The 60948-nt window shown below is 47.9% G+C and overlaps 1 protein-coding gene across 1 annotated transcript; it reads left to right on the top strand.

The window, feature by feature from the left end:
* The first annotated feature begins 8168 nt into the window (after positions 1-8168).
* LOC115083732 (gastrula zinc finger protein XlCGF26.1-like) lies at positions 8169-43524 on the top strand. Its single transcript, XM_029587721.1, has 3 exons — positions 8169-8426; positions 17549-17675; positions 39472-43524. Exons 1-3 carry the CDS (start codon positions 8403-8405, stop codon positions 40680-40682), a joined length of 1362 nt encoding a protein of 453 aa, XP_029443581.1. The 5' UTR covers positions 8169-8402; the 3' UTR covers positions 40683-43524.
* The last annotated feature ends 17424 nt before the right edge of the window (positions 43525-60948 follow it).

Raw genomic sequence — 60948 nt, 5'->3', positions numbered from 1 at the left:
GTGTGAGGCAGGGTGGAAGAAAGTTCCTTAGAAAATATCAAAATGGGAGAAAAATACTTTCAAAATCCACAAAAATCCTCTAAGGTGAAGAACTACAGTAGCTCCTCACTGACAGAGAGAAGAGCACACATATTTTCTCTCTCCTGGCCTCCCTTGTCTCCAAAATGGGCCAGGGTCTCACCATAGGAAAATCCAAAGTTCCTTAAAATTCTAATCCAAATCTCTTTACCAAAAGGGGAGGCGTATCCTAATGAACCAGGGATGAACTTCAAAGTGATCCTCCTTCCAAACACGGCAAGTTAGGCTGGGAGGCCCTAACTCAAATCAGAGAAAACCGCAACTGCGCCTCATTCTGCAAAATCCAAACCAAACTGACCACAATCTCTACACTCCTAGCCCCCCTTCTGAACTGGGACAAAACCACCTCATCAGTCCTCTGAGGGAGGCGCTGGTGGGAATGGTCTCTCCCTGAGGGCTAGATCTACCCAAAGGGCAGGGATCCAGGGCCACTTAGTGGAGACCAGGGAGTCTCTACATCAACCTAATAAACGAAGCTTGACCGACATGCCGCATGTGTGGGCAAGCACGTCGGTCTCAGCGAGCGTATACCAACATGGCAGCGGCGGCGACGAGGAGTGTCGTCGTTGAGCGGCAGCAGCGACGAGGAGTGGCAGCAGCGGCGACGAGGAGCGGCAGCAGCGGCGGCCAGTAGCGAGGGAGGGACTGAGTGAGAGGGAGGGAGGGACTGAGAGAGAGGGAGGGACTGAGGGGGAGGGAGGGGACATGAGTGAGAGGGAGGGGAGAGAGTGCGTGGGAGGGAGGGAGAAGTGGGTGAGTGTGTGGGAGGGAGGAGTGGGTGAGTGTGTGGGAGGGAGGAGTGGGTGAGTGTGTGGGAGGGAGGGAGGTAGGGGGTGGGGAAGAGTGAGGGGAGAGAGAGAATGAGGGGGAGGTAGAGACAGAGGGATGTGAGTAAGTGGAAGGGTAAGAAGTTGTGGAGCAGAGAAAAAGGGAGTGGAGGAGGGCTGAGGGAGAAGGGGATGGGATTTGAGAGAGGGTGGGGAGTGACTGGAAGGAAGGGGAGAGCAGGTGAGAGTGAGGTGGAGGAGGCGGTGGGAGACAGAGGGTGAGTAGACTGAGTGGAGGGAAGGGGGGGAGTGAACGAGGGGGAGTGAGGGAGAAAAAGTGTAGAAGGGTGCTGTGTTTGAAAATGGACTGAAAAAAAAATTTAATGTAGCCCGTTTTAATGGGCTTAACGGCTTGTTAATAATAAAGAAAACAAATATTATTCTATGACTGTGGTTCAAAATCTGCGACCAGTGAGGACCATCATAGGGGGTCTGCCGGAAGTGCTGCTGCCTAGAAAAAAGAGCGGGGCTCTGCACCAAGGCTGCTCCCTGTGCCTGACTGCAGCATTGAGGATTGTGCAGTGCAGAAGGGCCCAGTCCCACGACCAGTGGTGTGCTCCACCCCGGGTGACAGGCGGAGTCAGCGGCCACGAGCAGAGCCCATCCCTCTCGCGCTAGAAGAGGGAGGCCTCCGGACTGCGAGCGGTGGGAGCACTGGGCGACCGCCTAGAGTGCCACGGGTCTGGAGTTGGCAACTGCATAGCCTTTTCTTCTTCCCACCCCCCCGCGGCCCGGAAGAGGAAGTGGTGGGTCCGCCCGGGCGAGAAGAAGAAAGGTCATGCAGTTGCGGCCTGAAGTAGGAGGAAGAGCAATAGCGCTGCCCCCCACCCTCCCCACTGCAGATGCAGGAAGTAGAGCCACACCAGCCCCCGTGCCGCCTCAAGAAAAATGAAGAATCCCCGTCTGTCGCGGGGGCTGAAGGAGGAAGCTGCTGCAGTGCTTCTGATGGGGAGCGGGGTAGGAAGTGAGAGAGAGTGTGTTTGTGTCTATGTGTGTTAGAGAGTGGGGTAGATTTTCAAAGGGTTACGCGCGTAAGATACGCGCGTAACCCTTGAAAAGCTGCCCCTGCGCATATGTCCCGGGGCTTTGAAAAAAGGGCGGGAAGGGGGCGGGTCAGGGGGCATGGCGGAGGTTCGGGGGCAGCACACGCCCCCAGACCGCCCCCTGACCCCCCCCCCCGGCACAAGGGCTGGTGCGGCTCTCCTGCATCTGCGGTGGGGAAGGTTGGGGTGCAGCGCTGTTGCTCTTCCTCCTACTTCAGGCCAGAACTGCATGACCTTTCCTTCTTCTTGCCTCGGGCAGGCGTAACTTCTGAAACAAAGGTGCGGGGGGGGGGATCTAGTTAGGGCTGGGGGCTGGGTTAGATAGGAGAAGGGAGGGGAAGGTGGGGGGGGGGGCGGTAGAAAAGCTCCCTCCGAGGCCGCTCCGATTTCGGAGCGGCCTCGGAGGGAACGGAGGCAGCCTGTGTGGCTCGGCACACGCAAGTTGTACAATTGTGCACCCCCTTGCGCGCGCCGACCCTGGAGTTTATAACGTGCGCGCACGTTATAAAATCGGGCGAAGATTTGTTTGTGCCGAGTTGCGCGAACAAATCTGCGCCCGCCCGCAGGTTTTAAAAATCTGCCCCTATGTGTGTGTGTATGGGAGTGAGGGTGCATGTTGTGTGTGAGAGAGGGAGCTGTGTGCAGGATTGTTTGAAAGTGTGTGCAAGAGAGAGAGAGAGCCAGTATGAGAGAGAGGGGAACCTGAGATCACTGGATGGGGGGGGGGGGGGTAGGACGGAGAAGGGAATCAGGAGGGGGGGTGCCAAAGGAAGTGTCCATCCCGAGTGCCAATTACTTTAGGTAAGCCACTGCCCACGTCGCTGAAGAGGGAAGGAGCGGGACGAGTTGCTGGCAAGAGCCCGCTCGGTGCAGTGAGAAGAGGAGTGCCACTGCTAAAATCCCTGCACTGAGGTGAGAAGAGCGAGGAACAGAGCTGCTGCCGATAGCTGGATCCAGCCTGCAAGATTGGGCCCCCGCTGAAAACCTGGTTCTGCACAGAGAAGCCCAAGATGCAGAATGTTGAAGAAAGAAGGAAGCCTCCAAAGAGAACCGGTTCCTGCCACTAGGAGAGGCCTGTAAGAGTGTGCGTCTGCTGAAAGTCTAGTCCCACACTAGGAAGAGTGAGGAGCACGTTGCAGAGGAGAGAAAAGGAGAAGGGCCCGCTGCCCGCCTGTGCAATCCCACAATGAATAAAATCTGGAGTAGCTGAGGGCCTGCCTGACTAGGAATGAAAGTGAGCAGCAGAACGTTTCTATAGGAATACAGGAGGAGGGGGTTAGCACTGCAAGGAGCCATAGAGGGAGGTCCCCATGGGGCAGAAGGGAAGAGACCAAGGGAGAGGGCAGGAGAGAAGACAGTGAGGGAAAGGGGGCTAAGAGCAGGAGGTAAGGGACTGTGGGAAGGGGCCATGGGTAAGGGGAAGTAGACAGGAGGGAAGGACCATTTTGGAAGAGGTTAGTTGGGAGGGGACAGGGGATGGGGGACATACAGCAGGAGAGAGAAACTTGGGAAGGAATCAAGTGGGCAGTGTGTTCAGGAAGGAGTGAACGTGTGAGAGGAAGTAGTGAAAAGGAGAGGGGAAGCAGTGCAATAGGGAAGTTGCCATAAGGAAGCAGCAGGAGGGAGAAGAGGGGGGACATAGGGGATAGAGAGCAGGAGAGAAGGCTCTTGGGAAGGGGAGCAGGAGGGCAAGAAGGAGAGGAAATGATACAGAAGGTAGGAAGGAAGGGAGCTATGGACAGAACAGAGGATGGGATTCAGAGGTCAGGAAAGAGGGCACTCGGGAAGAGGCCATGGGTGAGGGGAAGCGGAGCAAGAGAGAAGTGGAGCAAGGGAGAATTGACCATGGGTGGAAGTCAGGAAGGACAGTTGGAAGGGGAGAAAGCATTTGGGAAGGGGACATGGACAAAAAAGGAAGCAGAGAAGGAGGAAATGGGCTATGGGGACAGGAGAGGATGAGGTCAGAGGGCAAGAGAGGGCACAGGAGGAGTCAAGAAGGCAAAAGCCCTAGGTGGAAGTTAGGAGGGAGAGAATATGGGATAGAGGGGCTGAGGAGGAAGGGAAGGAGTAATGGACTATGGGGAAGGGCAGAAGAGGGAAGAACAGGGACAGGGAAGACATAGGGCATGGAAGGTGACATGGGCAGAAGGGAAGACACTCAGGAAGGGGCCAAGTTGAAGTAACTGTATTCTGAAAGGGTTAATGCATGAGGGTAAGCAGGGCTTTCTTTTAAAAATAAAAAAATGTTCCGAATGATTCTGGTGTTCATTTCATTATTTCTTTGTTATTACATTCAGGCCGATACAGTACAGTGCACTCCGGTGTTAACCGGCATTTGGATGTGCGTTTTCGACGTGCTAGCTTTTACCCCTTATTCAGTAAGGGGTAATAGCGCGTCGAAAACGCGCGTCCAACCCCCCTGAAACTAATAATCGCTCCTATGGCGATATTAAGTCGGAGGCCCCCCCCAAAAAAGTAAAAATTAAAAAAAAAATTAAATATCGGCCCGCGGCCCGGAAGACGGACGTTCAATTATGCCGGTATCCGTTTTCCGAACCCGTGGCTGTCAGCGGGTTTGAGAACCGATGCCGGTAAAATTAAGTGGCATCGGTCAAAAAGGAGGTGCTAGGGACGCGCTAATGTCCTTAGCGCCTCCTTTTACCGCGGGCCCTAATTTGCATAGGCCACCCTCCTGAATCGCGCGCCCAGGAGAGTGGCCTGTGCGCGTGCCGGGAGAGCGGGCGCTCGCCAGCTCTCCCTCGCGTTTTTCTGAATCGGCCTGATTAATAGTTCTTCTGTCTATGGAACATAACTGCATGTACAAATTAAAGAGAAACATGGGAGCTGGGAAAAATGTGGAGGTTGAAAAGGTGTCCACGGCTCCAAAAAAGGGTTGGGAATCCCTGTTCTACGAAGACCATTTCCGTGCGATCTCTGCCTGCAACTTCAACCAGCGTTGCCAAAGCCTCTGTAAGGCATCACCAATTACTAGGAAAAGTCTCCAGATTGGGTGAAAAGTAGCTAGAACGGCAGTGCTTTGTGGTGGCACCGATTCAATTGTCAGGCAAGTGGAGGGAGGGCGGAGGTGTCACACACTAACAGCCGATTCACAGGTCGATACAGTAACGCCGCGGTAGAAACAGTGCGGCAGTGTCAGGCGCACCCTTCCTCCCCGCACCTACAGTTCTCTTCACTTAGTCCCAGATACTCTCTTCTAATTGCATGCAAATGCATGCCGCGGCTGTGAAGCGATAGGGAAGGGTTATGCCCGCGCAACCCATTTTACTGTATAGGCGCTGAGTACAGCGCCTATACAGTAACCTGGGTGCGCTGGTACCTGTCATTTCAAATGTCATTTGAAATGACAGGTACCAGGAAGTGTAAAAAACAAAAAAACAAAAATATGTAAAAACCTGAATGTTATAAAAAAAAAATAAAAATTTTTAAATACCTGTCACTTTCCGAATCGTGCGGTCATTCAGGCAGCGGCGGGAGCCGGAGGGCCGCGTGGGTCCAGGCGGCCGGCGGCAGGAGCCGGGTGTTCGATCGAGGCCGCGGGCGGATGGGCGCGTGTTTAATCGAGGCCACGGGGGCGGGTGGGCGCGCGTTGGTTTCAGGCGGGTGGCGGCAGCGGCGGCGGGATCCGGGTGGGCGCGTGTTTAATCGAGGCCGCGGGCGGATGGGCGTGTGTTTAATCGAGGCCACGGGGGCGGGTGGGCGCGCGTTGGTTTCAGGCAGGCGGCGGCGGGATCCGGGTGGGCGCGTGTTTAATCGAGGCCGCGGGCGGATGGGCGCGTGTTTAATCGAGGCCACGGGGGCGGGTGGGCGCGTGTTGGTTTTAGGCGGGCGGCGGCAGCGGCGGCGGGATCCGGGTGGGCGCGTGTTTAATCGAGGCCGCGGGCGGATGGGCGTGTGTTTAATCGGGGGCGGGTGGGCGCGCGTTGGTTTCAGGCGGGCAGCGGCAGCGGGATCCGGGTGGGCGCGTGTTCAATCTAGGCCGCGGGCCGGGTCGCACAGGCGCGCATTCATTCAGGCGGAGGAGCCAGAGGCGAAAGCGGCCTCCGGCAGCCCCCACCGGCAGTGCATGAATGCGCGCCTGTGCGACCCGTGCGATTCGGCGCTCACGGCGTGACGTCACGGCATGTGACTGCCTTGAGCACCGAATCGCACGGGTCGCACAGGCGCGCATTCATGCACTGCCGGTGGGGGCTGCCGGAGGCCGCTTTCGCCTCCGGCTCCTCCGCCTGAATGAATGCGCGCTTGTGCGACCCGGCCCGCGGCCTAGATTGAACACGCGCCCACCCGGATCCCGCTGCCGCTGCCCGCCTGAAACCAACGCGCGCCCACCCGCCCCCGCGGCCTCGATTAAACATGCGCCCATCCGCCCGCGGCCTCGATTAAACACGCGCCCACCCGGATCCCGCCGCCGCTGCCGCCGCCCACCTGAAACCAACGCGCGCCCACCCGCCCCCGATTAAACACACGCCCATCCGCCCGCGGCCTCGATTAAACACGCGCCACCCGGATCCCGCCGCCGCTGCCGCCGCCCCACCTGAAACCAACGCGCGCCCACCCGCCCCCGATTAAACACACGCCCACCCGCCCCCGCGGCCTCGATTAAACATGCGCCCCATCCGCCCGCGGCCTCGATTAAAACACGCGCCCATCCGCCCGCGGCCTCGATTAAACGCGCCCATCCGCCCGCAGCCTCGATTAAACGCGCCCATCCGCCCGCGGCCTCGATCGAACACCCGGCTCCCGCCGCCGGCCACCTGGACCCACGCAGCCCTCCGGCTCCCGCCGCTGCCTGGATGACCGCACGATTCGGAAAGTGACAGGTATTTAAAATTTTTTTTTTTTTCTGACAGGTTTTATGTGTCCCACATCATTACATTTTCTCAATCATCTCTTTATCGCTTTTTTTTTTATTGTTTTTTATTGTGTTTGAGTATCTTAAGCGGTGTCGATGGATTTGTTACAAGACTCTCAGTCCTAACTCCTACTAGGGGGAGGCGGTAAACTAACAGGTTAAGGCCGCGGCAAAACAGCGGGTTAGTAAGGAGATAATATGAGCGCGGGTTACGGTATCGGAGGGGAATAGCTAATTCCTTCATTATACAGCTAATTCGTTCATTTACATATCATTTACATGCCGCGTGCGGAAAGGGTTATGCGTCTATTTTAAGAAGCGCTACGGACGCGTGAAACTGGAGACTGTATCGCAGGATCGCCTTACGCGCCCGAATTGTGCGCTCCCAGCACGTTACAGACGGGGAATCTTCAACCGCACGTTACTGTATCGACCCGTCAGTACGGTGCGCTCAGCGATATTAAATCAGAGGCCCCAAAAATTAAAAAAAAAATCTGCCCGCGGGTTGGAAAACTGACACTCAATTTTGTCGGCGTCCATGTTCCGAACCCGTGGCTGTCAGCGGGTTTGACAAGCGACCCCGGTAAAATTAAGCGTGGGCTGTCAGACCCGCTGACAGCCGCCTCCTTATTAGCGCGGGCCCTCATTTGCATACTGAATCGCGCGCCCAGGAGAGTGGCCTGGGCGCACGGCGCTGGCCTCGGAGCCCCGGCTCTCCCGCGCATTTTACTGAATCGGCCGGTAAGTGACTCTTGTTCTCTCTGGCACAGCCACTTCCGCTGCTGCTGTGCTCCTTCCCTTTTCAGGTCCCTCCACCCCCCCTGTCAGAATGAAAACTCCGCCTCCCTTCCTGTAACCGAAACTGCCTTCCACGTGTCCTGCTCCAGCATGGGATTGGCCGATGTAAATTGAACGTCATCAGAAAGCCCCCAAGGGGCGGGGCTTAGCTGCCGGAATCTGTTCCGTGTCTGGGGAGCCGGATGGAGATTTTAGAAATGTGAAAAAGGAGCCAGACTTGTCCCTAAAGTTTTCAGAAATAACTACATGATCTCACTGCCACGTTCACATTTCTAAAATTCTGCAACCGGTCGAAAAAGCCGCTAAATCTACCGACAAAATCTAAATTGACAACACTGAATCATCACCCCAGCCCGCAGCGTAACACTCCCTTCCATCATGGTGATGTCATCAGTCTCTGCCCTCAGTGGAAAGCCGCGCCTCCTTTGGTGTGATGTCATCAGTCTCTGCCCTCAGTGGAAAGCCGCCCCTCCCATCAGGATGATGTAATCATTCTGTGCCCTCCGTGGAAAGGCGTCCCTCCTTCAGTGTGATGTCATCAGCCTGTGCCCTCAGTGGAAAGCTGCCCCGCCTTCAGTGTGATGCCTTCAGTCTGAGTCGGGCAGGATGTGGAGGTGGAGCTGTTCTGCAAGTTTGATGTTTTTGAGAGTTAGATTCAGGAAACAAGAGTCTCCCTCTTTCCCCTGCTCTACAGCTCTGATTCTCAGCTTTACTTAGCTCTTTCCTGGCCTGAGACAGAGCCCCCAGTTCATTTGTAAACCTGAAGCAGCAAAAGCAGAGAGGAAAATGCCCGCAAGAGCTTCTGCTCAGGTAGGAGATTGCCCCAACTTTCTGCTCTCTCTCTGTATAAACACTAAGAACTTAAAAGATGCCAGGCAGGGTCAGAGCAGTGCTCCATCGAGCCCAGCATCCTGTCTCCAACAGGAGCATTCCAGGTTACCTGGATGTATCTGGCAAATCCTAATAGAAAAGTTTGTTTTATGCAAAACCTAAATCAAAAAGAAATAGCCGCATGTCCACCTCTTATCTGTCTCCCAAAAGCTGCCTTTTACCCCCTCTTTCAGATTAATCTACTCTCTGCCCTATAATCTCTGTTTCAAACAACCAGTCGCTCCTCTTTCTTTAATTTCCTTCCTCTCTTCTTTTTCATGCCTGTTCAGTCCTTAACCCTTTGAACTCTAGGCTCCTATGGCGATAAACCCGTCATGTGCTATTTTTGATATTAGTATTGGTTATTCACTATGTGATTATAGCGGTTTACTGGTTATTCAGTACGTGATTATACCGGTTTACCAGGATAACGGGTGTTGATATTGATATTAGGCTGTCCCTGAGAGCCGGTGGTGAGTTGGGACAGTGTACTCCTTGTCTGTCGCACGCCATGATTGGGCCATCTTCTCACCGCACCAGGCAGACTCAGCCAAGTGGCTTCTTAATGGCACCAGCGTCTGGTTCCCAGCGTGGGAAATCTTGTTGGGCCTGCGGCTCTGCTCGCGCACACTTGAATTCTGATGCACTGTGCCAGGAGTGTGCTTCTGCAGGGGAAGGGCCCTCCAAGGGAAATGGTAGTGACAAACAAGCCACTTGTTCCCAGGGTCCTGTGAAGGACAATCCAGAGGCATTTGACAGCCTGTCAAAGAGAAGGAAGGCACAAGGCAAGAATTTGGCTGACTGCCGATAGCCAGGGATTCCCCTCCCCCGATTTGCTTGCCATCCAGTCAGGGATGAAGGAGCAGAGGGATGAAAGACTGGCAGAGAGGTCTGAGCCAGGTGGAGGAAATGAGGATGTGGAAGGTTTTTCCACAAATTTTGTGTTGCTCATGCACAAAGCCTTTCTGGCCAGGAGAAGGGCAGGAGGAAAACGCCTCCTGAATCAGCAGCCTCCGTGCCCTGCTAAGGAACTGAGGGTTTCCTCAACTAGAGGGTCAGGGGACCTGCTTCGCTGGGGGGGGGGGGGGTCAGGTTCATCCTGATGGGCAAGTTGATTCTGAGGTATCTGACCAGGATGGGTTGGGGATGACCTGGGAGATGTTCCTGGAGGTGACCCTGTGGGTGATATGGCAAATGAGAACTCTGATGGGGAAAAGGATCTTGTTGACCCAGAGGAAATTAAACGGAAATGCCATTTAATTTGCTACCCCCATTAACTCCCTTCTCCACGTCCCTACTACCCCTTATCTTTCCCCAAAATTATTCCTCTCCCTTACGCCCGCTCTATCCCTGATTATGATACTTCGATTGGTTTTAAATAATAGAATTATCCTTTGTTCAATATAGAACTTGTTTTCCCTCTCAGCTCCGTTATTGTATTATATGCTCTATGGTTTTGGTGTTGGTTCGTAAATGATTTTTAGTTACTTCAAATTCATTCTTGTATGTTAAACATTCTACTAATTGTTGGTTTACAGTCTGTACAGCCTGTTTTCCGTCAATCCTGTTATTTGTAATTCTAATTAATACTGTTATTTGTAAAGCCTGTTGCTAATTTATTGTTAATTGTAAACCGCGGTGATGTATATTCTTACGTACTGCGGTATATAAAAATCTCTAAATAAATAAATAAATAAAATAAATTTCCAGTTGTGGAGGGAGTTGACCCACATGTGGTTTGTTTGTTCTGCAACGAGGCGTTGAGGCCTCTTATTCCCCAGGTTTTGAGCAAGCTGGGTATTGAGGTTGGCCAGGAGGAGTTGGATAATGAAGGAATGGACCTGGTGTTGGATAGGCTGCAAGGTCCACCAAAGGCCTTTCCACTCCCTAAGATGATTAAGCAGCTGGTGAACCAGGAATGGGATTTCCTGGAGGCGGGTCTCAAGGTGGCCAAAGTGATGGCGAAGTTATACCCTTTAACAGAGGATACTTTGCAGCTGCTAGTCTTGCCAAAGGTGGATGCTTTGGTCTAGGCAGTCACCAGGAAGATGACCATTCCAGTAGCGGGGTCAGCGGCATTAAAGGATGCACAGGATCGCAAGCTAGAAATTCTTCTGAAGAGGATATTTGAGCTTTCAAATTTGAGTCTACGAGTGTGATCTGTGGTAGACTGATGCAGAGGGCCTGTTTATGGTGGGTGCAGAAGTCTCAGAAGAAGACTTCAGCTTACTGTAGTGATGATAGGCAGGTGGCTTAGGTTGAGGCCAGGATTGTGTATGTGGCTGACTTGATCCAGACTTCAGCCAGGAGTATGGTTGCAGTGGTTTCAGCACACTGCCTTCTGTGGTTATGGAATTGGTCAGTGGACATGTGGTCCAAGTCTCAGCTCTGTAATCTCCCTTTTAAAGGAATATTGTTATTTGGAGAGGATCTGGAGAAATTGATGAAGGTTTTAGGGGAGTCTAAGGGGAATAAGCTGCCGGAGGGTAAGAAAGCCGGCAGGAATTCTTTCCCACCCACGCCTGTTTCTGGGATGTGCGTTGCTTTCATTCAAACACGGGTTCTTCATTAGCGTCCTCGCAGAAGCAGGGATCTGAGAAGCAGCAGTCCTTTTGAGGTACCCGTAGAAATCCCTAGAGATGGCTCCGGCCAGGGTGCTGACAGTGGTAAGGCATCGCAATGAAGCCAGGCTGGTCCAGTCTCTCGAGGAGGCTGTCTGAGGATGCTAACACAATTTTATGAGGAGAGGACCAGGATTACCTTGGACCAATGGATTCTAGAGGTGATAAGGTGATAATTCTATGGTTTAGAATTTTCTCGCCCCATCAGGGAAGCCTTTGCAATGTCACATTGCGGATCCCACAGCAGACTAGGCCATTCGAGATACGTTGCGTTGCCTTCAGGTGTTAGACGTGATTGTTCTGGTGCCAAAAGGGAATGTGATCGAGGGAGGTACTCCATTTGTGGTTCCCAAAAAAGAGGGCAACTTTCATCCCAACCTCGACCTGCAGAAGGTAAATGTGGCACTGTGAGTCCCCGATTTTGTATGGAGACTTTGCAGACAGTGAAGCAGTGGATCGTCAGGGGGAATTTTTTGGCTACACTGGACTTGACAGAAGACTATCTGCACATACCCATACACGCAGTTCATCAGTGATTCCTTCGTTTCTTGGCTCTGTTTGAGCATTTACAGTTTTGGGCCCTTCCCTTCGGTCTGGTGACAGCGACACTTACCTTCATGAAGGGGATGGTTGTGGTGGCGGCAGTGCTCCAGAGGGAAGGGATTCTAGTTCATTTTATCTGGATGATTGATTTATCCGAGGAAAATCGGAGGAAGAATGTCGTCAGTCGGTTTGGAGGGTGCTGGACATGTTGCGATCCTTGGGAGGGGTGGTGAATTTAGCAAAGAGTCACCTGAGCCCTACCCAGACATTGGAGTACTTGGGGGCAAGGTTCGATACGCAACTGGGCAACATTTTTCTCATCGAAGAAAGGATTCAGAAGATGAATTTGCAGATGGTCTGGATTCTGCGAATGTCGATCCCCAAGTCCTGGGATTATCTTCAGGTGCTGGGTTCTATGGTGTCCACGCTGAAATTGGTGCTATGGGCCTTTGCCCATTTGTGTCCTCTGCAGGGGGGTGCTTCTGTCTCGTTGGAATCTGTTATTGGAGGAATTTCATCGGGGGTCTCCAGGTCCATTCTTTCGTGGTGGCTGTCTTGGCACAATTAAACTCTGGAATTTGTTGCCAGAGGATGTGGTTAGTGCAGTTAGTGTAGCTGGGTTCAAAAAAGGTTTGGATAAGTTCTTGGAGAAGTCCATTACCTGCTCTTATTTATTTATTTATTTATTTATTTATTTTTAGCTTTTATATACCAATCTTCTTGCATTGGATACAAATCAAACCGGTTTACAATGAACAGTAAGAACTTGCCAGTGGGCTTTACAAAGAACAAGGTACAACTAAGCAAAACTTTAAGTAACATAGTGTGCAACTTAGGTAATAATTTAAAACTTAAATAATAATTTAAACAGATTGAAATCACATAGCAAAACATTTATACAAGCGTTCAATTCAAGTACTTGGGCTAGGTTGAATAAAAGGGAGAGAGGAAGAGGATGTGGTACCAAGGGCTTGCAAAGGACGGAGGGAGTCTGTGGATCTCAAATGGGAAACGTGGGATTAGGGTGAGGAAGAGTGAGTTTGAGAGCGCATAGTGTCAAGTCAAACTGTTAGGGAGAATGGGCTGGGTGAGAAATAAGGTGAGAATATGATTGGTTAATATGCGGGATCTGGAAACGCTAGTTTGAATAACCAAGTTTTGAGTTTTTTCTTGAAAGAGATTTGGCAGGGGTCCTGTCGGAGGTCAGGTGGGAGAGTGTTCCATTGCTTAGGACCTGCTGTGGATAGGGCTCTGTTCCTTAGAGATGTGTTAGCTTGAGGAATGGAAAGGGTGCCTTGGTATGCACTTCTAATCGGTCTGGAGGAGTTGTTAGGGTGAAGCTGGAAGGTGAGCTCAATAGGTGCTAAGTTGTGTAGGGTTTTGTACATGGTGGTCAGAACTTTGTAGAGGATTCTATATTTAATAGGGAGTCAGTGGAGGTTGTAGAGGATTGGCGTGATGTGATCCCTCTTTTTTGAGTTCATTAGGATCCTGGCGGCTGAGTTCAGTAACATCTGGAGAGGCTTGATGGTGACCACAGGGAGACCAAGCAGCAACGAATTGCAGTAATCGACTTTTGTGAGGATAGTTGCTTGCAGAACTAGGCGAAAATCATATGCATGCTGAAGAGGTTTAAGCTTTTTCAGCACTTGTAATTTGAAAAAGCACTCCTTAGCCGTATTGTTGACAAATCTTTTGAGGTTCAGCTTGTTGTCCAAAAGCACGCACAGGTCTCTTACATGCGACGTGTTTTTGAGGTTGTCCGGAGTGGTTGCGGGGGAGTTAGGGAGAGAGTGTTTTTCGTCCTGTGATTGGTCCTCTGGGTGATTGGTTGTTTTACTAGTGAGGAGGTTTTCATCTTGGGAGATGAGGAATTCAGTCTTGTCTTTATTGATGACTAGGTTAAACTTAGCGAGGAGGGAGCTTATTTCCTGAAAGCAGTTGTTCCAGAAGTTAAGGGATATTTGTAAGGACTCCTTAATAGGGATGACGATTTTCAACTTGGTAAGGAGGAGGCAGAGAGGAAGAAGGTATTTGTTGAAGAGTGTTGGTGAAAGGGAAGAACCTTGCGGGACTCCCAGATTAGATCTGATGGGATGAGATTGTTTGTTATTGATTTTTACCTTGAATGTTTTGTTGCTGAGAAATGAACGGAACCAAGCGAGAGCAGTGCCTGAGATACCAATGTCCCCGAGCCTGTCTAGGAGGATTGAATGGTTGACTGTATCAAAGGCTGCAGAGAGATCCAGAAGAATGAGTAGGTGGGATTGACTTTTGTCCATGTTCAGGATGATGGAGTCGGTAAGAGAGATCAGGAGGGATTCCGTGTTTCGGGATTTACGAAAACCATATTGTGATGGTGCTAGGATCTTGTGTTCCTCTAGGAATTCTGTGAGTTGTTTATTAACTATTTTCTCCATTATCTTGGTGATGAGGGGTAGATTAGCTATCGGGCGGAAGTTAGCTGGATCTGATGTTGATAAATTGGGTTTTTTTAGGAGAGGTTTCAAGATGGCCTGTTTTAATGAATCGGAAACTAGACCTTGGGTAAACGAGCAGTTGATGATTTTTGCAATGGGTTTTTGCCGCTGATTGGTTGGCGTGGGGAGTCGCCGCGATTGGCTGGATCTTGGAGGCCGGCTTAAGGGCCTGCAGGCGTCTCGGAGGTAAGCGGGAGACTTTCAGACGGGAGATTTTGTGCTCTGGGCTCGTGGTCGGCGGCAGCCCTGCTGGGGAAGGCGTGAGGTTAAAGAGGCCTTACCCCGGCGGGTCTGAGGCGCCGACTGCGCAGGCCTACCTTGCCGCGATCGTCTGTGCAGGAAAGGAGATGGCGCCGGAGAAGAGAAGAAATTTAAAGCCCCTCTGCGCTGCCGCTGATTGGTTGGCGTGGGGAGTTGCCGCGATTGGCTGGATCTTGGAGGCCGGCTTAAGGGCCTGCAGGCGTCTCAGAGGTAAGCGGGAGACTTTCAGATGGGAGATTTTGTGCTCTGGGCTCGTGGTTGGCGGTTGAATTAGAAAATAGCCACTGCTATTACTAGCAACGGTAACATGGAATAAACTTAGTTTTGGGTACTTGCCAGGTTCTTATGGCCTGGATTGGCCACTGTTGGAAACAGGATGCTGGGCTTGATGGACCCTTGGTCTGACCCAGTATGGCATGTTCTTATGTTGTGGATCTGGAGGTCCCAGACTGGGTAGTGGTGATCATGGATGCCAGCCTCAAGGGTTGGGAGAAGGTCTGCCAAGGGCAGATGGCGCAAGGACTGTGATTGCCAGTAGAAGCATCCTGGTCTATCAATCATTTAGAGACAAGGGCGGTGCGCAGAGTGTTGTTGGAGTTCCTTCTGCAAATTTTAGTTCAAATGGTCAGAGTGTTCTCGGACAATGCTACATCGGTGGCATATATCAATCAGCAGCGGAGAACGAAGAGTCACTCTGTGGCTCGGGAGTCCCAGGAGCTTTTTATCTGGGCAGAGCGACATTTGCAGGAGATAGCAGCTTTGCATGTGGCCAGAGTGGACAATGTGCAAGCAGACTATCTCAGCAAGTAACAGTTGGATCCGGGGGAATGGGAGCTGTCGATGTAGGCTTTTGACTTAATTCAGGTTCGTTGGGGCAGTCTCCAGCTGGATCTGATGGCGTCAAGGTGCAATGCCAAGATGGTGCAGTTTTTCGGCCGCAGACAAGAGGTCGGAACCGAGAGTATAGATGCTCTAGTTCTTCCGTGGCCGGCAGAATCCTGCTGTATGTGTTTCCTCCATAGCCGTTGATAGGTTGTGTGTTGAGGCGTGTCGAGAGACATTCGGATCGAGTAGTACTTGTGACGCCGGAGTGGCTGTGACACCCGTGGTTCACAGATCTGGTTCATCTCGCAGTAGATGGGCCTTTCAGGTTTGCTCATCTGCCAGGTATGTTAAGGCAAGGCTCCATCTTCTTGGATCGGGCAGATTGCTTTTGAGAGGAGACATTTAAGATTAAAAGGCTATTCAGAGCCGGTTATTGCCACTTGGCTTCAGGTCAGGAGACCATCCATATCTATGGCATATGTCCGGGTGTGGAGAGTCTTTAACAATTGGTGTTTAGAAGGAGGTCTGGATCCGTTGCAGGTGGAGATTCTGCATGTTTTGGCCTTTTTAAAGCAGAGCTTGTCCAAAGGCTTAGTGTACAATTCCCTTCCAGATCAGGTGGTGGCCTTAGGGTGTCTTAGAGGTAAGCTGCATGGGAGGCCTTTGGCATCGCATCCGGATGTAGTATAGGTTTTTCGAAGTGGGTCAAGCATTTAAGGCCACCAGTACGCAGATTGTGTCTGGTGTGGAGTTTGAACTTAGTTCTTCAAGTGCTTTACGGACCTCCGTTTGAGCCATTGAGAAAGGCATCCCTGAAGGAGCTCACCCTGAAGGTGGTTTTTCTGGTGGCAGTTTGCTCAGCCCAAAGGATTTCAGAGCTACAGGCTTTGTTCTGTAGAGAGCCGCTTCTGAGAATTATGGATGAGGGGGTAACTTTGCGCACAGTTCCCTCGTTACTGCCCAAGGTGGTTTCCTCGTTCCACCTTAACTAGTCGGTGGAGCTTCCTGCATTTCCGAATTGGTCGTCCGAGACACCAGAGGCAAGGGAGCTGCATTTCTTGGATGTTCGTTGGGTACTCTGGCAGTATCTGAAGGTCACCAACGGTTTTCGGCAGTCAGATCATCCTTTTGTATTGTCTGGAGGACCAAAGAAAGGATGTAGAGCCTCCAAGAGCACTATTGCATGTTGGTTGAAGGAAGCTATTTTATCTTTGCAAGGCACGAAAGGATCCAGAGGAGTTGCAAGCGCACTCTTCCAGGGGTACAGGTGGTCTCTTTGGCCAAGTGTCAGTTGGGTATCGCTGCAAGAGATTTGTCGGGTGGCGATGTGGTCTTCCCTACACACTTTCACTCGACATTACCAGTTAGACGTTCAAGCATCAGGGGAGCCAAGTTGAGAGCGGGTCTTTAACAGGCCTGCCCAGTGTAGGGGTGCTTGGGTACATCCCACTTGTCTGGACTGATGGGTACGAACAGGAAAGGAAGCTTGGTTCTTACCTGCTAATTTTCGTTCCTGAAGTACCACAGATTAGTGCAGAGATCCAGCCCCTTATATATGAAAGACCGTGTTATGGTGTTGATGATACCTAAGAACTTGTCAGTATGTATATATTCAGAGCCTAAAGGGGATCACACTACTTGGTTAGATCCTTGAGGTTGTTGTGAGGTCCCAGTTCAGGGGGCTCCAACCCTTGTTTTGGCATTTGCCCTGGGAAGTCAGGGGTTAGTTGAGTTTGGTTCTTTCTAGCTTGGCTTGGGTACAGGTCAATACCGAGGGACTGCAGGTGGCACTCTCGGTTATGTAGCAGAGCCTCAAAAGTTTTGTTCTCTGCTTCCATCTGCTGGCAGGGATGCAAAACCCACTTGTCTGGACTGATCTGTGTTACTTCAGGAACGAAAATTAGCAGGCAAGAACCAGTTTTCCTATAGAGATTCTGACAAGTATACCTGCTCACACATCAGATTATGCTTGATCTATCCTTTCGCTACCACGTTAATGGTGAAAAAAGAAAAAATAATGACAGGTATTAAACACTGCAGCCCTGCCCTCTCTACAGAAACACCGCAGGAACCCTGAGCAGACCCAGGGCACAGGAAAGACACTGTAGGTCCCTCCTGGGTGTAAGGAGAGAGGTTAGCAGTTGCTCAAAGTAAATTATGGTGTCCCAGTTCTGTGTGTAACTGGTTTACAGTTGCTATAGTACTGATCTTTGACTGTTATGTGACTGTAAATGATTTACTCCAACAATACTCTCCCTCTATCCTGCTGAGTCCCAGCACTGGGAGGTCTCCTGATGCAGAAGGTGCTGAGAGTTTCTGGTTTGTGTTTCAGGTCCCAGTGACCTTTGAGGACATCGCTGTCTATTTCTCCCAGGAGGAGTGGGAGGGTTTAGAAGAACAGCAGAAGGAGCTTTACAAGGAGGTGATGAAGGAGAATTATCAGACCCTCGTATCACTGGGTAAGGAGGGACTTTTTTTTTTTTTTCAGAAATTCATAATTTTGGGATGAGAGAACAGAAGATAATTTCATTATATATCGCTCCATGGTGAGACCCCACCTTGAATACTGTGTACAATTCTGGTCGCCGCATCTCAAAAAAGATATAGTTGCGATGGAGAAGGTACAGAGAAGGGCGACCAAAATGATAAAGAGGATGGAACAGCTCCCCTATGAGGAAAGGGCTGTTCAGCTTTGAGAAGAGACGGCTGAGGGGGGATATGATAGAGGTGTTTAAGATCATGAGAGGTCTTGAACGAGTAGATGTGACTCGGTTATTTACACTTTCGAATAATAGAAGGACTAGGGGGCATTCCATGAAGTTAGCAAGTAGCACATTTAAGACTAATCGGAGAAAATTATTTTTCACTCCATGCACAATAAAGCTCTGGAATTTGTTGCCAGAGGATGTGGTTAGTGCAGTTAGTGTAGCTGGGTTCAAAAAAGGTTTGGATAAGTTCTTGGAGGAGAAGTCCATTAACGGCTATTAATCACATTTACTTAGGGAATAGCCACTGCTATTAATTGCATCAGTAGCAAGGGATCTTCTTAGTGTTTAGGTAATTGCCAGGTTCTTGTGGCCTGGTTTGGCCTCTGTTGGAAACAGGATGCTGGGCTTGATGGACCCTTGGTCTGACCCTGCATGGCAATTTCTTATGTTCTTAGGAGGAGGAAGAGGAGTGTAACAGGATAGAAAGGGAAAGTATTTCTTAGTAATTGTAGTGAGGAAGAGGAGGGGATGGGGATAAATGAGGGAGGGGAGGTGGGAGAGGAGAGTAACAGGATAGAAAGGGAAAGTATTTCTTAGTAATTGTAGTGAGGAAGAGGAGGGGATGAGGATAAATGAGGGAGGAAAGGTGGGAGAGGAGTGTAACAGGATAGAAAGGGAAAGTATTTCTTAGTAATTGTAGTGAGGAAGAGGAGGGGATGGGGATAAATGAGGGAGGGGAGGTGGGAGAGGAGTGTAACAGGATAGAAAGGGAAAGTATTTCTTAGTAATTGTAGTGAGGAAGAGGAGGGGGATGGGGATAAATGAGGGAGGGGAGGTGGGAGAGGAGTGTAACAGGATAGAAAGGGAAAGTATTTCTTAGTAATTGTAGTGAGGAAGAGGAGGGGATGGGGATAAATGAGGGAGGGGAGGTGGGAGAGGAGTGTAACAGGATAGAAAGGGAAAGTATTTTTTAGTAATTGTAATTAAAAGGAGGAAATGAAGAGATGATTTATTGTTGCAGACTGAGGAAGGACAGAGAGACAGACTCCCAACTTTGAGAAAAGGGTCTGAGATGTTGATTTTATCTTTTGAGTCCGTAGTAAACCTGACCAGCAGAGGGCTGGAGGAGATTGGACCTTCTGTAGGCCATGATCTCTTTTATTAGGTTGGATAAGAATCTTCCACAGATGAATTTGCTGCATGAGCTTTTGAAACCCCACAGGTCCCTTCTTCCGGTAGGGGTGGGGGGGAGCACAGAGATTCAGGGAATCCTGACCTCTCTAGAATTGCTGTGAAGCCGAAATGCCATAAATCTGCATCTGCGCACAGTAGTCAGGGCACTTAGTTGATGTGTGTTCACTGCACTGTAGTCATACACGTTCTGACATCAGTTTGCTCCATCTCCATCTGCTGGTAGATGTGCATAACCCACTGGTTCTGGATCCCTCTGACTGAAGTGAATACAGAGAAACCTTCTCTTTTTTTGGAGATTCTCAGGGGTTACTGTTGTTATAATAGTTACACAGCAGCTTTCTGGCAGTGTACTGCTCTTGGATTTCCTGTGGCCCTCCCCTCCACCCTGCGTACTGTGTCACTCCTGATCTCACCTGACTCTGGTCTTCTCCCTCACCAGGCCTTACCTGCTCCTTGGTATCTGCCCATAACCTGCTTAATTACTGTTTTCTTCTACCTCTGATTATCTCTTCCAGACCTTCACTGTCCTTTCAGTAAAGGAAATATTTCCTCCTATTTCCTCTGAGCCTCCCTCCTTCCACCTCTGTACCTATAGAAAATGCCCCATTTCTTAGCATCCAGTCCTGCAGTGACATCAGCCTGCCAGTATTCTCCGTCTCCAGCAGATGATGGACGTGCATCTTTCCACTGGGGATTGCTTCATTTTGAAAGGCACCAAGCCAGCAGGCGCTTGTAATGGGGAGGGCTACCCACCAGTGCTGATCACCTTGTAACAGCTAACATCCAAGGTAAAAAGACAAAAAAAAAAATTGAAAAAACTGCCTTTGAAACTGAGAAGAGATTTCTGTGGGGAAAGCCCTGATTCTGAGACCCGCCCCCTCCCCTGACATCATCGCAAACGGATCCGGGCAGTTTGAAAGGCGCCAAGCCAGCAGGCGCCGCGCCGAAGGGGTGCGACAAAGGGGCACTCCCCTTTGTGCACCCCTTTGTGTTATTTGTTTAATATGCTCCTTGTTAGACCTTTTGCTTAATTGTTAAGAACTTTGATTTTGATGATTTTATTTTTGTAATCTCTTAGCCTCAGGTACAAAAATTTTAGATTGTAAGCCCTTTTAGGGGATAGTGAATTACCTATTGTACCTTATTGTAAACCGATGTGATATCTCTTTTTGAAATGAACATCGGTATATAAAAATCGTAAATAAAAAAATAAAGAATTAAGGAAATAAATGTGCCCCGCTCTCCCGCGGTGATACCAAATGGTCCCTCCCACAGTTGAGAATTCCTGAGGTGATTTCCGTGGTCCCTCAGATGAGTGCTGGTTTCAGCCGGCGTGGACTTAGCTGTTTGAGCAGCTGAAAGGCAGCGGATGCAGGAAGCCGAGCGCGGCGGTAACAGCACATGCCCTCCATCCTACCTCAGCCGGAGACCGTCTCTATACTCAGCCAGGTAAGGCTGAGTTCCGGTAAATTAAAAAAACCCCCAAAGGGATTAATATGGATCCCAAAGGCTTATGCGCAGCAGTATAAAATCAATTATAGCCTTATATTCCAGGCCATCAAGTCGGACTTGAGGAAATGGGCCTCTTTGCTGAATTCTGTGAGAGTTACCTTGATTAAGTTGGCCGTTCTACCACGATTGTTGCATCCTTTCATGCACTTACCTTGTTACCTTGTGATGTGTCTTTGCGAGCTTTACAAGCTATCCAGGGTGAGGTGTCAAACGTTTTATATGGCAAGGCAAGCCTCCACAACTTAAATATGATGCTATGCTTCCTCTGTGGGTCTTAAATTACCCAACTTCTTCTGGTACTATTGGTCTTGTAGATTAGCCTGTTTATGATTATGGTTAGGAACTGATCCCCCCCCCCCCCCCCCCCAGAGTCCTGGCTTTCCATGGAAATCGGTGGGTCGTCCATATCCAATACTTACAGATAATTGTGTGCGAGGACATCCAATCATAGCTCGTACGCTCCGAGTCTGGAGGTCTGTCAAATCACAGATCACAACATTGGACGTGCAATGGTCTTACACATCTCCTCTGTCCCAGTACCCAGCCCTATCTAAGCACACATTCTCCCCAGACGTAGACAAATGGGAAAAGAGAGGCCTTAGGATTTGGGACAATTAATAGATGGGGGACAACTTTGATGGATTTAATGAAGGAATCTCAGATACCAAGATCCGCCAGATACCTTTATTTTCATTTAAGAAAAGATATCTCAAAACACTCAATTAATTGTGAAGAAGTGGGTGACTCTGAAGGGGTGGAGAGTGTATTCTGTTGTACACAAGACCCAGGCGTCTAATCTCAGTTTTGTATAGCTCTATCCGATCCATCTTGGGGAGGTTACAACGGCAAATCAGTTTGTTCGACAATGGAATAGTGATTTGGACATTCACTTAGATGCCAGGGATTGGAAAGCTGCTAGGAGCATTTCTATATGTAATAAAGGGTACGAATTCACTATAAATTATTACATCGTCTATATCGCACACCTGCATTTTATGCTTGCTTCAGTAATATTGGTCCACTGTGATGGAGGGGGTGTGGGCGAGAGGGATCAAACCTTCTTATGTGGTGGGACTGCACTGAGATTTAAAAAAAAGTTTGGGCTGCGATTACTGATGGTATTTCTACAACTTGCACGCAGCCATTACCAGTTGATGCCTCCTTGGATTGGTTGGGGAAGTGGGGGTGACAAATGGGAAATGAGGGGGCTTAGGGAATTGGTTGGACGTTGGTTACGTGCAGCCCGCCTAACCATTGCATGTCAATGGAAATGTATTCCCTCTAGGCATTGTTGGGTGTTAAAACTTGCAGGGAGAGCTGTATAAGAGAGATGAACCTACATGCTCCAGAATAGAATGGATACTTAGAAACAGATATGGGAGCCATATTGGAACTGGCGAGAAATGGCAACGGATTCCTGATCTTAACTCGGCCGCTGTGGTTGAGATGAGCACGCTATGAGTTAATTATAGTTTATTGATTGTGTGATCTGCACTCTTTCCCAGCTTTTGTTCTTGACGTACAGTACATTGTTGTTTATGTTTATACAAGTTTATATAAATATAAAGTTAAGAAAAAAAAGGATTCTACAGAGACCTAGAAGGAGGTTTATGTTGTGTGGGGCTTCCTCTTCCTCCCCCCCCCCCCCCCCAGTCCCTGTGCTTGGCGCGCCGGTCCGACGTTCATCCCGCTCCGTGGGAGGTCGAGGGACGTGGGCAGCCTGGCGGGTTGGGCAGCCTCCTTAGGCAAGGCCCCGCTCCGAGGCTTTGTACCGCGTGGTGGGCCGCAACGGCATTTTGCGCACTTTCTAAGGCTGCCCTCTACAGGATTGTTGGTCCGGCGTGTGCGACTAGCTGTGCACCCAGTTTTTGGACGCACAGTCGAGCCTTGTAGTCTGTGCTCGCCTTCCTCTGCACACAAGTAGTACTGTGTGCTTAAGGTTTTTGTGTGCTTAAGTTTTGGGCACCTAGGTAGGCTCCTAGGTGTGTGATCCCTAAGTGTTGGATGCATAATTTTTGGGCGCCTAGGTTGAGCACACATATAAAAAAAAACCCAAAACGAAGCAGCTAGACTCACGCCTCTGGCCACCACTTAGTGCACTGTTGGCCCTAATGGGGCCTGTACCTAAGAAGCCGAAGCATCTTTCTCTTTTCACTGCTTGTCATACTTGGGCATCTCAGCCAGGAGCGCCCACTAATTTGTATCAGCGCTGTTTGGAGGCTCAGGGAGAATCCTCGTACACTCATATTTGGACGACTGGCTGGTTTGTGCAAAGTCGCTGGACGAGAGCTACCTGCTGACCCGCAAGGTGATCTCCCTGTTGCAGGAGCTCGACTGGGTGGTGAACCTGGCAAGAGCAGTCTTCACCCTGCTCAGTCGTTGGAATACCTTGGGGTTCGCTTCGACACGAAGCTGGGCAAGGTTTTCCTGCCGGAAGCTCGTATTCAGAAGTTGCTGGGCAGCTCTGTCTGTTGATGAACATTCTTGAGTCTGACCGTCTGGTCTTACCTGCGAGTACTTGACTTAATGGTGGCAACCCTGGAAGTGGTACTGTGGGCGAGGGTGCATATGCATCCTATACAGCGCTGCCTGCTGTCTCAGTGGAACCCGCAGTCTCAGGACTATTCGATTCAGCTCCACCTGCCGATGGAGGTCTCCTCCCAACTGCAGTGGTGGCTACAGGCAGATCATCTAAGGAGGGGAATCTTCCAAGCCCCACTGGACTGGCTAGTTCTGACAATGGATGCGAGACTCCTTGGTTGGGGAGCTCACTGTCAGAAGCTGACAGTGCAAGGGCACTGGAGTGCAGAAGAGTCTCTCTGGAACATCAATCAGCTGGAAGCCAGGACGGTCCGGTTGGCATGTTTACAGTTTGGCGACAGGCTGCAAGGTTGATTGGTCTGAATAATGTCAGACAATGCATTGACTGTGGCTTACATCAACCAGCAGGGAGGTACCAAGAGCCAGCAAGCATTGCAGGAAAGAGATCAACTTATGGAATGGGCAGAAGTGCATCTCCAGATGATCTCAGCCTTGCACAAAGCAGGAAAAGACAATGTAAGAGCAGATCTTCTCAGCAGGGAGCGTCTGGACCCAGGAGAGTGGGCGTTATCAGAAGAGGCATTTCAGCTGATTCTGGACTGCTGGGGTCTTCCGTTCCTGAACCTCCTGGCGACCTCACACTATGCGAAGGTTTTGTGATTCTTCAGCCACGGAGAGATCCGAAGTCATTGGGGATCGATGCCGTAGTGCAGGAGTGGCCGGAAGACAAGTTGCTGTGTGCCTTTCCTCAATGGCCCATGTTAGGCAGATTGGTTCGAAGGATCAATCGCCACAGAGGGATGGTGATCTTGGTAGCTCCACACTGGCCCAGGAAACCATGGTATGCGGATCTGCGGAGGCTCCTGGTGGAGTTGCCTCTTCAGTTTCCAGCACACAGGACCCTGTTGTGGCAGGGACCTGTCCTTCACAAAGATCCGACTTGATTTTGTTTTACGGTATGGCCCTTGAAAGGGCTCGCTTGCTGAAACATGGATCACTCTGCGGCAGTGATTTTCATCTTGCTAAGAGCTAAAAAGTTCTCCTCTTCCTTGGCCTATGTGCGGGTTTGGAGAGTGTTTGAGGCCCGGTGTGTGGATTGAGGTACTCTTCCTTCCTTAGTCAAGTTTCTGTTCATTTTGGAATTTTTGCAGGCTGGCTTGAATAAAGGCTTGGCCCTTAATTCCTTAAAGGTAGAAGTAGCGGCTCTTGCCTGTGTCAGGGGTCAGGTTCCCTGTCGGCTCATCCTGATGTGGCCTGTTTCCTGAAAGGAGTGAAACATCTTCGTTCTCTCTTGCGGTTTCCGGTGCTCCTATGGAGTCTTAATTTGGTTTTGGATTTCTTGACGGGTCCTACATTTAGATCGATGCATACCCTGCCCTAGAGGTTACTGACCTTGAAAACAGTTGTTCTTGTGAGAATTTGTTCTTCGCGTAGGGTTTCTAAACTGCAGGCCCTGTCTTTCCGAGAGCCATTCCTCTGGGTGTCTTCAGAGGTGGTGCAGCTGTGTACTGTTCCTTCCTTTTTACTAAAGGTGGTCACTGAGTTTCACTTGAATCAGTCCATCTCCCTGCCGTCTCTGGACATAGAGAGAGATGGACAGGAGTATCATCTGTTGCTACCCTTGGAGGTCAAGAGACTTATTGTCAGATGTCTGGAGGTTACCGAGCGTATACGGAAGTCGGATCGCCTGTTTGTTCTTCACGCTGGTACTAGACAGGGAAAGCCGGCCTTATGAGCTACGATAGCTTGCTGGATTAAGGAGGCAGTCACGGCTGCATCCGTGGATGCTGGGAAGCTGTTATCTAGTCAGGTCAGGGCTCATTCCACTAGGGCTCAGGCAGTGTCATGGGCAGAAGTTAGATTGTTGTCCCTGTTGACATTTGCCGAGCTGCGACGTGGTCCTCCTTACACACATTTTCCAAGTATTGTCTGGATGTGCAGGCCCGGGAGGATGCAGCCTTTGCATGTGTGGTTTTGACTGGACCACGGGCAGCCTCCCGCCCTATTCAGGAGTAGCTTGGGTACATCCCACTTAAGAAGATAAGAACATAAGAAATTGCCATGCTGGGTCAGACCAAGGGTCCATCAAGCCCAGCATCCTGTTTCCAACAGTGGCCAATCCAGGCCATAAGAACCTGGCAAGTACCCAAAAACTAAGTCTATTCCATGTTACCGTTGCTAGTAATAGCAGTGGTTAATTTCTAAGTCAACTTAATTAATAGCAGGTAATGGACTTCTCCTCCAAGAACTTATCCAATCCTTTTTTAAACACAGCTATACTAACTGCACTAACCACATCCTCTGGCAACAAATTCCAGAGTTTAATTGTGCGTTGAGTAAAAAAGAACTTTCTCCGATTAGTTTTAAATGTGCCCTATGCTAACTTCATGGAGTGCCCCTTAGTCTTTCTATTATCCGAAAGAGTAAATAACCGATTCACATCTACCCGTTCTAGACCTCTCATAATTTTAAACACCTCTATCATATCCCCCCCCTCAGCCGTCTCTTCTCCAAGCTGAAAAGTCCTAACCTCTTTAGTCTTTCCTCATAGGGGAGCTGTTCCATTCCCCTTACCATTTTGGTTGCCCTTCTCTGTACCTTCTCCATCGTAATTATATCTTTTTTGAGATGCAGCGACCAGAATTGTACACAATATTCAAGGTGCGGTCTCACCATGGAGCGATACAGAGGCATTATGACATTTTCCGTTTTATTCACCATTCCCTTCCTAATAATTCCCAACATTCTGTTTGCTTTTTTGACTGCCGCAGCACACTGAACCGACAATTTCAATGTGTTATCCACTAAGACACCTAGATCTCTTTCTTGGGTTGTAGCACATAATATGGAACCTAACATTGTGTAATTATTTTTCCCTATATGCATTATCTTGCACTTATCCACATTACATTTCATTTGCCATTTGGATGCCCAATTTTCCAGTCTCACAAGGTCTTCCTGCAATTTATCACAATCTGCTTGTGATTTAACTACTCTGAACAATTTTGTGTCATCTGCAAATTTGATTACCTCACTCGTCGTATTTCTTTCCAGATCATTTATAAATATATTGAAAAGTAAGGGTCCCAATACAGATCCCTGAGGCACTCCACTGTCCACTCCCTTCCACTGAGAAAATTGTCCATTTAATCCTATTCTCTGTTTCCTGTCTTTTAGCCAGTTTGTAATCCACGAAAGGACATCACCACCTATCCCATGACTTTTTACTTTTTAATTTTCCTAGAAGCCTCTCATGAGGAACTTTGTCAAACGCCTTCTGAAAAGCCAAGTATACTACATCTACCGGTTCACCTTTATCCACATGTTTATTAACTCCTTCAAAAAAGTGAAGCAGATTTGTGAGGCAAGACTTGCCCTGGGTAAAGCCATGCTGACTTTGTTCCATTAAACCATGTCTTTCTATATGTTCTGTGATTTTGATGTTTAGAACACTTTCCACTATTTTTCCTGGCACTGAAGTCAGGCTAACCGGTCTGTAGTTTCCTGGATCACCCCTGGAGCCCTTTTTAAATATTGGGGTTACATTTGCTATCCTCCAGTCTTCAGGTGCAATGGATGATTTTAATGATAGGTTACAAATTTTTACTAATAGGTCTGAAATTTCATTTTTTAGTTCTTTCATAACTCTGGGGCGTATACCATCCGGTCCTGGTGATTTACTACTCTTCAGTTTGTCAATCAAGCCTACCACATCTTCTAGGTTCACCGTGATTTGATTCAGTCCATCTGAATCATTACTCATGAAAACCTTTTCCATTACAGGTACCTCCCCAACATCCTCTTTAGTAAACACCGAAGCAAAGACATCATTTAATCTTTCCGTGATGGCCTTATCTTCTCTAAGTGCCCCTTTAACCCCTCGATCATCTAACGGTCCAACTGACTCCCTCACAGGCTTTCTGCTTTGGATATATTTTAAACTGTGAGTTTTTGCCTCTACGGCCAACTTCTTTTCAAATTCTCTCTTAGCCTGTCTTATCAATGTCTTACATTTAACTTGCCAACGTTTATGCATTATCCTATTTTCTTCTGTTGGATCCTTCTTCCAATTTTTGAATGAAGATCTTTTGGCTAAAATAGCTTCTTTCACCTCCCCTTTTAACCATGCTGGTAATCGTTTTGCCTTCTTTCCACGTTTCTTAATGTGTGGAATACATCTGGACTGTGCTTCTAGAATGGTATTTTTTAACAATGACCATGCTCTTGCACACGTTTTACTTTTGTGGCTGCTCCTTTCAGTTTTTTTATAACAATTTTTCTCATTTTATCAAAGTTTCCCTTTTGAAAGTTTAGCACGAGAGCCATGGATTTGCACACTGTTCCTCTTCCAGTCATTAATTCAAATTTGATCATATGATCACTATTGCCAAGCGGCCCCACCACCGTTACCTCTCTCACCAAGTCCTGTGCTCCACTGAGAATTAGTTCTAAAATTGCTCCCTCTCTCATCAGTTCCTGAACCAATTGCTCCATAAAGCTATCATTTATTCCATCCAGGAATGTTATCTCTCTAGCGTGACCCGATGATACATTTACCCAGTCTATATTGGGGTAATTGAAGTCTCCCATTATTACTGCACTACCAATTTGGTTAGCTTCCCTAATTTCTCTTAGCATTTCACTGTCCATCTCACCATCTTGACCAGGTGGACGGTAGTATACCCCTATCACTATAGTCTTCCCCGACACACAAGGGATTTCTACCCATAAAGATTCAATTTTGCATTTAGTCTCATGCAGGATGTTTATCCTGTTGGACTCTATGCCATCCCGGACATAAAGCGCCACACCTCCTCCCGAGTGCTCCTCTCTGTCATTGCGATATAATTTGTACCCCGGTATAGCACTGTCCCATTGGTTGTCCTCCTTCCACCATGTCTCTGAGATGCCAATTAAGTCTATGTCATCATTCACTGCTATACATTCTAATTCTCCCATCTTACTTCTTAGACTTCTGGCATTAGCATACAAACATTTCAAAGTTTGTTTTTTGTTTGTATTTTCATTCTGCTTTTTAATTGATAGGGATAAGTTAGAATTTTTTAGCTCAGGTGAGTTTTTAGTTACAGGCACTTGGACTACTTTTCTAATTATTGGACCCTCACTGTCTGGATGCCCTAATTCTAATGCATCATTAGTATCCTTTAAAGATACCTCTCTCCGAACCATGCGCTGCTGAGCGACTGTCAGCTTTCCCCTTTGTTCTAGTTTAAAAGCTGCTCTAGGAAATTATGTGCTGTGTTCCTTGTATTGAAATGTTGTAACCCAAGTTGTAACCTTTAACAATGTGTTCTCTAATAAAAATTAATCAACAAAAAAAAAAAAGCTGCTCTATCTCCTTTTTAAAGGTTAGCGCCAGCAGTCTGGTTCTGGATTCTTCTGACGGGATGTTAAGAAATGAGAAATTACTACCTGATAATTTCCTTTTCTTTAGGACAGTCAGATGAATCCATCTTCCCTCCCGTGGCTGCTGAATGATTGTAGTATGGGCCTCTGGTGTGATTATGTGTTACAGGGATTACTGGTAAGTGTTCATCCAGTCCCTAGACTTTCGTTTATTCATTCTTGCCTGAGCTCAGTGTTGCTGTTGGCTGAGTATTGAAATGGTTATCTGTTTTTTAATCAAGTTTTTGCTAGACTGTCCATAGTTGCTTTTGAAGAGAATACTGGCAGGCTGAGGTCACTGCAGGGGTAAATATACTGTGACATCTGTTGGCAGAGGTGCATAATCACTTGTTCTGGATTCATCTGACTGTCCTGAAGAAAAGGAAATTATCAGGCAAGTAGTAATTTCTCATTCTGATAGACGGGTGCAGCCCACAAGGTATCTGAATGTCTCTCTCAGTGCATCTTTCCCTTCAGTGCAATCCTCCTGCAGAAAATGAGCAGTGATATTATACTGAGTGACTGTGAGAAACCTAATGCAGTGCTCTTACCCCAGGAACAGGCTCCCCTGACCATCACCCCTGAGATTATATCCCACATTGAACGAGGGGAAGAGCCGTACATCAGGGCTGAGCCGGGATCAGAGGAAGGAGGCACTGGGAAAAGCAGCTGCTCAGGTGAGTGCAGGAATAAGAGGGAGCGGGGTCAGACTGCTGAGCTGGAGAGTGGAAGTGCAGAGACCCCTTCACAAGCTCCTCTGCAGATCTCTGGAATCACTCACAGGGTGTCTGTGACAGGCAGTGCTTGTGTCTGGGTCATTTATTCACATTCAGATACCCAAAGCCGCAGAGTGAGTGATTTACATAACAGGATCTGTCCCCAGAATGTCTGTTTTCCAGATACTTGGGATTCTTCTTTCCACCATCAGATGGAGGCAGAGGATGCGTAAACTTGAGCTGATGCCTTCCCCTATAGAGTCAGGTGCTGCTAGGGTTGCATCAGCAGTTCTCTGCCTCCAGCAGATGTTGGACATCGGGTGCCGCAAAAAAATAAAAAACAAAATTAATATTAAATTAAATTCTAGAGAGAAGCTGGGGCAGCAGCCATTGTAAGATTGATTTCCCCTTTGGAAAGATCTGGACCAAGATGGGGGAAGAAGGACAATGATCAGGCTGACTGATCTTCCCACCCCAAGACCATGAAAACTGGGAGAGCTGGGACCTCTCCGTTTGAAGGAAAAAAAAAAAAAGAATTTGCTGTTCAACTCCTGCTTTTAAAGGAAACAAGGAAGAAATAGCTGACTGGGGCCTCATTACAGCGTGCAGATAACTTGGTCCGCCGGATCTGCCACCCATCCGCCCCTTCCTCCTGACCGAGAGGGGAAGGAAGTGTGGACGTTGTGGAACCCGCTGGCAGCACAGCGTGGCGGGCTCCCTGTGCCTAACCTGTGACGGGGAAGGTAGATCAACAGAAGAGACAGAGAGGTTGAAATGGCAGCCAGTCACCCCGAAACAAAGATAACCGGGGCACGACTGAGAAAAAAGGCGGGGCGCTGGAACAAAGTTACTTGCAGGCAGCGCAGGGGGATCCCGACCCACAGTATCGGGCTCCAGCCAGGCACTGTGCTCGCCCGAAGGAGTAGTGGGACCCATGGCAAGCGGTTTACAGGAAGCCTAAGGGATCTCCGAGAGAGAGAGAGCAGAACGCAAGGCGCCTACGAGAGAGGCAAGGCATGCATTTTCTTATGAATTCATAAAATTAATGCGTAAAGCCTACTGTGAGAAAAAGGGAGTAAAGATATGGACACCCTGGAGAATACAGGGCCTATGGGGGGGGGGATCAGCTGAACAAGGCCCCAGGGGAGCAGGATCCTCCCCCTAAGAGGCCCCGCTTAACATGGGAACGGGACCCCTCGCTGACGAGGTCACTGGCATCCCTCAGTTGTTCCTTTATGGATAGCCAAATAAAAAAAAAAACCACATTTAATTCAATAAGCACTTAATTGTTGTTCTGGTGCTTTTTGTGCTTCGTTTGGTTATACAGTTGGAATGTGTACTCGTCGTCATCACTTTCTCCAGGTAATTTATGAATGTGATAAAGAGCACAGGGTCCCAGTACAGATCCCTGGAGCACTCCACTAACATCCTTTCTCCATTTTGAAAACTGACCATCTAGTCCTACCCTTTGTTTCCTCGCTTTCCTCTAGTTACCAGTCCACAATAGGACTCTGCCCCCAATCAGATGACCTTCCAATTTCCTGAGGAGCCTCTCATGAGGAACCCTGTCAGATGCCTTCTGAATAAAGCCAGTTTGCTTACCGTAAACGCTGTTTCCGTAGATGGCAGGATGAATTAGCCGTGCTTTCTGGGAGCGCCGACGCGACTGGAGTAGGCGGAGTTTCTCTCAAGTAGTGACAGAGTTTTTGACTCTGTGCGTCTGCGCGGTCGTCTTCCCACGCGAATCCATTTTTTTCTCCTCGCTCTCTTTGTAACCAAGCAGATGCGTAGCCAAAAATAAAAGGAAATAAAAAGAGTAGTAATAGTGGACTGTCTAGGGAGGCGGGAGGGTCAGCATGGCTAATTCATCCTGCTATCTACGGAAACACCGTTTACGGTAAGCAAACTTGCTTTTTCCCGTTGATACCAGGCTGACTTAGCCATGCTTTCTGGGAGTCCCAAGCTCCTGGGTTGTGTCCGCACATGAGTGCTGTTTGAAGTTTGGAACAACAACCCATAAGTAGAGCAGACAATCCTAAGTGCCCGGCAAAGTGGATAAGACTGCTGCGCCCAATGTAGCATCGGACGAGACTTGCTTGTCAATGCAGTAGTGTGATGTTAAGGTAAGCAGAGAAGACCAAGCTGCCGCTTTGCGGATGGCTTGTAGCGGAACTTTCTTGAGGTGGCCAATTGAAGTAGCAGTGGCCCGTATTTGGTGGGCCTTAGGTTTCCTGGGAAGCGTGACAGATCTTTTGTTGTAACAGAATTCTACGCATTGGCTTAACCGGTTTGCAACGGTTCGTTTTGTAACTGGTTTCCCCGGGTTCTTCAGATTGAAGGAAAGAAATAACTGAGACTGTCTTGACAGGGAAAAAGATTTCTGTTTGTAATAGGCTAAAGCTCTCTTAGAGTCTAATGAATGTAGGAGTTTATCACGATCAGAAAGGTGAGGTTTTGGTTTGAAAATTGGGAGTGTAATTGTGGAGCTTCCCCGGCTCTGCCGTCAGTGTCAGAGAGAGGGCGTCGCTCCTGTTCTTAAGGAGCTTCCCCGGCACTGCCGTCAGTGTCAGAGAGAGGGCGTCGCTCCTGTTCTTAAGGAGCTTCCCCGGCTCTGCCATCGATGTCAGAGAGAGGGCCTTGCTCCTGTTCTTAAGGAGCTTCCCCGGCTCTGCCGTCAGTGTCAGAGAGAGGGCGTCGCTCCTGTTCTTAAGGAGCTTCCCCGGCTCTGCTGTCAGTGTCAGAGAGAGGGCCTCGCTCCTGTTCTTAAGGAGCTTCCCCGGCTCTGCTGTCAGTGTCAGAGAGAGGGCCTCGCTCCTGTTCTTAAGGAGCTTCCCCGGCTCTGCCGTCAGTGTCAGAGAGAGGGCCTCGCTCCTGTTCTTAAGGAGCTTCCCCGGCTCTGCCGTCAGTGTCAGAGAGAGGGTGTCGCTCCTGTTCTTAAGGAGCTTCCCCGGCTCTGCTGTCAGTGTCAGAGAGAGGACGTCGCTCCTGTTCTTAAGGAGCTTCCCCGGCTCTGCTGTCCGTGTCAGAGAGAGGGTGTCGCTCCTGTTCTTAAGGAGCTTCCCCGGCTCTGCCGTCAGTGTCAGAGAGAGGACGTCGCTCCTGTTCTTAAGGAGCTTCCCCGGCTCTGCCGTCAGTGTCAGAGAGAGGACGTCGCTCCTGTTCTTAAGGAGCTTCCCCGGCTCTGCCGTCAGTGTCAGAGAGAGGACGTCGCTCCTGTTCTGCTTCCCCGGCTCTGCCGTCAGTGTCAGAGAGAGGGCGTCGCTCCTGTTCTTAAGGAGCTTCCCCGGCTCTGCCGTCAGTGTCAGAGAGAGGGCCTCGCTCCTGTTCTTAAGGAGCTTCCCCGGCTCTGCCGTCGGTGTCAGAGAGAGGGCGTCGCTCCTGTTCTTAAGGAGCTTCCCCGGCTCTGCCGTCAGTGTCAGAGAGAGGGCGTCGCTCCTGTTCTTAAGGAGCTTCCCCGGCTCTGCCGTCAGTGTCAGAGAGAGGGCCTCGCTCCTGTTCTTAAGGAGCTTCCCCGGCTCTGCTTTCAGTGTCAGAGAGAGGGCGTCGCTCCTGTTCTTAAGGAGCTTCCCCGGCTCTGCCGTCAGTGTCAGAGAGAGGACGTCGCTCCTGTTCTTAAGGAGCTTCCCCGGCTCTGCCGTCAGTGTCAGAGAGAGGGCGTCGCTCCTGTTCTTAAGGAGCTTCCCTGGCTCTGCTTTCAGTGTCAGAGAGAGGACGTCGCTCCTGTTCTTAAGGAGCTTCCCCGGCTCTGCCGTCAGTGTCAGAGAGAGGGCCTCGCTCCTGTTCTTAAGGAGCTTCCCCGGCTCTGCTGTCAGTGTCAGAGAGAGGGCCTCGCTCCTGTTCTTAAGGAGCTTCCCCGGCTCTGCCGTCAGTGTCAGAGAGAGGACGTCGCTCCTGTTCTTAAGGAGCTTCCCCGGCTCTGCTTTCAGTGTCAGAGAGAGGACGTCGCTCCTGTTCTTAAGGAGCTTCCCCGGCTCTGCCGTCAGTGTCAGAGAGAGGGCCTCGCTCCTGTTCTTAAGGAGCTTCCCCGGCTCTGCCGTCAGTGTCAGAGAGAGGGCATTGCTCCTGTTCTTAAGGAGCTTCCCCGGCTCTGCCGTCAGTGTCAGAGAGAGGGCCTCGCTCCTGTTCTTAAGGAGCTTCCCCGGCTCTGCCGTCAGTGTCAGAGAGAGGACGTCGCTCCTGTTCTTAAGGAGCTTCCCCGGCTCTGCCGTCAGTGTCAGAGAGAGGGCCTCGCTCCTGTTCTTAAGGAGCTTCCCCGGCTCTGCTGTCAGTGTCAGAGAGAGGGCCTCGCTCCTGTTCTTAAGGAGCTTCCCCGGCTCTGCTGTCAGTGTCAGAGAGAGGGCCTCGCTCCTGTTCTTAAGGAGCTTCCCCGGCTCTGCTTTCAGTGTCAGAGAGAGGGCGTCGCTCCTGTTCTTAAGGAGCTTCCCCGGCTCTGCTGTCAGTGTCAGAGAGAGGGTGTCGCTCCTGTTCTTAAGGAGCTTCCCCGGCTCTGCTTTCAGTGTCAGAGAGAGGACGTCACTCCTGTTCTTAAGGAGCTTCCCCGGCTCTGCTGTCAGTGTCAGAGAGAGGGCGTCGCTCCTGTTCTTAAGGAGCTTCCCCGGCTCTGCCGTCAGTGTCAGAGAGAGGGCCTCGCTCCTGTTCTTAAGGAGCTTCCCCGGCTCTGCTTTCAGTGTCAGAGAGAGGGCCTCGCTCCTGTTCTTAAGGAGCTTCCCCGGCTCTGCCGTCAGTGTCAGAGAGAGGGCGTCGCTCCTGTTCTTAAGGAGCTTCCCCGGCTCTGCCGTCAGTGTCAGAGAGAGGGCGTTGCTCCTGTTCTTAAGGAGCTTCCCCGGCTCTGCCGTCAGTGTCAGAGAGAGGGCGTTGCTCCTGTTCTTAAGGAGCTTCCCCGGCTCTGCCGTCAGTGTCAGAGAGAGGGCCTCGTTCCTGTTCTTAAGGAGCTTCCCCGGCTCTGCCGTCAGTGTCAGAGAGAGGGCGTTGCTCCTGTTCTTAAGGAGCTTCCCCGGCTCTGCCGTCAGTGTCAGAGAGAGGGCCTCGCTCCTGTTCTTAAGGAGCTTCCCCGGCTCTGCTGTCAGTGTCAGAGAGAGGGTGTCGCTCCTGTTCTTAAGGAGCTTCCCCGGCTCTGCTTTCAGTGTCAGAGAGAGGACGTCACTCCTGTTCTTAAGGAGCTTCCCCGGCTCTGCTGTCAGTGTCAGAGAGAGGGCGTCGCTCCTGTTCTTAAGGAGCTTCCCCGGCTCTGCCGTCAGTGTCAGAGAGAGGGCCTCGCTCCTGTTCTTAAGGAGCTTCCCCGGCTCTGCTTTCAGTGTCAGAGAGAGGGCCTCGCTCCTGTTCTTAAGGAGCTTCCCCGGCTCTGCCGTCAGTGTCAGAGAGAGGGCGTCGCTCCTGTTCTTAAGGAGCTTCCCCGGCTCTGCCGTCAGTGTCAGAGAGAGGGCGTTGCTCCTGTTCTTAAGGAGCTTCCCCGGCTCTGCCGTCAGTGTCAGAGAGAGGGCCTCACTCCTGTTCTTAAGGAGCTTCCCCGGCTCTGCCGTCAGTGTCAGAGAGAGGGCGTTGCTCCTGTTCTTAAGGAGCTTCCCCGGCTCTGCCGTCAGTGTCAGAGAGAGGGCCTCGCTCCTGTTCTTAAGGAGCTTCCCCGGCTCTGCTGTCAGTGTCAGAGAGAGGGCGTCGCTCCTGTTCTTAAGGAGCTTCCCCGGCTCTGCCGTCAGTGTCAGAGAGAGGGCGTTGCTCCTGTTCTTAAGGAGCTTCCCCGGCTCTGCCGTCAGTGTCAGAGAGAGGGCGTCGCTCCTGTTCTTAAGGAGCTTCCCCGGCTCTGCTGTCAGTGTCAGAGAGAGGGCCTCGCTCCTGTTCTTAAGGAGCTTCCCCGGCTCTGCCGTCAGTGTCAGAGAGAGGGCGTTGCTCCTGTTCTTAAGGAGCTTCCCCGGCTCTGCCGTCAGTGTCAGAGAGAGGGCCTCGCTCCTGTTCTTAAGGAGCTTCCCCGGCTCTGCTGTCAGTGTCAGAGAGAGGGCCTCGCTCCTGTTCTTAAGGAGCTTCCCCGGCTCTGCTGTCAGTGTCAGAGAGAGGGCCTCACTCCTGTTCTTAAGGAGCTTCCCCGGCTCTGCCGTCAGTGTCAGAGAGAGGGCGTTGCTCCTGTTCTTAAGGAGCTTCCCCGGCTCTGCCGTCAGTGTCAGAGAGAGGGCCTCGCTCCTGTTCTTAAGGAGCTTCCCCGGCTCTGCTGTCAGTGTCAGAGAGAGGGCCTCGCTCCTGTTCTTAAGGAGCTTCCCCGGCTCTGCCGTCAGTGTCAGAGAGAGGACGTCACTCCTGTTCTTAAGGAGCTTCCCCGGCTCTGCTGTCAGTGTCAGAGAGAGGGCGTCGCTCCTGTTCTTAAGGAGCTTCCCCGGCTCTGCCGTCAGTGTCAGAGAGAGGACGTCACTCCTGTTCTTAAGGAGCTTCCCCGGCTCTGCCGTCAGTGTCAGAGAGAGGGCCTCGCTCCTGTTCTTAAGGAGCTTCCCCGGCTCTGCTGTCAGTGTCAGAGAGAGGGCGTCGCTCCTGTTCTTAAGGAGCTTCCCCGGCTCTGCTGTCAGTGTCAGAGAGAGGACGCCGCTCCTGTTCTTAAGGAGCTTCCCCGGCTCTGCTGTCAGTGTCAGAGAGAGGGCCTCGCTCCTGTTCTTAAGGAGCTTCCCCGGCTCTGCCGTCAGCGTCAGAGAGAGGGCGTTGCTCCTGTTCTCAAGGAGCTTCCCCGGCTCTGCCATCGGTGTCAGAGAGAGGGCCTCGCTCCTGTTCTTAAGGAGCTTCCCCGGCTCTGCCGTCAGTGTCAGAGAGAGGGCCTCGCTCCTGTTCTTAAGGAGCTTCCCCGGCTCTGCCGTCAGTGTCAGAGAGAGGGCCTCGCTCCTGTTCTTAAGGAGCTTCCCCGGCTCTGCTTTCAGTGTCAGAGAGAGGGCCTCGCTCCTGTTCTTAAGGAGCTTTCCCGGCTCTGCTGTCAGTGTCAGAGAGAGGGCGTCGCTCCTGTTCTTAAGGAGCTTCCCCGGCTCTGCTGTCAGTGTCAGAGAGAGGGCCTCGCTCCTGTTCTTAAGGAGCTTCCCCGGCTCTGCTGTCAGTGTCAGAGAGAGGGCCTCGCTCCTGTTCTTAAGGAGCTTCCCCGGCTCTGCTGTCAGTGTCAGAGAGAGGGCCTCGCTCCTGTTCTTAAGGAGCTTCCCCGGCTCTGCCGTCAGTGTCAGAGAGAGGGCCTCGCTCCTGTTCTTAAGGAGCTTCCCCGGCTCTGCTTTCAGTGTCAGAGAGAGGGCCTCGCTCCTGTTCTTAAGGAGCTTCCCCGGCTCTGCCGTCAGTGTCAGAGAGAGGGCCTCGCTCCTGTACTTAAGGAGCTTCCCCGGCTCTGCTGTCAGTGTCAGAGAGAGGACGTCGCTCCTGTTCTTAAGGAGCTTCCCCGGCTCTGCTTTCAGTGTCAGAGAGAGGGCGTCGCTCCTGTTCTTAAGGAGCTTTCCCGGCTCTGCTGTCAGTGTCAGAGAGAGGGCCTCGCTCCTGTTCTTAAGGAGCTTCCCCGGCTCTGCCGTCAGTGTCAGAGAGAGGGCCTCGCTCCTGTTCTTAAGGAGCTTCCCCGGCTCTGCTGTCAGTGTCAGAGAGAGGACGTCGCTCCTGTTCTTAAGGAGCTTCCCCGGCTCTGCTTTCAGTGTCAGAGAGAGGGCGTCGCTCCTGTTCTTAAGGAGCTTTCCCGGCTCTGCTGTCAGTGTCAGAGAGAGGGCCTCACTCCTGTTCTTAAGGAGCTTCCCCGGCTCTGCCGTCAGTGTCAGAGAGAGGGCCTCGCTCCTGTTCTTAAGGAGCTTCCCCGGCTCTGCTTTCAGTGTCAGAGAGAGGACGTCACTCCTGTTCTTAAGGAGCTTCCCCGGCTCTGCTGTCAGTGTCAGAGAGAGGGCGTCGCTCCTGTTCTTAAGGAGCTTCCCTGGCTCTGCTGTCAGTGTCAGAGAGAGGGCCTCGCTCCTGTTCTTAAGGAGCTTCCCCGGCTCTGCTGTCAGTGTCAGAGAGAGGGCGTCGCTCCTGTTCTTAAGGAGCTTCCCCGGCTCTGCTGTCAGTGTCAGAGAGAGGACGTCACTCCTGTTCTTAAGGAGCTTCCCCGGCTCTGCTGTCAGTGTCAGAGAGAGGCCTCGCACATCCTTGGTCCCTGCTTATTGTGTTGATCAGTCCCAGTGCCCTCCTTGGGGTCAGGGAGCGAACCTTTGCTCCGACTGCCGTCCCTAAAAGAAATCGGGTTCCTGGGATCTGGGAAAAGTCCCTTTCTTATGCCTCCCTTTCTTACCAGGAGGGGTTGCGCCTGAGCGGGGACTCGATGACATTCAGACCTTTAGTGAACATCTGGTTTCTCAATGTCCATTCCCTGCTGGATTCACTGATTTGTTGCTGGGAATGATTAGTTTTATGAGAATTCTGATTCATTGCTGCTGATTTTCTTTAGTTTGCCTTTAGTTTTATTTCTTTCTTCCTGTTCACGTCAAGGATTGATTCTCTGCTTAGAAGCACGACGGCAGATAAAGTCCGTACGGCCCATGTAGTCTGCCCTCATCCCACTGGCGGCGAGGACCCGGATGTTTTTTATTGGTACGGTTGCTGCTTTGGTCCTCTCACCGCGGGGGGTCTGCTCGCCATTATAACAGCCCCCCCAGCCCCGCTCACAGAGATCTGAGGTGATCTGCATCCCCCTCGCTCACAGGGACCTGACCCTTGGCGCCAATTAGTGCCAGTAAAAAAAAAAAAAAAAGTTTGCCCACCCCTGCTGTAGAGGGTCCATGTTTAGATCTTTGTCTGTCCCCATAAGCTTTAGAACGAAGACCGCTGATTATTTTAGTAGCCTCCCTCTGGACCGACTCCGGGTGTTTTATATCCTTTTGAAGGTGGGGTCTCCAGAATTGTACTCAGTATTAGAAGTGAGGTCTCACCAGGGACCTATACAGGGGCAATGTCACCTCCCATTCTCTGCGACCATCCCTCTCCCTATGCACCAAGTATCTCTGTGGCTTTTGACCTCACTTTATCACCCTGTTTGGCCACCTTAAGATCATCAGATACAATCACCCCCAGAGCCCATTCCTCTTTTGTGCTTAGAAGAGTTTCATTACCAATACTGTACCACTTCCTTGGGTTTTTGCATCCTAAATGCATTATTGTACAGTTTTTAGCCTTAAATCTTAGCTACCAGACCATAGACCATTCCTCAAGCTTCACTAGATCCCTTGTCATGTTTTTCACACCTTCTTGGCTGTCCAGTCTGTAACAGATTTTGTTATCATCACCAAAAAGGCAAACCTTTCCTGACAATCTGTCTGCTAAGTCGCTCACAAAAATGTTGAAAATAAGTGTTGAAAAGGACCAATTCCCGAGGCACACCGCTAGTATCAACCTCCTCCTCCACGTCCCTTTGTCGTCTCCCACTCAGCCAGTTTCTAACCCAGTTAGTCCCATTCCATGGGCATTCAATGTATTTATAAGTCTTCTGAGGGAAACTGTGTCCAGGGTCTTACTAAAATTCAACTACATTACATCTGGTGCTGTCCCTTGATCCAGCTCTCTGGTCCACCCGATCAAAGAAATTGATCACATTATTTATCATGATCCTGCCTCAGGGATGCACCAACATCCTGGGTCATTTCTCTTTGAAGAGAAGAGCCAAGATATTGACCTACCCCTGAAGCAGATCATTATCGAAAAGCGAATCTGCACTTGGACTTGATAATGGAGTGTTTAATATTGCTTGGGGAGTGCTGCATTGAAAGAGACAGGAATAGAGCAAAAATTCCCCCAAAAAGTAATTTTAAAATTAAGAAGTGCTCACTGTTGTCCATTTTTGGAAGGACTTTTCAGGTGAAGCCAAGATTTGTCAGATTAACAGTAGTTATGTATGAAGACCTCAATTAATATTTTAACTGAGTGCTGAACATCACAGGGCTATTTAAATACATTTTAAGTTAGTTGACAAGGTGAATTTTATTTTGTGTGAATTACATAAAAGTATATTCTGAGAATTTTATAAACCTTACAGTGTAAAAATGTTCAGTCCTCATCTTCATCCTCCTCAGAACAGTGATGTGGTCTAGATCAGAGAGGAGGTGATGCAGCTGCCTTACACCCCTGTTCCCTCTGTGGTGTTAATGCTGGAAAACCCTGACCGTTGTCACTGTGAGGCTCTCTCACATGAAGTAATGTCTGTTCTTTATTTTCTTATCCAGAGATCAAGGAGTCCAAGAGAAGAAATGAGGAGAGAGATCCTGAGGATCCCACTAAACAGCTGGAAGTGACTAAAACTGTATCAGAGAAAGATGGAGCGGATACCTGCCCATGTTGTGTCTGGGGGAAAAACTGCTGGAATCAGTGCAAGCCAAAGGAAAGGCTGAGAAACATGACTGGAGACTCCACTGAAAATGTGACTCCCTGTGAGCAAAGTACACAACAGCTGAGAGGACAGACTGGGATGAGACCCTTTTCAGGCAGTGAATGTGCAAGTAAAGGAGTATTAAAAGTTCACCAGATGATTCATACAAGAGCAAAATCATTTCCATGTAATGAATGTAATAAAAGCTTCATTTATCCATCACAACTAAAAATGCACCAGAAAATCCACTCAGGAGAAAAGCTATTTACATGTTCCAACTGTGATAAAAGTTTCACTTGGAAATCTGAACTGAAAAGCCATGAGAGGACGCACACAGGAGAGAAACCATTTAAATGCAATGAGTGTGATAAGAGCTTCAGTTCTAAATCAAAGCTGAAAAGACATGAAAGGATCCACACAGGAGAAAAACCATTTACATGCGATCAGTGTGATAAAAGCTTCAGTTGTGAATCAATACTGAAAAAACATGAAAGGATCCACACAGGTGAGAAACCATTTACATGCACTGAGTGTGATAAAAGCTTCAGTTGGAAACCAGAGCTAAAAAGGCATGAAATGATCCACACGGGAGAGAAACCATTTACATGCAGTGAGTGTAATATAAGCGTTAGGTATAAATCAAACCTGAAAAGTCATGAAAGGATACACACCGGAGAGAAACCATTTACATGCACTGAGTGTGATAAAAGTTTCAGTTGGAAAGTGGACCTGAAAAGGCACGAAAGGATCCACACAGGAGTGAAACCATTTACATGCAATGAGTGTGATAAAAGCTTCAGTATGAAATCAGAGTTGAAAAGGCATGGGCGAATCCACACAGGAGAGAAGCCATTTACATGCACTGAGTGTAATAAAAGCTTCAGATTGATGTCAAGACTTAAAATACACCAAAGGATCCACACAGGAGAGAAACCATTTACATGCACTGACTGTTATAAAAGCTTCAGATTGAAGTCGGGACTTAAAATGCACCAAAGGGTCCACACAGGAAAGAAACCATTTACATACACAGAATTTGATAAAACGTCAGTTGGAATTCAGAACTGAAAATGCATAAAAAGATCCATACAGGAGGGAAACGATTTACATGTATTGAGTGTCATAACCCTTTGGGCAGAAATCTCAACTAAAAATCACTAAGCGATTTACACAAGAGAGAAACCAAATACATGTATTGAGTATGATTAAATGTAATGATTCTGATGTCTATGCAGCCCTTTCATCAGCACAGGCTCTCACTAAGCCATGTTCACACCCACTCTAGCAGCTGCCTTGATGCCCACATGACTCAGCAACCCAAGCCCTATTTAGCCCTGCCTCTTCCACAACTTGGTGCCACCTCATTGAGTCACCTTGGCTCTTTTCTTTAATCCACCTGCCTTGTTGCTATGTGGCCCTTGTAGCCTTCTTGCCTTGCTTTGAAGCCTCCTTGGCTACCTTGTCCTATCTTGCACCCTCCTTGGACTTCCTGCCCTGCCTTGTGGCCTTTGGGCCTCCTGACCTCATGGCCTTCAGGCCTTCCTGTCTATTGCTTGCTTGTCTAGTTTTGTCCAGGCCTTGTCTAGTCATGTTTAGGTTTCTCTGTGGCCCCTGTTCCCAGGGGACCTTCTGTTCCAACCTGTGTCTCTCTCTCCAGCGCTTGCCTTAATCTCTAGTTCCTGCCTATTTCCAGTCTCAGCATTGTCTCCAGTCCTGGCCTAACTCGACTGCTCCCATTCCAGAAAAGTCCTACTGGCCTCTAAGAACCTGCTAGCTCAATCCAAGGGGGAAGGGGGCTGGTCAGGTGGAAGATCTTGCCCTGCTCTGTTCTGAAGTCCCTGTGCCATTCATGCTGGGCAAACACCTGAATCCAGCCTGCCTGACTGTGACATTAAAACCTTCAGTTGGAAATCATTATTGAAAATTCACCAAAGGATCCACAATAGGGGTCTAGGAGTGAGAGAATATTTGAATAAGAGTAAATCTTGCTACGTGCCTTCACATAGCAATCCTAGGGTACAATATCTAGACTAAACCTCAGTGAGGTGGTTAAGTATGTAAAGAAGCAAAAAAGAAAAAATTCACACTGGGTGCAGGTCACCCAGGATCAAAAAGTACCCACCCTTAGCCTAAGATTTTGAGCTATCTGGTCTAGCACTGAGGGCAGCGCTATGTGGTGGATATTCAGCGAGGGCTCTCCTTTGCGCTGCACAGCAAGCTCTGTAAGGGGCCAATGGGGAGGGATCAAAGTTCAGTAGCTCTGAGGCAGCCCAGACAGTCAGTAGCAGTCTGTATGGCAGTCGCATTGTCTGAATTATCAAGAAGGCTGCTCACCCTGTAAAAACGTTGATAGTAATTTTAATATGGGTTTGTTAATATTAACTGCCCTTAACATAAGGCTTGGAGGTAACCTGCACAGAGCGGCAATTACTTCCATAGGAAACTTGCTGGACAGGCTAGATTGACCATTTGGTCTTTTTCTGCCATCAATACTATGTTATTTTATGTCTTGTTATATATGATGATAAAGATAGCGCTCAGTCTTCAGGGGAAGATAAGAATCTTGGTGAAATCTTGGCCATGGTGAACCTTGGTGTTCATGGACCCATTGTAGCAATAGAAAGGCCACAAAAACTAATGAAAAAATTAAGAGGTTTACCTACAGTTAAGTGGACTCCTGGAGGTAATATACTGCTACTTTAATGCCAGAAACCCTGTATTTAATGCTATTGGGTATGCAAAGAGAGCCTGACAAAAAATGGAGGAAAGAAATAAAATATCAATTGAAAAGTTGCTAAAGTAACCTATAGAAATTTAAGATCTTTAATGGATTGACTCTAAGAGAGTTTTTGATGGTGTCCCAAACTCCTGGATAATAAATTGCCTTGTAATATACAAAGTAAACCTTGCATTGTTCCAGTTACATTAAGTTCACCATGAAAATGTGGCAGACCATACTCTTATTTGAAAGATTTATTTATTTATTTATTTTGAACTTTTATATACCGACGATCATGACAAAATGGCATATCGCATCGGTTTACAATGAAACAAATTTTTTGCAAACGAAGCATTACAAAGAACAGGGATTACATAGAACAGAGATTAGATGAAGATGGTCAATTTGCCATTCCCAATGTTAAGATCCAGAGAGGATAGGGAGATTCCCGTCACCACTCTTTTTGTCTGGCATTAAATCTGCTGAGTACTTTTACTCCTGAGGCTATGGAATTAGCCTTAATCCTAGCACTATCAATCCCCCACCAGTGACATCTTAACTACCATTTTCTAGTGCATAGGTTGAATGGTGGTGGTTATGTCACAGAATACACAGCACACTTATAAGTATAGAGGTTTTACTTATAATTCTGAGAATAAGCAATAAAAACAAGAATATATACAAAGATACTTCCCCTTACAATTTCCAGTGTGAGTCTTATATAACTTTGGAAAATCATAAACACAGTGCTGGAGAACAGGAACAGTTCATCAGTTACTTCATTAACTATTGTAATATCTGTTCTTTCTCTGATCTAATTAGTCTGTCTTGACTTTGGGTTTTTATGCTAATGTTCTTGACCTGTGTCCCAGTTTCATCTTAGGGCTACTCCCTTATGTTCTTGTCATGTGTTGAGGCCTCACTATCTCTGCTAACACATCAGCAGCAATTAGATGCGATTAGGTTACTGATGTCCTGTTCTTGATTTTTGCACAGTTAGCCTCCTTAATATATCTGATCTCACGATTTGTTCCTTGTTACCAGGTAAAGTAAGAAAAATGTTTTCTCAGAACTTAAAGGCCTTATGTCAAGCAATTACACTAGCACTATTACGGGCCGATACAGTAAAGTCCATGGGATGTGCGCGCAATTCACTATTCAAATTAGGCCCGGCGGTAAAATTTTGGACCGGAGCGGCGGCTGTCAGCAGGTTTGACAGCCGACACTCAATTTTGCCAGCGTCGGTTCTCGAGCTCACTGACAGACACGGGCTCGGAAACCGGATGCCGGCAAAATTGAGCATCCGGTTTTCGACCCGACAGCCGCGGGCCAACTTCAAAATTTTTTTTTTTTTTTACTTTTGGAAACTTTCCGGACCTCTGACTTAATAGCGCCATGATATTAAGTCGGAGGGTGCACAGAAAAGCAGTTTTTACTGCTTTTCTGTGCACTTTCCTGGTACCCGAAGAAATTAGCGCCTACCTTTGGGTAGGCGCTAATTTCTGAAAACAAAATGTGCGGCTTGGCTGCACATTTTGTTTTCTGAATCACGCCGGAATAACTAATAGGGCCATCAACATGCATTTGCATGTTGTGGGCGCTATTAGGTTCGGGGGGTTGAACGCGCGTTTTCGGCCCCTTACTGAATAAGGGGTAACGCTAGTGTGTCAAAAACGCGCATCCAATAGAGGGTTAACAGTACTGTATCGGCCCGTTAGTGATTATCTTTGTTCCTCTAATTCCTATTGCATTACAAAGTTCTTCATGTAAATTAATAATTCCTTAATATAGTTTTCCCACACTCCACCCACCAGATCTTGGAAGAAAGAAATCACAATAAGGAGAAATTACTACTTACCTAATAACTTCCTTTTCTTTAATGAAGTCAGGTTAATCCACACCAGTGGGTAATGCACCTTTACCAGCAGATGGAGATGGAGCAAGCTGACGTTACAGTATATATACACCTGCACTGACAGCCTGCCAGTATTCTCTGCAAAAGTCAACTGTGGACAACTAAACAATACATGATCATAACCAGTAAAGACAACCATTCAAACAGTCAATTAACAGAAAAACACTGAGGTCAGACAAGGAGTGTAATATTACTAATTTAAAGATTGGATCTGACCCTTACCAGTCATCCCCGGAAAGGCAGCCACTCAGGAGGACAATAGCACCACCATCCAGTAGCCAAGGGCAGGAAGGTGGATTAACCTGTCTTCATTAAAGAAAGGCTATTATCAGGTAAGTAGTACTTTCTTAGCATTCATACAGGTTAATCCACACCAGTGGTATGTACCAAAGCTACTCCCAAACAGAGCAGGAGGCTGCCCTCAGTTTGATCAACACCGAACGTGCGAAGGCTGCGTCCTCCCAAGCTTGCATATCCAGGTGATAATGCTTGGAAAAGGTGTGTAAGGAGGACCATGTCACAGCTCGGCAAATGTCGATTGGAGACAACCATCTAATCTCCGCCCATGACACTGCCTGAGCCCTTGTAATATGAGCCTTCAGAATCCATATACGTGGTCGTGATAACCTCCTTAATCCAGTAGGCTATCGTAGCTCACGACACCGGTTCACCCTATTTACTTCCACCATGGAGTATGAACAGCCAGTCCATCTTCTGGGGAGATTTAGAAATCTCCAATACCTCATGATATCTGCTTGACACCCAAGGTCTGAAGCAGGCAATATTCATCCATATCTCTCTCCCTGGCCAGAGTCAGCAGGGAATTGATTGATTCAAGGGAAAATCCAAGCCCACCTTTGGCAAAAAAAAGTGGAACAAATCAAAGCTGGTCCGCTCCTAGCATCACTCGCAGAAACGGAAACTCTTTGCGCAGAATACCAACCTCTAGTAAGTAACCTCAAGAAGAGACTACACAGTGGTTGAAAGGTGGGACCCACCAGAAATCCAGAAGCAGATTAAGACTCCACAAGGCAACCGGCAACTGCAAGGAAGAACAAAGATGCTTTACCCCTTTCACAAACCGGACCATAACTGGATGGGCTGGCAAGGGTTCATCAGTCATGTGACCTCAGAAACAGGCAAGAACCTTCAAGGAATTAAGGGCCAAGTTCTTAACCCAACCTGCAAAAAATCCAAACTGAGCGGGATTTTAACTGAATGAGGATGAATCCCTTCGTTTCTCACACCAAGCTTCAAACACTCACCAAACGAGAACATAGGCTAAGGATTTGAATAACTTTCACGCTCGAAGCAAGGTGAAAATCACAGCAGTGGAGTACCCACGCTTCAGCATCCAAGCCCTCTTAAAGGCCACACTATAAGACAAAAATAAAGTCAGATCATCGAGAAAAATAGGCCCCTACTGTAGCAGGTCCCTGTGGAACAGTAATCTGAGAGGATATTCCACCGCATACCACAGCCTCCTGGGCTAATCTGGCGCCACCAGAAGTACCAACCCCATATCTCTCTCAAACCTCTTCATCATTCTGCCCAACATGGGCCACAGGGAAAAGACATATAGAAACTTGCCTTCTGGTCACTTCTGCACGAGGACTTCAATGCCCGAGAACTTCAGATCTCTCCTGTAACTGAAAAAGCAAGGAACCTTTGCATTGCGTGATGTCGCCAGCAAGCCTAGAAATGGGAAGTCCCAGTGGCCCACTATGAACTGGAACACTTTGCTGTACAGTTCCCTTTCTCCTGGATCCAGACTCTTGCCTGCTGAGAAAGTCGTCTCTTACATTGTCTTTTCCTACAATATGTGAGGCTGAAATCTCCTGAAGATGTACTTCCACCATTCAATGAGTTGGACTATTTCCTGCAACACTTGCTGGCTTTTGGTTCCTCCCTAGCGATTGATGTAAGCCAATGTTGTCACTTATCCAACATCATTCGGACTGCTCGACCCTGCAAGCGGTCGACAAATCGCAAACATGCCAACTGAAAAGCCACGGGCTTCAAGGTGATTGATACTCCTTAGGTACTCCTCTGTACTCCAGTACTCCTGCGCTGTCAACTCCTGACAGTGAGCACCCCCCCAACCCTGGAGGCTTGCATCCGTCATGGATAGTAGCCGGTCTTGGATGGCTGCCGTCAACCTGCACACCAGTAGATAAGACCACAATGCCGGGCGTATTGTTTTTGTCTATAGTCGCACCTGCGCCATCAGTTTCTGAATGCAGACCCTGTGTCTTTTCAGATTCTATAGCACTGGTAATAAGCACTACAGTATCAAAATTATTAATGTCCTCATTAGAGGGCTTTTCTTGTCCCTTTGTAATCAGATTCTACATTTCTGCATGACTATGTATCTGTGTCCATGTGCAAGTGCACATGGACACAGCACAGTTTCCTGGATCTGACAGCAGTTTAGCTTGGTGCTTCTTAAGTGTGTTCTGACAATAAAAATGCTAGCAGCCGACAGACAAAAGCATCCAACATGCTAGCAAACAGCCCCTGACATCTTCTGACTTATACCAGGAGAGGCAGGTAACTATATATTTCAGAGGACAAGTCAGCCTTATATTCTCTGTCACATCAGTTGTCTCTGTTTGGCTCAGTAACTGTGCCGCAGCATTCTATTTGTCGTGATTGGTCCAGCCAGACACACTCTCAAAAACCTGGTCAGAGGGAGCATTGCCAGACTTACACATGATCTCTGTCTTAGCAGCAAGAAGGACACATTCTTTTTGCCATTCTCTGGCACTCACTTACTGTATAGCAATATAACAAACAAACTAGGAGACAAATTACCATCAATTCCATCCTGTCTTCAATTATATTGGGTAGGCCGAATGGTGGTTATTTTGTCATAGAATGCACAATACACAACACATTTACAAGTATAGAAGTTTTACTTATATGTCTGAGAATAAGCAATAAAAGCAAAAAATATATTTTATTTATTTATTTATTTAAGGTTTTTCTATACCGGCATTCATGATAAGATCATATCATGCCGGTTTACATATAACAGGGGGTGCAAAAACTGTTCTTTTAACAAGTGCAACGGAAGCAAAAGTTACAATAAAACAAGGTTGTAGAACTGGGAGAGGAAGGAAATAAGGATAGTAGCGTAAAAATTTACAGAGGTAACTTATTTACATTGTGCAGTGATGTATATACAAAGATACTTCTCACAGGTTTCATTGTAAGTCTTCTATATCTTTAGGAAACTGGAAATACAACACTGAAAATCAAGAACAGTTCATCAGTCACTTCATTAACCATTGTAATGTCCGACAAGCTTTTCTTCTGATCTGTTCTTTCTCTGATCTAATTAGTCTGTCTTGACTTTGGGTTTTTATGCTAATTTTCTTGACCTATGTCCCAGTTTCTTCTCTAAGCTACTTCCATATGTTCTTGTCATCTGTTGAGGCCTCACTATGCTAACACATCAGCAGCAATTAGGTGTGGTTAGGTTACTGATTTCCTGTTGTTCCTGATATCTGCACAGTTTTGGCCTTAATATATCTGATCTCTTACTGTATATTTTGTGTAGGAGCAGCAGGCCTGGGGGATTTGTGGTGGAGGGGAGTGAGGTGAACCACGGGGAGGGGGGGGGGGCAGAGGTGAATCATATAAGAGGTGCCTGGGCAGCAGAGGGAGAGACCGCTGTGGGAAAAGAAAGGGGAGCAGCACCAAAAGGAATGGAAATAAAACAAATCTGAGATGCTTGATGCATCCACAAAAAACTCTCTAGGGAAATTGTAGGAAAATTAATCACAACTAATCCTAGACTAACAAAGTGAAGATTTAAAAAACAAAAACAAAAAAAACCATACAATCTGATCCCTTAAATGATGTAAACACTCCTGCAAGTGTCATGTCTTTGTTTGTTTGTGTTTCGGCTTCTTTTCTCTTCTCTCTTACATGTACTGTTCCCAGTGGGATTTTTTACATTTTGTACTAACACTGTGTGGCGATCGGTCTGATCTGTTATGTTGTGTCCTGCATCTAATGCTCAGATTAGGCTTTCAGGCACATCTAATGCCTGACGAAGGACCCCTGTGAGAGACCCCTGCTAACTACTGAATGATTAAAGAAGGAAGCTGGAAAACTGCTGAATGTGCTGACTCCAGTGGAAAAGCAAAGATCAAACTGTTCTGAGATGTACAGGCTCACAAGGACATTTCACTGTAATTTACTGACTCCAAGAACAACTAGAAACAGGGCCCATTGGTGAATACATAATAAAACGCAGCCCTCACATCAGCAAGGCTAAGTGAAAAGGTTTCAGAAAGAAGTCCAATGTGCACCCCCCTAATCTATGCATCACCTGTGACTGACAGGAAAATGATGTAAGAATGAACATAAGAACATGCCATACTGGGTCAGACCAAGGGTTCATCATCCCCAGCATCCTGTTTCCAACAGAGGCCGAACCAGGCCACAAGAACCTGGCAATTACCCAAACAATAAGAAGATCCCATGCTACTGATGCATTTAATAGCAGTGGCTATTCCCTGAGTAAACTTGATCAATAGCAGTTCAAACCTTTTTTGAACCCAGCTACAATAACTGTACTAACCACATCCTCTGGCAACAAATTCCAGAGCTTTATTGTGCGTTGAGTGAAAAAGAATTTTCTCCGATTAGTCTTAAATGTGCTATTTGCTAACTTAATGGAATGCCCCCTAGTCCTTCTATTATCTGAAAGTGTAAATAACTGATTCACATCTACTTGTTCAAGACCTCTTATGATCTTACAGACCTCTATCATATCCCCCGTCAGCCGTCTCTTCTCTAAGCTGAACAGCCCTAACCTCTTCAGCCTTTCCTCATAGGGGAGCTGTTCCATCCTCTTTATCATTTTGGTTGTCCTTCTCTGTACCTTCTCCATTGCAATTATATCTTTTTTGAGATGCGGTGACCAGAATTGTACACAGTATTCAAGGTGCAGTCTCACCATGGAGCAATACAGAGGCATTATGACATTTTCCGCTTTATTAACCATTCCCTTCCTAATAATTCCTAACATTCTGTTTGCTTTTTTGACTGCTGCAGCACACTGAGCCGACGATTTTAAAGTATTATCCAGTATGATGCCTAGATCTTTTTCCTGGGTGATAGCTCCTAATATGGAACCTAACATTTATTTATTTATTTATTTAATAGTTTTTATATACCGTTTTACCAACAATAAATGCCGACCAAAGCGGTTTACAATATTTCAAAGCAAAATTAAAAACCAAAAAAAAAATAAAACTTCAGTGAAAACACATAGAAATAAAATAAAGCGGGAATAAAAATACAATAATAGTATTATCAATAACATAAAATAGGGTGACATAGGATAAGGAGATTGGCTATTAATACTTTAAAAAAAAAGCTTAAAGAGTAGAAGAAATAAAACAACTGGGCTGCAATTAAGAGCTAGTCTGTTATAACACAAATTCAAATACTGGGTATGGATCAAGGTCTAGAAAAGTTCTAAGATTTCTAAAAGGGGGATACAACTAAAAAGCCTACATGCTATGGGGTATCCTCAATGTCCTTAAATGCTACTTGGAACAAGTGAGTTTTCAATGCTTTCTTAAACTCCTTCCGATTAAATATGTGCCTTAAAGAGTCAGGCAAAGCGTTCCACAATATGGGACCTACGACTGAAAAAGCTCTATTTCTGGTCACATTTAGTGCTGCACTTTTTATAGAAGGGACCTCTAATAGGTTTTTGCCCGCTGATCTGAGTTCTCTGTGAGGTTTGTAGATACGTAGTGTAGTGCATAACCAAGTGGAGTCAATGTTATTTAATAAGGAGTGAGTTAACATGATAATTTTATATTGAATACGGTATTTAACAGGTAACCAGTGCAGTTTATATAAAATTGGTGTAATATGCTGCTTAAGAGGTGTACCTGTAAGGAGTCTTGCAGCAGAATTCAAAACCAATTGCAAAGGTTTAATAGTGGATTCAGGAAGCCCTATATATAAACCATTGCAGTAATCTAAGCCTGACAGAATCAGTGCTTGTAAGACTGATCGATAGTCTTGATAAAATAGTAAAGGCCGTAAACGTTTTAAAACATGCAATTTGAAAAAAGAGTTCTTGACAATTTTAGAGATATGTTGAGTTAAGGATAGATTAGTGTCTATCCAAACTCCTAAATTCCGCGCTAGTTTGGTAATCTGGATAACATCAGCAAGGGTTATTTTTCCCTATATGCAACACCTTGCACTTATCCAAATTAAATTTCATCTGCCATTTGGATGCCCAATCTTCCAGTCTTGCAAGGTCCTCCTGCAATATATCACAATCCGCTTGTGATTTAACTACTCTGAATATTTTTGTATCATCCGCAAATTTGATAACCTCACTTGTCGTATTCCTTTCCAGATCATTTATATATATATTGAAAAGCACCGGTCTAAGTACAGATCTCTGAGGCACTCCACTGTTTACCCTTTTCCACTGAGAAAATTGACCATTTAATCCTTCTCTCTGTTTCCTGTTTTTTAACCAGTTTGTAATCCACGAAAGGAGATCACCTCCTATCCCATGACTTTTTAGTTTTCTTAGAAGCCTCTCATGAGGGACTTTGTCAAACGCCTTCTGAAAATCCAAATACACTACATCTACTGGTTCACCTTTATCCATGTTTATTAACCCCTTCAAAAAAAATGAAGCAGATTTCTGAGGCAAGACTTCCCTTGGGTAAATCCATGTTGACTGTGTTCCATTAAACCAAGTATTTCTATATGCTCTACGATTTTGATCTTTAGAATAGTTCCACTATTTTTCCCGGCACTGAAGTCAGGCTCACTGGTCTATAGTTACCCGGATCGCCCCTGGAGCCCTTTTTAAATATTGGGGTTACATTGGCCACCCTCAAGTCTTCAGATACAATAGATGATTTTAATGATAGGTTACAAATTTTAACTAATAGATCTGAAATTTCATTTTTTAGTTCCTTCAGTACTCTAGGATGCATACCATCCGGTCCAGGTGATTTGCTACTCTTTAGTTTGTCAATCTGGTCTACTACATCTTCCAGATTCACAGTGATTTGGTTCAGTTTGTCTGACTCATCACCCCTGAAAACCATCTCCAGAACTGGCATCTCCCCAACATCCTCATTAGTAAACACAGAAGCAAATAATTCATTTAGTCTTTCTGCAATGGCCTTATCTTCCCTAAGAGCCCCTTTAACCCCTCAGTCATCTAACCAGACTACAAAAGACTACAGAGACATCGTTACAGAGATTTGCCAGAATGTCCTGGCAAATCCTGGTCTATGCTTCTCTCCTTCATCAGCATCGTAACCTTCAGAAATTCTTGTGGCCTACTGGACAGATAGTATCTACATTCTAAGCATTATCTGTAGAGTTAATTAGCAGATCTTGCTTTTTATTTGCATACAACCTTTGGAGATCTCGGGCGAATACACCTAACTAAATTGCTGTAGAGAAAAACCATTGTAATCTGATTAGCTTGTAATGTGTAGTATTAGAATAAAACCTGAGCTTATTTGAAATATCTTGGAGTCTAAGATTTTTTTTTATTCGCTCTTCTCACTGTGGGTTTTAGCAGTGGCGCTCCTCCTCTTCTCTCCGCACAGGTTGGGCTCTTAGCAGCAACGCGCCCTGCTCCTCTCCCTCTCTCGGAAGGCACGACGGCCCCGAAAGGAATGAGTCCATGACTGTGACCTGGAGGTGGCTCCACTTGGGAAAGAACCTCACGCCCTCTTGTATCGGCATTGGCCCCGAAAGCGGGTACGTGTCGGGAATCGTGGTATGCTTGGTAACCGCAGAGACGGAAGAGTCTACTTTGGGAATCTTCAGCATGTCCAGGCAATCTTCAGGGAGTGGGTAGAACTTATCCATAGCTCTCCTGACTCGGAGGCCCATCTCTGGAGCTTCCCATTCCCATAAAAGAAGTAACTTATGCATGGGATGGAAGGGAAAAGTGCGCGGAAGTGCCCTAAGTCCAGCCAGGACTGGGTCCGCGTTTGCCAGCATCGCGGCCGTCACTGTATCCTCCGGGGGAGCATCAATCCCCAATTCCTGAAGAATAAAGGGAATGAAGGGCTCCAGCTCTTCCCGCTGAAAAAGACTGAGTACTCGGGGATCATCGCCCTCCAGGGGGAATGCAGGTGTAGAAAAATCCTCATCAGGATCCTGGAGGGGGTCCACGGGAGGCTGCGGTGGATCCGGGGGGAGGGGAGCCCCCGGGACCACCCGGACGGAGCCTTGCACATCCGGTACCGTGGGGGGTAGCGGAGCGAGGATCCGCGGAATTTTTCGGTGAGGAGGACCTTGGGTGGGGGGTGGGGGTGGGGAATCATCCTGCTGCAGTCTAGCCAAATATGATTTGTGCAAAAGGAGCACAAATTCAGAGGAAAATCGGGCCCGAGAGGACTTTCCCACGGGAGGAGGGGGGGCAAAGGAGGAGAAGGGGGTTCCGGGACATCCCCATGAGAGCGTACTGAGCTTAAATCGGGGGGTAAAACCTGTAGGTCCAGCTCCTCTGCCCCCTGTAATGCTGAATCGGCATCAGCACTAATCCCCAAAATGGCCGCCGTTCCCGCGGTTTGCCGGGTCAGGAACAGCCTGGCCATGCGTCGGGGAGTGCGTCCCCGAGCTGAAGTCTTCGGTGCTGCCGAGGAGGGGCCCTCCCCATCCAGCAAGCAGCTGGAACACAAACCATTGCGGGAGAGCCGGGAGGCCGGCTCTCTACACGCTAAACAAAGATTAGAACGCGGCATTGAAAAGTAAGTACAGCCGTGAGTGCAGAGAAAAACAGCTGAGCAAGGGGCCCCAGAGAAGTGCAAGTGATCGAACCCTGCACTCTCCCGCTACTGCACAGACTACAAAAGTCAAAATCCTTCTGTCTCTCTGAACCTCACCAAAGTAATATAGATGAATTATTTATTTATCTATCTATTTATTTATTTTGGATAACAGGGGAATAAAACCTCCCTGAGAGAGCACCCGAGGAATAAACGTCTCAGGGCAAGGCAGAAGGTGAAGTGACTGGCACCACCAGTATCACCCCAAGAGAGAGAGGTCACAGGGAAGGGAGCCTAGGCTGAACAATTCAAGGGGCAAGCCCCCCTAGGCACCCTAAGAGCGAGGGAGACAGAGCTGTCTCCCTAATACAGCAGAAGTAAAAGTGACAAATAATTTAAATCTTTTTTTTTTTTTTTTTCAGAGAATTAACTCTGATCAATACTTGCTTGAACTTGCCCACAAGAAAAAGAAGAAAAAGAAGAAAGCAAGAAACCCCGTAGGGTAAGGGCAAGCTAAACAGGGAACCGCAGGGTGAGCTGCCTGCATCTGCTGGAGACGGACAAATACTGAAGGGCTGCAGGGTAGGCTCTCTCCTGATATAGGATACCCTTTCAGTTTTTCTCTGTCTCCATCTGCTGGACAGGAGGCTCAACCCACGGTCTGGACTGATCCAGGTACGTACAGGGAAAAGCTGGTTAGCATTGTTTAGGCTGGTCAAAGTTCTTGTTTCTTTTTGCTGAGACAGTGTCTTGGCTGCAAACTACATGTCAGTATCTGTCTTTTACAGTCTAGATTTATATTTTGTTGCTTTCAGTAGTAAAACATTGGGCATGTTCCTACAAGGGGAAATGGGGGCAAGAAGAAATAGGCTATGGATGGAAGTCAGGAAGGAGAGGACAGGGTGCAGATGGAAGGAGGGAAGGCACTCAGGAAGGGGATGTGGATGACAGGCAGCAGAATAGGAGGAAAGGGGCTATGGGGACAGGAGGGAAAGGATGAGGTCAGAGGGCAGGAGAGGGCACAGCAGGAGTCAGGGTTGAGGGAAGTGGATCAAGAAGGCAAAAACCCTAGGTGGAAGTTAGGAGGGAGAGGATATGGGATAGAGGGGCTGAGGGGGAAGGAAAGGAGTAATGGACTATGGGGAAGGGCAGAAGGGGAAGGACAGGGAAGAAGACATAGGGCATGGGAGGTGACGGGGAAGAAGGAAAGGCATTCAGGAAGGGGCCAAGTTGAAGTAACTGTATTCTGAAAGGGTTAATGCATGAGGGCAAGCAGGGCTTTCTTTTAAAAATAAATGTTCCGAATGATTCTGGTATGCATTTCATTATTTCTTTTTTACATTAATAGTTCTTCTGTCTATGGAAAATAACTGCATATAAAAATTAAAGAGAAACAGGGGAGCTGTGAAAAAAGTGGAGGTTGAAAAGGGGTCCACGGCTCCAAAGAAAAGGTTGGGAACCCCTGTTCTATGAAGATAATTTTCTTGTGATCCCTGCAACTTCAACCATCCCTCTATGATGTCATCACCAGCGTTGCCAAAGCCTCTGTAAGGAAAATCGCCAGAGTCACTAGGAAAAGTCTCCAGATTTTTTTTATTTTTTTTTTTGTGGGGGGAGGAGTAGCTAGAACGGCATTGCTTGGTGATGGCACTAATATACCTACGAAATTGAATTCTGATTGCCCAAAGACTGGTGTAAATTGCCAGGACAATGGAGGGAGGACGGACACACACGCTAAGTCACTATTGCTCTCCTTGGTACAGCCACCATTTTCAAGCTCCCTGTGACTGAAGCTGCTTTCCACTTCTCCTAACCCCGCATGGGATTGGTCGATGGAAATGGAATCGTCACCAATAGCCCTAAGGGGCAGGGCTCTGCTGCCAGAATCTGATCCATGTCTAAGAAGACGGATGAAGTTTTTAGAAATGTGAAAAAGGAGCCAGGATTGTCCTTAAAGTTTTCAGAAATACTAAATGATTTCATTGCCACGATCACTTTTCTAAAAATCACCATCTGGTTGAAAAAGCCACTACATCTGACAAAATCTAAATTAACAGCACTGAATCAGTCTTCTCTGCCCTCAATGTAACACTCCCCTCCATCAGGGTGATGTCATCAGCCTGTGCCCTCAGTAGAAAGCTGCCCCTCCATCAGGGTGATGTCATCAGCCTGTGCCCTCAGTGGAAAGCTGCCCCTCCATCAGGGTGATGTCATCAGCCTGTGCCCTCAGTGGAAAGCTGCCCCTCCATCAGGGTGATGTCATCAGTCTGTGCCCTCAGTGGAAAGTTGCTCGTTCTTTATGTGATGTCATCAGCCTGCACCGGGTTGGATGTGTAGGTGGAGCTATGCTGCAAGTTGTTGCTTTTGAGAATCAGATTCAGGACACGAGGGATTCTTTTCTCTTCCCCAGCTCTGATTCTCAGCTTTACGCAGTTCTTCCCCAGCCTGAGAAAGAGTCGCCAATTCATTTCTAATCCTGAAAGCAGCAAAAGCAGAGAGGAAAATGCCTGCAGGAGTTTCTGCTCAGGTAGGAGGCTGCCCCCACCTTCCTGCCTTCTTAAGTGCTTAAGAAATGTCTGGTCAGAGCAATGCTCCATCGAGCCCTGCCACCTGTCTTCCACAGGTCCCAGTCCACGTCACCTGGATGTAGTTAGCAAATCCCAATATGAAAGTCTGTTTCATGTTGCTCTCCACAATAAATAGATTTTGCCTTCTCCACCTCTCATCTATCTCCCACAATCTGTCCTTATTCCTTTTCTTTCATCTCAGTCCACTCTCCCACTTTAGACTCTATTTCAACCAATCATTCTCTCCTCTCTCATTAATCTTCTTCCTTCCTTTCTTTCATCCCAGCTCAGTTTCCCTATTCTGCAGTGGAGCCTTCACATTTTCTTCTTCAGCTTACCCCATAAGACTGTCTTGCTTTATTTACAGCTGAAGTCATCTTCCTGTGCCTCCACCACTTCAGCAAAAATCACCTGTTTTTGTTTACTGTAATCCACTGTGCTGGAAGAAGTTTATTTATTTATTTATTTAACACTTTTTTTTATACCGACCTTCATAGTAATAACCATATCGGATCGGTTTACATAGAACAAGGGTATAACTGAAGCAATAAATAAAGTAATTAACAATAGAGGTGAATAAGGCAAAGTTACATTTAACAAGGAGTAAAAACTTGGAAGCTTAAATAGCTGGAAGAAAGGTAAAGGCAGGAGGTAATTATAACATAATACAATAAAGCATATGGGTAAAGCTTAAGGTGCTTTAACCTGGAAGTGCCAGAGTCCATCGTTCGAGAGGATAGAACACCATACGTCCAGGTGAGAATAATGACGACTAGTGATTGTCTGGAGGATCATTGAAGGCTTGGTGAAAGAGCCACGTCTTGAGTTTTTTCCTGAACATTATGAGGCAGGGTTCTAGTCTGAGGCTTGAAGGGATGTTATTCCAAATAGATGGTCCGGCTATTGAAAAAGCTCGGTCTTTGGTCGAGGAGAGGCGTGTGGCTTCAGTTGGGGGGAAATTCAGAGTACCTTTGTGAATATCTCTAATTGGTCTGTTGGCGGAGTGTAGTTTAAAGGGGATTTCGAGGTCGAGTTGGAGTTGATGATGGATGGATTTGTGTATAAGGGTGATTGATTTGTAAAGGATTCTGAAATTCACTGGTAACCAATGTATGTTTCTGAGGATGGGTGAAATGTGATCTCCGCGGCTGGTGTTGGTCAGTAATCTCGCTGCGGCATTTTGTATCATCTGCAGTGGTTTGGTGGTCGATTTGGGGAGGCCAAGGAGAAGGGCACTGCAGTAGTCTATCTTGGCAAATAACAACGCTTGGAGGACTGTCCTGAAGTCTTGGAAAAATAGTAGTGGTTTGAGTCGTTTTAGAACCTGGAGTCTATAAAAGCAGTCTTTGGATGTGGTGTTGACCATTTTCTTTAGGTTTAGTCGATTATCTAGAAGTACCCCAAGGTCTCTCACATGCTTATGGGTTATGTAGGAGTTGTGTGTGGATGATGGGGGAATATTTTCTTCGTTTGAAGAGATGAGGAGGAGCTCCGTCTTCGAGGCATTAAGGACCAAGTTTAATCTATTGAGGAGGCTGGTGATAGATAAAAGGCAGTTATTCCAGTGGGTGAGCGCTTTTGAGATAGATTCTGTAATAGGGATTAGAATCTGCACGTCGTCTGCGTACAGATAATGAATTAAATTAAGATCAGTTAGCAATTGGCAGAGGGGGAGGAGGTAAATATTAAAAAGGGTTGGAGATAGGGAGGATCCTTGTGGTACGCCAAGGGTGGATTTTGTTAATGTCGATTCTTTATTATTTATTTTAACTTTGAAGGTTCTATTGCAGAGGAAGGACTTGAACCAACTGTGGGCTGATCCGGAGATACCGATATCTGTTAGGCGATCCAGGAGGATGGCGTGGTTGACGGTGTCAAATGCCGCCGAGATGTCTAGCAGGACTAATAAAAAGGAGTAGCCTTTGTCTAGACCCATTATGATATGATCTGTAAGTGAAATGAGGAGGGTTTCCGTACTGCGTGACTTGCGGAAGCCATATTGTGATGGGTGTAGGATATTGTGATCTTCTAGGTACTCTGAAAGCTGGGTGTTTACCAACTTCTCCGTTAGTTTGGCTAAGAATGGGAGATTAGAGATGGGTCTGAAGTTGGCTGGTTCATTAGGGTCTAAATTGTGTTTCTTAAGGAGTGGTTTGAGTGCCGCGGTTTTTAGACTGTCAGGGTAACTCCCTTGAGTTAGAAGGCAATTTATGATACTTGTCAAAGGTACTGAGATCGTGTTTGGAATGAGAAGCAAGAGTTTTGATGGAATGTTATCTGCTGGATGGCTAGATGGTTTCTGTCTTTTTAGTAGGGATTCAATCTCTTTGGTGGATATTGATTCGAAGCTGTCGAGCTTGGCTCCCATGAGGGAATAAGGATTCTTGTCTGAGGTGAGAGGTAAAGTATTTGGTGGTAGAAGGGCGAGTGTATTCAGGAGACTATTGGGCACCATTTGTTAGCAACTGTTTCCGTGATCTTATGCCAGGAAGATAGGGCTGAGTCAGGATTGGAAAGGTCTAGGTTCGTGAGTTCCTTGGAGAGCTGATCACTAAGTATATCGGATGGGCATGATTTCCTGAATTGAATGGTAGAAAGGTGAGGAGAGGTGTGTGTCTGTTTATCTATGGAGAAGGAGGATTCTATCAGGAAATGGTTTGACCAGGGGATTGGTGTGCAAGAAGGTTCTGATGTGCAAGAAAAATTGGAGTTGATGAAAATTAGGTCCAGGGTTTGTCCTGCTTTATGCGTAGGGCTATTAATGATCTGCGTGAATCCCATAGCACTGAGGGTGGTGAGGAGCGCTTCGCAGTTTGAGGAGCGAGGTATGATGTCAGTGTGAAGGTTGAAATCACCTAAGATCATAGTTGGGAGGTCTAAGTTGATATGTTTCACGATGGATTCTATGAGTGACGAGGGGTCTGTTTCAAGAACTCCAGGAGGAGCATAGACTAGTAGAATTTGTAGCTGTTTTGACTTGACTAGACCCAATTCCAATTTATACTCAGTCTTGATAGTGTGTGCGGATAGCTTGAGTTCTTTCTTGGTAGCTAGAAGAAGGCCGTCTCCTCTTTTTTTGTGTCTGTGGAAGGTGAAGATGTCATATATATGAATGGGAAGTTGATTGATTAGAGCAATATCAGCATTTTTTAGCCAGGTTTCTGTGATTGCACAGATATCTGGATTTTTGTCCTGGAGATAGTCGTTGAGGATGTGTGTCTTTTTGGTTAGGGATTGTGCGTTGAAAAGGGTTACTGAGAGTAGTGTGAGGCCTAGTAGTTGGTTCAATGGTGATGTCATTATTGGAATAATTCTTTTTTGTATGATGTTGGTGGAGTTGGTTATGAAGATTCTCCTTCGGTATTCAATGATTGGGATATTGTAGGTATGCATGAGGAGATGCGGCAGGACTGAAGGCTGGACTGAAGGTATGCGGCTGGACTGAAGGCTGGAAGAGGCTGGATGGCTACTGGATGCTGGAGCGGTTGGATGGATGCTGGAGAGGCTGGACTGAAGGCTGGAAGAGGCTGGATGGATGCTGGAAGCTGGAGAGGCTATAATGGGTGCTGGCTTTAATCCAGGCAGTAAAATCCGTTGGGATCGGGGTCTTTTACTGTTAGTTACAGTGATTAAGAATGTAATCACTTCCGTGGGTATGGGTCGGGGCTCCCTCGGGGCTGCACGAAGGGGCAAACAAAGGGGCATGCCCCTTTGTCGCGCTCCTTTGGTGCGCGGCGCCGAAAGTGTGTTCAAATTTAAAGCCCCACAGGGCTGGTACCTGATTGGAGGCGCTGTTATTGTGGGCGGGGCTCAGCGTTTTCAACGCGATTCGCTTTGATTTTTTGTAGCTTTACTTTCCCTGCAATGTCTGCCGCGTTATCGGCACTGAGGCCGGCTGAATGGGGAGAGATTAGCACTGGCCTTCCCCCGGCGGAGCTCGGCGCCGATCGCGCAGGCCTTCCCCGTTCACAGCGGCAGAGAAGCAGAAGAAGAGATGGCGCCGAAAGTGTGTTCAAATTTAAAGCCCCACAGGGCTGGTACCTGATTGGAGGCGCTGTTATTGTGGACAAGATCAGGCAGGAGTAACTAGTAGCAGTAATTACCTACTGAAGAAGTGATGGGGGATGTGGACCTGCAAGTGTGGCTACACAGAGCAGAAGACTGACAGCAGCAGGGAGGAAGAACATCTGCAGTACTACTACTACTACTATTACTTAACAATTCTATAGCGCTACAAGACAATCCCTGCTCAATAGACCTTACAATATAATAAGACAAACATACAAGATAAGAGACTTGGGATATTTCATAAAGCAAGACAATGGTTAAAAAGAAAAGAAAGCCAGTTAACAAGACTAAAAGCAGACAATCAGGCATAAGGTTTAAAAGTGGTTTCAAAAAGGTGGGTCTTTAGAGGGGATTTAAACATGGCAAGAGAGGGAGCCTGACGCACCAGTTCAGGAAGACTATTCCAAGCACATGGTGCAGCCAGGTGGAAAGCACAGAGTCTGGAAGTGGCCGTAGAGGAGAAGGGCACAGATAGGAGTGACTTATCTGACGAGCAGAGTGCATGAGAAGTGGTGTAGAGGGAGATAAGACAGGAGAGGTAGTGAGGTGCTGCAGAGTGAAGGCATTTGTAGATAAGAGGAGCTTGAACTGAACGCGGGAGCGGATAGGGAGCCAACGCAGTAACTTCAGAAGAGGGGTTTTGTGAGTATAACGACTGTGGTGAAAGATAAGTCGTGCAGCTGAATTTAGGACAGATTGCAGTGGAGACAGATGGCTTGCAGGGAGACCTGTGATGAGCAGGTTGCAATCTCCCTGTGACTGAAGCTGCTTTCCACTTCTCCTACCCCCGCACAGGATTGGTCGATGGGGTTGATGAGAGAGTTCTGGTAGTGTGTTCAGAAAGAAAAGGGTTCTAGTATTGTATGCTGCTGGTGGGAAACCAATGGGTAGGAGGTTGGGCATGGGACTGATGGTAGGAGGATCAGTCATGTGGTTACAGTAGTGGTGGAAAAAGCCATTACGGAGTGATGAATTGGAAGAAGTGTTGGGGGAGGGGACGTGTCATGGAAATGCCAAGGTGGTAGTAAGCAGGCAAGAGAATGAGCTGGCAGCCCTATGAACAGCTTCTTATGCAAAAAGATAAAAAATGGGGGCTGCCAAACAGAAGTTTGGAAGCTGATATTTTAAGGAAATATATATTCTTAATTTTCTTTAACATAATCTCTCCTCTCTCAGTCTTATTATAGAACCTTTCATTTTATCTAATAAAGGTTAAATAAAAGGGTATTAGGGATTTTGACAAGTATACCTGCTCACACATCATATTATGCTTGGT

This window comes from Rhinatrema bivittatum, chromosome 2 (genome assembly GCF_901001135.1).
Source record: "Rhinatrema bivittatum chromosome 2, aRhiBiv1.1, whole genome shotgun sequence".
Classification (NCBI taxonomy): Eukaryota; Metazoa; Chordata; class Amphibia; order Gymnophiona; family Rhinatrematidae; genus Rhinatrema; species Rhinatrema bivittatum.
This window is presented reverse-complemented; position numbering and strand designations above follow the sequence as displayed.

Excerpts from the sequence above, each read along its gene's own strand:
- LOC115083732 (XM_029587721.1), top strand. The coding sequence starts at position 8,403 with ATGCCCGCAAGAGCTTCTGCTCAG. Across the intron at positions 8,427-17,548 it reads CCGCAAGAGCTTCTGCTCAG|GTCCCAGTGACCTTTGAGGA; the intron begins GTAGGAGATTGC and ends TTTGTGTTTCAG. Across the intron at positions 17,676-39,471 it reads TCAGACCCTCGTATCACTGG|AGATCAAGGAGTCCAAGAGA; the intron begins GTAAGGAGGGAC and ends TTTCTTATCCAG.